Genomic DNA, 72,089 nt, shown 5'->3' with positions numbered 1-72,089 from the left:
AGCTCTTTTTAATATGTTTCATTTTTTTCCTTAAACATACTTGGAACCCTAAGCAAGAACAGTCCTCTTCTTCTGAGTTCTCTTGGCTGAGAGGTAAACAGAAATCGAGGAAGAAAGCCATCCAGAAAGTCTTGCTTCCTAGAACTGACCTCATCAGCAAGCTCACTGTAACTCTCATCTGAGTGGCTGTCCCAAGGACTGTGCATATCCCTACAACCCTGAATATGGAGTATTTGGAGAGGTAGGGGTGGGTAGGGAGGCAGGCATCTATTCTGTCCCTCCTCATGGACACACACACTCTCCTGTAGGCTGATAGAGATACTGAGAGACCCGCAGCCACTGGCTCTTGTGAGGGCCACCTCAAGGACGGTACTTTTAGGTGCTGGGGGAGAAACTGGGAAGTGACCCTTGGGAGGATGGAAAATCCCACCTGCTGATCAGGAGCCTGGGAAATCACCTGGTTCTCACATGTTTCTGAGACATAGGACTCAGCCCACAACCTCAACCCTGAAGAGGGGTAGCCACTGAGCAGGCAGGGAGGGTTCTGGTCTTTAAGCCTCCTGTGGAAGACATGGGGCGGGGGTGCTCTGGTCCATCTGAGAAAGCTGAAAGCCATTGTCACCTGTCAGAAGCAAGATTCAGTGGTCTGCCCTGGATTCTGCCCAGTGGGTCCAATTTACTCATTCTCTCCAGCCAGGTAACAATACCACCAAAAACCACATGTGGGAAACCATAGGCTGGTTCCTAACTTAGTCTGTATTCTGCAGTTCAGCATCACACACCTCATACACTTTGAAGAGAAGGGGGTGACTTAGTTTCATGGTTCTCATTCAAGGTTAATGGGACACAGCTGACGATAGCCTTGCTGGCAAAAACTACATAGTAAGGGATACGGAGTAAATATGAATGGTGTGTGTGTGTGTGTGTGTGTGTGTGTGTGCTTGCACGCGCTTGTGTTTCTCTTTTTCTTCTTATAAAGCCACCAATAGCAATCACAGCAGCTCTACCCTGATGATTTTTTAAAATGCTACTTACGAAATAGCATCAGCTGTTATTCTGTGAAAATAGTACAGCCTGACAGCCCACCTCCACCCCCCCAACCCCCCCGCCCAATTCCTGACAGCTAACTTAGCACCTGTGCAGATGCCTTGCAAATCTTCACCAGGGATCACTTGCTATTCACACTGATAACACTTAGTAGTTGTGAAACCAGCAGTTACTGGAAGACTACTCAGGGTCAGCAACATATGTCTGCTAGTACACGTGGACTTGCAGGGGCAGGGGTGGGGGGAGATGAAGTTTTATAGGACCTTTCACAGCTAGGAGGGAGTAGTGTAGATTCAAACCCAGTTTAGTTACCTTCAAAGCCAAGGAGCTCCTACACAGCCCAGTCACTGCTCACTCTGACACATTATATACTCCTCTAGGACTCAGGTACACCATCCTGTTCTGGCTAGTCCCTTGGTGCCTAGGAAACACACAATAAGGACAGCTCAATAAAATGGAAGTGAGTGAGGACTTCTGCTAAGTATACACAAGAGACAATAAAAAGATGAATGTTAACGAGACGTGGTGGTGCATGCCTTTAATTGCAGCACTAGGGAGGAAGATCTCAGAGAGTTCAAGGCCAGCTTGATGTATATAGTGAATATATATATATATATATATATATATATATATATATATATATCGAATATCAGGACAGCCAGGGCTATATAGAGAAACCTTGTCTCAAAACACCAAGTGGGGAGCATTAACGAATGGCTAGGTATATATCAGGGTTGGAATCCAGTCTAATCCAGTCAGTACTTGGCTCTACCAACCCCACCATTCACCTTTCAGTCCACAAAACCCCACAGTACAGAAAAGGTCCCCTTGTTCTTATGTCAGTCAGCAGAGATAGGATGGTGGCTTTCATAAGGGTCGCAGACAGATCATCTTAATCTGGTACCTCCCCACTTCCCAGGACAGTCCCGACCCTATCATCTCACACTCCAACAAGATGACATCTCTGCTTGTGCAAACAGAAGACTTACCTTTGAAAGGCAAAGCAAGCAAGGGGGGCCCAGGCTGCTAACTGAGCACTTACTGTATACAGGTGGCCTGGCAAGCCTCTGGAGGAAGTACTCCAGCTTCAGCCAACACAGGCTTCAGCTTCTGACATGGCCACCTGTATACAACCAGAGAGAATGTGCCAGAAACTCTATTTACAAAACCCCAGTGCCAGCATCCTATGACTATTTTATTTTATTTTATTTTATTTTGCTTGTTCATGTGATGTGCCTGTGTTGGCCTATCCCACTCCTCATAAGGTTCTAATGACAAACCAAAGCATGATTCTAACCAAGTTTACCCTGGGGAACCAACGAGTTTGTTGGACTTTCCTACAGAGAGCATGGTGACCCCAAAGCAGCCGCACCAGAAAGTCTTCACGGAGCAAGGTTAGTGGCTTCCATGCAATTGCATAGAGTTCCTCTTAGAGTCTTCCACAGTCAAGTACACTAGTTCTTCCAGGGACACAGCGAGTCCCCCAGGAGCAATTTGGATAGAGCTCTTGGAGGAGTGGCTGGAGAGTCAGATGAGGATCTGTCAGCCCTCCCCACCCCATTTCCATTAATGGAAATGTAACTGTCCATTGACCTTGCTGTGATGGACTCTTTTTGTCTCAGCTGCATTGTTTTCTAGAAAGAAAGCCTTCTGCTACTGTGTGGTGTGGTGTGGTGTGGTGTGGTGTGGTGTGGTGTGGTGTGTGTGCATGTGCGTGTATGTGTCTGGGGATACAGGTGGGAGGACAACCAGGGGAGACAGTTGTGAGTCTGTGGCTAACACAGCTTCCTGCTCGTGATTTTAGTCTGTGACTCACCAAGGGGCTGGCCCAGCACAAGGTGTAGAGATAAGCACAGGCAAAGAGTCAGGCAATAAAGGTCCTGGCTGGGACTACTGAGAAGGAGGAACAAGGGAATCTCATTGCTTAGAAGCAGCTATAATATGCTTGGGCCTCTAGAGGCCATGTTGGAAAGAGCTTGCTTTGTGTCTGTTCCTAGGAGTTCATTCAGAAAAGAATATCAGAGATTCTCTCTCTTAGTAGAAACTGCCTCCCCCAGCACACCTCAAGCCACTCTCTGCTGCACCTCAGCCCTCTGATGGTTTCTTCAGTCCAAGGTGTGCATGTGTGTGTGGTATCATAACAAAACAAAACAAAACAAAACAAAACAAACAAACAAACAAACAAACAAACGAAAACAGTCAGGGGCTGGAGAGTTGGCTCAGCAGTTAAGAGCACTGACTGTTCTTCCAGAGGTCCTGAGTTCAATTCCCCAAAACCACATGGTGGCTCACAACCATCTCTAATGGGATGGGATCTGATGCCCTCTTTTGGTGTGTGTGAAGACAGCTACAGTGTACTCATATATAAAAGATAAATAAGTAAATCTAAAAAAAAAAAGAAAGAAAAAGAAGAAGAAGAAGAAGGAGAAGGAGAAGGAGGAGGAGGAGGAGGAGGAGGAGGAGGAAGAGGAGGAGGAGGAGAAGAAGAAGAAGAAGAAGAAGAAGAAGAAGAAGAAGAAGAAGAAGAAGAAGAAGAAGAAGAAGAAGAAGAAGAAGAAGAAGAAAAAGAAGAAGAAGAAGAAGAAGAAGAAGAAGAAGAAGAAGAAGAAGAAGAAGAAGAAGAAGAAGAAGAAGAAGAAGAAGAAGAAGAAGAAAGTCAGGTCATCTAGGTACAGTGAATACTTGCCATGCAAGCATGCAAGTATGCAAGCATGAGACCCATGTGTGCATCCCCAGCACCCATGGGGAGAGGGCTAAAAAACCATAGTGGATATTGTGGTCCTCCTGTAATCTTAGACTCGGGAGGTAGAGACAGGATCTGTGAAGTATGCTAGTTAGAACCAGTCAAATGGGTGAGCTCTGGGCTCAAGTGAGAGACTGTACCTCAAAATATTGAGAACTGAAGAAGACACTTGACATGCATCTCTTCTGGTCTCAATGAACATGTGTGTGCCTCTGAGTGTGCACATGCACACCACACACACACACAACATGCATCTCTTCTGGTCTCGATGAACATGTATGTGCCTCTGAGTATACACATGCACACCACACACACACAACATGCATTTCTTGGGCTACGCTGGTCATTCATGCTGGGAGGTGGAGTGTTGTGCCCCCAAAACAGTGTCTCCATCCTCATCTCCTTATGAAGCAGGGTCTCCCCTGCTTAGGGGCACAAATCTTCCCACCTCTGGGCCTCAAAAAGGGCCCAGCCATTTGGGAGAAGGTTGCTAGGAGGCTTTCAAAGTCTCTATTCTGAGTTGTCTTTTCCCGGTCTCTAAAAAACAGCTGTTTGGCCAGTATTTATTGCTAAATCATTATCTAAGAGCCTCTGCTGGGCTGGCACCTAAGGAACAGATTACTGTACATTGTGTATAGCTGTGTTATAAGGCTTTTAAATGTATGATCAGTACATGCCTTTTAAAGATAAATAAATAAATAAATAAATAAATAAATAAATAAATAAATAAAGTTCAATGGGTAAAGTGTTTGCCCCAAGAGCTTGAACATTAGAACCCTGATCCCTAGCACTCACAAGATGCTGTGTGGGTGTGGTAGCCAATTTGTTCTCCCAGCATGTGAGAGGTGGAAACAACAGAGCCCTGAGACAATCTGGCTAGCCAGATAGTCCAATCCAGTGAAGAATGGCTGCAGAAAACTCATCCTATATCCACCTTGGACCCCTACATCCCCGACACACATTCAAATACACATTCACACACACATACACATATGTATACACATACACATATACATGCGCATGTGCGCAAGTGCACACACACACATCCCTCTGGGCTGATGTTATAGGTGCTAGGAACTGAACTCAAGTCCTCTGAATGAGTGGCAAACACTCTTGACTAACGCTAAGACATCTCTCCAGCCCCCTATTCCACACTCTTTCACTTTATCATTAAACTAGATGTCTTTGCCTCTAAGCTACAGTTCTCACTCATGCAATTTCTTCCCAAGGACAACTGCTTTGAGTTTGACGTTTCTCTAGACTATTTTCTGCCTTAGTATGAAAAATAACACAGAAGATTTCAGGGAGGCTTCAGATCTGTGGGCTCCATATCCTATGGTTTACTCATCCGTAAAGGGGATCAGACATGTTCTAGAAAGCAAACAAGAAAAATACATTGAGTGTGCATATTGAACATATACAGACTTTTTTCTCGACATTATTGCTTATTCTCTAAACTCATAAAGGTATTAGAAGTACCATATAAAGATGACTCAAAGTCTACAAGCAAAAGTGTGTGTTACCCAAAAGCTTTACACGTTTTCACATTAAGGTAACTAGAGCATGTATGGTTTAGGTATACTGAAAAGCAGGGATCCTGAATGTGAGCATCCATGGGTTTGAATATCTGTTAGAAGGGGCTCCAGGAGCTATTTCCAGGAGATGCTGAAGGGAGACTGTGTTTCATATGCATGCATTTTCGCCCATACAACCCAAACAGCAGGAGCATGGTCTTGCCTGTAGACAGCACTGTCTTTGAGACAGGAACATCTACTCGTTGAGTTCGGTTCTAACTTATTTCCCTTTCACTTGCTGTGTGGAGTTGTGTACTTGCCCCAAGGTCTATCCCTTTCCCCACCCTGTTCCCCTTTTGTGGATATTTGGGGAATATCCCCAATGCTCCATCTCTTGTACTGCCAAACACAGTCTTGTCAATGGCACAGAAGACAGTTTCCCTAGGTGGTGAACCTAGATAGAGAGTAGGGCTGCTGGAGAGAGGTGGTGGATGTTTTTTTCATTTTCACGGGGTCCTGTACAGCGACTCTAGACTCGCAGGGCCACATCTGCAGTGTCGTTTCATTTCTGCATTTCCTTTTATAACTATTCTTTTCTCCTTTCCCCCTCCTCTTTTAAATTTTTAAAAATTTCAGTTTTTAAATGTATTATTTATCTTTATTTCATGTTCGTTGGTGTTTTGCCTGAATTTATGTCTGTGTGAGGGTGTAGGATCCCCTGGAACTAGAGTTACAGACAGTTGTGAGCTGCCGTGTGGATGCTGGGAATTGAATGAATTGAACTCAGGACCTCTGGAAGAGCAGCCAGCACTCTTAACGGCTAAGCCATTTCTCCAGTCTTTAAGGTTTCTTTTTGGAAAAATGTCTTATGCAGCCCAGGCTGGCCTGAAGCTTATTGTATAGCTAAGGATGACCTTGGACTCCCATGCTTCTGCCTCTGCTCTTTGGTGCTGGGATTATAGGTGTTTACCAGGTGTCCATTCATACCATGTTAGGGATGGGAGCCAGGACTACATGAGTGCTGGCATGCCTGATATCAACTGAGTTATATCTCCAGTCTCTCTTTGTCTCTGTCTCTGTCTCTGTCTCTGTTTCTGTTTCTGTTTCTGTCTCTGTCTATTTATTTGTTTATTTATTTATTTATTTATTTATTTATTTTTCTGGTGCTTGGACTAGACCCAGGCTCTGTAAACTCAAGGAAAGGACCTGAGTCACACCTCCAGCCCTCCCTCCTTTATCAATTCTGCATCACTCCAGAATGCTCTCAATTCTGCATCACTTCCTGGCTCCCCTCTCCAGCCTGACCTCTCTCACCTGACTTCTAAGACAGCCCTTCTCAGGACCAGCCTTCCTACCCTCACTCCTCTAACTCCACACCCATTTTTCCCCCTATCTTTTCTGGGTCTCTACAAACCACCTATGCCCTCTGCCCCTCCACATCTCTCTTGTCTCTCCCTCTGTCTACGAGGGACACAGGGAGATGGTGGTCCCATCCGTGGGCCATAGGTTTCCAGGTACAGACTCTAAGACAAGCAATGGCTACCCCCACCCTTACATACACTATCGATTCTGGCCTCAGTTTCCCTGCCTCACTCTATAAATGGCCTCTCTGCCCTCTGGTGTGTTTCCTAAGTCTGTGGCTGGTCTGAGCACAATTTCTTTCATATTCTCTTGATCACTTGCTCATTGGATCTCAGGTCTAGAGGGTAGAATGAATTGTATTATTTGGGTCTTGCCAAACAATGCTCTCCCTACCCTCTCTCCCCTATTTCTCTTTTTGACTCTCTCTGCCTCTCTATGTGTGTGTTTAACTTGAGCTCCAGCCTCCTCCATGTTAAATATGCACTCTACCACTGAGCTATGGTAAATATGTTAAATATGCACTCCTCCCAAGTCTATTTTCTCTCAAACCCCGTTCCCCATCCCACCCCAACTAGGATCCTTACTGCTGCAATCTATACATTCTTGTAAGTAAATCAGGTGTGGCTTATGGGTGTTTCAGTGTCTCAGGAGTAGGCTGTGGACCACAAGCTACTGGGTACATGTATATCTATTTCCCTAACACTGCCTGATTCCTCTGTGCCGCCCACGCAGTCACACCCTACCAGCAGGGCCAGAGAGTTCCTATTTTGGCACGTTTTCCCCTGAACTCCCCACTAGCCAGCTTTCTGACTTGGGCCAGTGCGGTGGGTGTGGAGTGGAACCCGCTGGTACCTCATTTGCATTTCTCTGAAGTTCGTGGGTCTAAGCACCTCTTCGCTGCTGCTGAGTCATCCGGGTTTCCCCTTCTGTGAACTGCTTTTCAACATCCTTTCATCCGATCGTTATTATTTCCTGTCTTCTTGTAGAGCTGCTCTAATTCTTTGTATCTTCTAGATATTTATCCCTCGTCATTTTTCAGATATCATAAAGACCTCCTCCATTCTGGTATATGGTTGCTGTCTTTATTCGGGCTTTCCCCTCATTGTTTAAACATTCCTTAATTGGACCGCTCCAGAAGTAAAAGGTTTGTGCCACTAAGCCTCACAGCCTAAATTGGATCACCAGGAATCACGGTGTGGAAAGACTGTGATTCTAAAATTTTGAAAGTTGTTCATGTACATGTCTCCTTACTCCCCACCCCCAACACATACACCAGTCTAAATACATATATACATACATACATACATGTAATTTTAAAAAACATTTTTAAAGGTCTATTTAAAAAGTCCCTGGTTGACTGGTCTACAAAGTGAGTTCCAGAACAGCCAGGGCTAGACAGAGAAATCATGTCTCAAAAAACCAAAAAAAAAAAAAAAAAAAGTCGCTTGTTGGTGTGTGTGTGTATACATGCATGTGTGTGTGTGTATGTGTTTTATTTTGTGCATTTTGTGTGTGTGTGTGTGTTGTTTTTTGAGACAGGGTTTCCTTGTGTAGCCCTGACTGTCCTAGAACTCGCTCTGTGGACCTGGCTGGCCTCCAACTCAAAGAGCTACCTGCCTCTGACTCCTGAGTGCTAGGGTTAAACGCTTGCACCACCATAGCCAGGTGAAAAAAACAAAACAAAAACAAACAAAACAAAACAAAACAAAACAAAAAACAATTCCTTAATTTTAATGTAACAAAAATCCATCAATATTCTCCATTAGATCATAGTTGAAAGGACCTTCCTTACCTGGAGGTCATGAAGATGCTTTTGTTTATCTTTTCTGTTTGTTGGCTTAATAATCCTAGCTGGGCCAATCAAAGATCTGAAGTACATACAATATATATGGTGTAAAGACCATATATATTGCCTTCATTATACTGCCAAACAAGCACTCCATTCTCCCATCATTTGTTGCAAGTATGTGGGTCAGTTGCTAGAAGAGCTCGTCTCCTCTTTCAGTCTTGTTATTTCTAGACCTGTTCCACATTGTTGTTGGTAGACCCTCAAAGAATGTTTAGTAGACACGGTGAATTCTCTTTGTTTGCTACTCTTTTTCATAATTGGCTTAAGGGAAGATTGCCTCCCCAGCATCATCATCATCATCATCATAATTAATAATAATAATAATTAATAATAATAATGGCTGATGAGAGGGCTTACTGCGTAAGAGTGCTTGCTGCACAAGCATGAAGACTTGAGTTCAAGTCTCCAGCACCTACATAAGAAAACAGGTTTGGTCATACATTCTGGTAACCCTAGTGTTGTACTTAGCCGAGACATTAGTAGTTCTGAGGCTTGCTGGCTGCCAACCTAGCTCCAGATTTGGTGAGAGATCCTGTCTCAAGGGAAGAAGGCAGAGAGTGACAAAGCAGGACACCTTATGTCTTCATCTGTCGCCTGTACGTGCACACACGGATGTATGCTCCATCACCCTTTCATTGCACACCCCCCCCCCCCCAACTTCCCAAACACCAGCTGAGGGTTCCTGGCCAGTGAAATGGCTCTGCGGGTAAAGGCACTTTCTGCCATACTCTGCCATACCTAATGACCTGAGATTGGTCCCCAGGAAGTACACTGTGGATTGAAAGAACCAGCTCTATAAAGATGTTGTTTGACTTCCACATAGAAGCACTGTAACATGAGAGAGAGAGATAAATGTAGAAATATCTGAATGAAGATTTCACTGAACTGACAGGTTAGTTTGGGGGAGAACAGATTTACTCCGTCCATGAGCACAGTTCACCCATGTGCTCCCTTCATATCTTCCCACGGTTTTCTTTTCTCTCAGACCATTTGGATGTGGCTGGGGCCAAATGATCACACGTCCTCCTGACAAATCCTTTTACATCCAGGTTCCCAGGTTATACCTACAGCAACTCCAGAACGGCCAAATGGCAGGGCTTTATAATCTGATCATTTATTTTAATCAACTCCCATGAGCCCTCACAGGGCTTCTTCCCTTGAGACAGGGCACCTGACACAGAGAAAATCTCATTATAATCACAGGTCTGTGCAATATAGTTTGCCAGGCAGTGGCTGCTTCTTATGTTGCACCAGGCATTCCAAACAGGCTCTAGTTCACAAGCAGAGAACTTAAGGGTCTTCAGAACACGTGACCTTATGGGATATAGAACATATGGGATGTGGAACTCAGCCATTGGAGCAAAGTAGCCACCATCTTCATCAAATTAGCCATCTGTCTTGTTGACTGTGGACATCCCTTCATAGACGGAGTTAGAAGGATCACTGGACTCTCACTTGAGTTTTCAGCCACCAAATTCTGCCATAACTTCCTGTGCCTGTGGTCTCAGGAGATGCTGGAGTACACAGATTGGAGGATGTTAATAAAGAGAGGCTGTCTGTGTGGCTTACAGAGAAGCCACCATCCACGTAGCTCCTCCCTCTGTGGCTTATAGAGTAGCCATCATCATTGTGGCGTCAACGTTTCCAGTGTGGAAGTTTTGTGGTCATCCAGGCTCCTGTAAGCAGCCCCTCATTCACACTAGTAGGAAGCCCAATAAACACAGTAATTCTCCAATGTGAACTCTGGTAAAATCATACTTCCCTTTGTCCTTAGGACCTTATAAGGAAGGGGTAGACATTGTTTCTGTTTCCTTCTGGGAAGAATTATCAAAACAATATATTGCACCTTCCAGGAACAATGCCTTGGGAGAGATTGAGTGACAGACCATCTGGTTCTGTGGCTGCTGAGTTTTTATGAACCCCAGCATGCCTCACTCCTTCCAGGGCCTCCACTTCCCAATCTGCAGTCTGAGACTGAAAAGTTACCAGGCCTCAGAGTTATGAAGCCCTTGAGTAGTTCAGCTCAGCCTTCCTTGTTCCACTTCCCCCAGGCTCTATGAGCACACTGTCTCTCCCTGGGGACGGACTACCAGTCCAAGAGCCAGCATGGAGTGTCTGCATTTCTAAGTTGCAGAGCCTTTAGCTTAGAGCTAGAGTAGACAAAAGAAATAGGGAGGTGGCAGGAAGTGATGGGCGTGGACACAGGAGCCAGCACTCAGCCTCCCCCTCCCTGTTCTGAGATGCTTGGCTCCTGAGAGTGAGCCAGAGTCTGTGCTGCTCAGCAAGGAGCTAGGTGAGTGCACAGTCTCCATCCATGTCACGGGCTGCAATTTCCCCAAGCGCTTCTCCCTTCCTTTAGTCAGAAGAGAAAAGAAGAAATGATTTTCCCTGGGTTGAGTTTCTCAATCTTCACTTGGTCATATGTTTATGAGTCTGTACCTTGTAGCAACCTTGGCTAGAGGGGAATACAGTGACTCAGTGTGGACTGGCTCCTTGTAGACAGCCCAAGGAAGGAATAAAAGTGATTCTGGCTTCTCAAGGAGGCAGTGACTATGCTGCCTCTAATTTGTCCCCAGGAAGAAGTCTGTCTTCTGCATTCCCTTCCCTGATCCCCAGACCTGTTCTGTCTGCCCTGAAGATTCAACATATATTGAGCATCAATTGTATACCAGGCAGAATAGCTGTGTCCCTTTGCCCTCTTTCAGTTGAAATACAGCCCTGTGCCCCAAAGGAGAACCCAGGAACCTTTAGTTTCTAGAACAACATTGTATTTCAGTTGCCAAGGAGCTTCCCAGTGAGCCAATTTTAGGAGATACGCTGGCATACATGCATGAAAATACAATGAAACTCAATATTTTGTGTACTAACTAAAATAATGAAATTAAGGGAGCGAACTATTTTAGGCAGTGGGACTAACAAATTAGACAAAACCTAAACTTGGGGTCAAGCTCTAACTCAGGCCATTTACTGGTATGTGACTTTGACCATTGGCAGATCTCTTCATCTTCCTCAGCAACCCCCCTCCCCTCCCCTGCTTCCCTCAACTGCCAAACAGAGGTGGCAAGGCCTCTGGGTGCTCAGCAAATGCAGACTCAGAAAGGCTGGAGATTTGTCTCAGTTGTTAGAGTGCTTGCCTGGGATGTACACAGCCCTGGGTTCTGTTCCTAACAGCACATATACCAGGTGTGGTATATAGGTAACATGCCTATAATTCCTGCTATAAAAAAATAAGTAAATAAATGCAGACTCAGAACATGTCGGTGTAGGGAAGGGTTTCCTGAAATGCCAGCTGTGCTTTCCTGCTACAGGCTAGAAGGAAAACCCCCTGGTGCCAGTGTCTCCAGGCCCTCCTAAGGTCAGTACAACTTCCGGATGACTGCCCGCCCAGCACCCCTGCCTCTCTTCCTGGAGCATGTATGACAGGACCTAGAATCATCTAGGAGGCACACCTCTGAGCGAGGCTGTGAGGGTGTTTCTAGATTGGGTTAATGAGGTAGAGAGCACCCACCCTATATGTATAGGTAGATCCATTCCAAAGGCTGGGGTCCTGGATTGAACAAGAAGGGGAAGGTAAGAAGAGCAGCAGAATTCATTTGTGTCCTGACTGCAGATTCGATGTGAGTGAGCAGTGACCTCACGCACCCACCTCCATGCCTTCCTCACTGTGAGACAAAGTAAAGCCCTCCTTCCTTAAGGTGCTTTGGCCAAGTAGTGTGTTACAGCAATGAGAAAAGTAACTAAAACATGTCCCCATAAACGTGGGCCACATCCTCAAGTCCTACTGTGACTCCCGACTTACCCTGAGGTTACCCCCAACCCCTCGCACCATAGACTTTATCAGTTCCACCAGGTAAGGTTAGCTCAGATTTTTGGCTGTCCGTGAGGGCTCTAAGCATCATGACCCTGCAGTTTGAGCTTGATAAATATTTATTTAGAAAAATAAGATATGTTCTACCTTAATGCAACCTTCCTGGGGTGGGCAGGCTTTTTAGAAGTACTCTGCAGAGGAGAGAGTGGAACCCAAGCCTTCCTGGGGTGCCATCTACTCGACTATAAAGCTTCAAGCCCCCTAAGGTCAAGGCCTTCCCTGCAGGCTTCCCTTCCCAGGTGGTCTTTGACACTCAAAGAGTTGTCCTGCATACCCAAGCACCACCCATCCCTCATCCTTTCAGTGCTCCTCAACACCCAGTACCCTGCCTCATAGTGCTCCCTGCCTGATACATGATAGCTGTTCCACACAGGCCTCTAGATTGAGCAACTGAAAGAGCAAATGAGGAGTGGTTTGAATGAGAATGTGCCTCCTCATAGACTCATATACTTGCGTGCTTCATCCCTAGTTGATGAATTGTTTGGAAAGATTAGAAGGTCTTATTAGAGGAGGTGTGTCACTGGGAGTGGACTTTAAGGTGTCAAAAGCCCACTCCATCTCCAGTGTCTCTGTCTTTTTTGTTGCCTGTGGATCAAGATGTAAAGCTCTCAGCTACTTCTCCAGCACCATGCCTGCTGCCACACTTCCTGCTATGATGATAATGGACTAAACCTCTGAAGTTGTAAGCAAGGCCCTGGTTAAACACTTCCTTTTGTAGGAGTTGCCTTGGTCATGATGTCTCTCCACAGCAATAGAACAGTGACTAAGAATAAATCCTTCTTCTTAGACACAGATTTTTTTTTTCTTTTTCTTTTTTTTCTGGGTTTCTGAGACTTGGCCTCCATTCCTCAAGCAGGCAGTGCTATGGGAACTGTGTAAGCTGAAGAATCTTCTGGAAGGGGAAGGAACGGGTGAACAAGTGAAGCTCAGGATGTCAGCACTGAGCAAATACTTCATGCTGGGGAGTGTCCTCCATGCTGGCCACTCAAGGGTCACAACTGGGCCTTAGACACAGTTAAGACAGAGAGCTATGGAAACTAACAGGCATGTTTGAGGAGGGCCAGACTAGTAGACAGTGGCCCTAGGGAGCTACTGAAAGTTCCATGCACTTAGCCAGCACTTGGCTTTGGAAAGGAAGTGCAAGCCAGGAGGCAACCATTGTCTGGGTGTTTCTGAGCCGCTGGATCCAGAATGTGTTCTCCAGGGCTTAGCATTCCTATTGTGACCAGGCAAAGCAGGCAGTGTAGCACGTGACTTAGATTCCTGTAGCCACTTCCACAATACTAGTAAAAGTGTCAAATAAAATAAAGCTGCAACAGAAAAAAAAAAAAAAAAACAAACCAGAAGTGACCTCTGCCTGAGCCACAGTTGATCACAGCCAAGTGGCTGGGAACTGGAGTCCTGGCCAGGTGACCTGGGTTTGAATCCTGTCTGCACCATTTAGTAGCTGTGTATCATTGGCCAACTGACTTAATTTCTACTGTGAGCATCAGTTTCCTCGACAGCAGCATAGGGGTATCTGTAGCCACCACTTCTGAGCATCCTGTCAGGAGGTTTATGGGAGAAAATACAAGAAGCCTTGGAGGGAGTTGGTCCTCTCTCTCCTCATAACATGTATGAGTTGATGGAGGGCAGGGATGAGGCCCCTTTGTGTGACCCAGAAAGGTCAAGTGACATTCAGGGAAATCTGATGACTGACCTTGGTCCACAGGGCGCTGGTTCATCTTGTGAATGTCCAGAATTTGCTGAGGGTCTCTGTCCAGGGTGGGGCCTTCCCTGATGTGTGTTGAAGCTCCTGGCATTTCCAAAGCTAGCAAATAAAAAAAACCACGACCTGTGACATCCCGCTCTTGAGTAATTTGTCTGCAACTCTGACTTCCTGACCAGGCTCCTTGCAGTTTGACCAGCCATGGGTTGCAGGAGAGAGGGTCCATCCAACTCTAGAAGATGCCAGATCTTGTCCCCTGCTCAGGTGGCCAGGCATGAGCTCTGAGAACCTCAGTTTCCCCCTCTGAAAAGAAACTAAATGGAGCCACCAATGTTCTTGAGTCAGACAAGGGAGTATGAAGCTCATCCCTGCCCATTTGTGTGTGCATTGGCCCTCGTGTGCTCAAGACATTCCTGAGGACTACAGAGCACATGCTTGAGACAGAAAGACTTGAATCCAGAGCTGGAGATCTGGCTAGGTGGTTAGAGTACTTGCCATACAGTGAGGGGACTGCAGTACAGATCTCCAGAAACCAGAATAAATGCTGGGCAAAGCGTGGAGAAAGTAAAAACCCACCTGTAATTTCAGCCTTGGAATACAGAGGCAGGGAATCCCTAGAGGAAGCCAGGTAGCAAGATTAGCCACATCAGTGAGATCTGAGCTTGACTGAGAGAACTTGCCTCAAAGAATAAAGGAGAAAAACAACAGAGTATGATTCTTCAGCCTCAGAAATTCAAGAGCTCATATGTGGACACACACACACACACACACACATACACCATACATAGATACAAAAGCCTCAAAGTGGTCAAGGGAAAGTGTTACATGAATAGGCCTGATACACAGGGTGTTCTCAAAAGTCTTCCTGTACCCCTGGGGTCTAGGCTCTGAATCTACTTGCTAGTGATAGGGCAAACACGATGCATGTCATATTTGAAGACCACAGGACTTGTGATCCCAACACTGGCACTTGAGTCTAGGAATTCAAGACTAAACTGGGTAATACTACACTACCTTATCTAAAAAAGAAAGACAAGTAGCTGGTAAGAATTATAAATATATGTGTTTACATTTATTTATTTTGAATTGTGTGTGTGTGTGTGTGTGTGTGTGTGTGAGGAATTGGTTCTCCTCTACTATGTGGGTCCTAGGTATTGAATTCAAGTTACTAGGCTTGGAAGCAAGCACCCTTAGTCTCTGACCCAGCTCTCTGGATCTATAAGATCCAAGGCATCCCTATAATCCAAGGGGACAGAATATCACAGAAGGGTCTGGAAGTGCAGCTCTTTTGGTAAAATCCCTGTCAAGTATGCACAAAACATGGGGTGATGGCTAAGTAAGTAAGAATATGTGGTAGACAGTTAGTCTCAGTTCAACTTGATACAAGCTAAAGTCATCAGAGAGGAGGGAACCTCAATTAGAAAATGCCTCCAGAAGGTCAGGCTGTAATCAAGCAAGTAGGGCATTTTCTTAATTAGTAGTTAATGGGGGAGGGCCCAGCCCTTTGTAGGTGGTGCCATCTCTGGGCTGGTGGTCCTGGGTTCTAGAAGGAAACAGGCTGAGCAAGTCACAAGGAGCAAGCCAGTAAGCAGCACTCATCCATGGACTCTGCATCAGCTCCTGCCTCCAAGTTCCTGCCCTGTTTGAGCTCCTGCCTTAGCTTCCTTCGGTGGTGGATTATAATATGGAGGTGTATGACAAATAAACCCTTTCCTCCCAATTTGCTTTTTGGTCATGGTGTGTCATAGCAACAATAGAAACCTTAACTAAGACAGAATACTTAATAAACAAGCATAAAGACTGGGCTGGGTTCAAATCTCCAGCACCCATGCAAAAAGCAGGATGTGGCTACATACACCTACAACCCAAATCTACAAAGGGTGGAGACAGGAGGATCACTGGGGCTTGCTAGTTGCCAGCCTAGTTCCAGATTCAGTGAAAGTCACTGTCTCAAGGGGGTAAGATAAAAAAAAAAAGACAGAGAAGTGTGCACCTTACATCTTCATGTGCAACACACATGAAGCCTCCACTCACACCCTTCTCCTTAATTCCCACATCACTGTGATCACAATCTAACTGAAACAATATAAGGAAGGAAAGGTGAAATTTGGCTCCTGGTTCCTCAAGGTCCAGTCCATCAAGGCAGGGGATGTGTGATGGAGCCTGGTCACATCACACAGAGGTGGCAACTCCCAGCTGAAATTTGCCTGAAAGTGGCTTATAGCATTCACAGCATCAATCTTACTTCTCACCACAGAGATAGCCAGGCCACCTGAATCCAGCGAGGGAACTCCAACTCTTTAAACATGCAAGTGTGGGACAGTGAGCCTCCACTCAGAGCCCAGAGAAGCATTGAGGACTGGCACCTAGGACCTAGGACTGATCCTAGGTGCAGACACAGACTAAAGAAGGGCTTGGTGAAGTCAAACGGTCTGAAAAGGCAGCTAATAGTGACCATGAAAACTACTAGCTGGGCTAGACACTTTATCCCCACAACATCCCAGCCTCGTGCCAGGTGAGAATTCAGTCCATGCTGTCAGTCCGGAAACAAGTGGCAAGAGTGTGAAATTGTGTGGCTGGGAACTGGCTGAGCTGAAACTGAACCCTGGAGGCCCGTCTCGCCCGTAGCCATAACCTCCACTATTTCCCATGACCAAGTGTCCCCATGCTTTGTCAGGGCTACTGATAAATCCTGTGGTGCTCAGATGACAGGATAACCAATGCCCAGGGTTCTCCAAGCCTTCTCCAGGCTTCTCCATCCAGGCTTGGAAGATTCCAGAAGAAAGAGAAACCTTGTCCTCCCTGATCCCTCATCCTGTAGCTCCCCAGCAGTACCTGGGAATGTTGTTGGCTGCCTGCTCAGCTGCTTCCTGTTCCAGCCTTCTTAAGTTTCCCCTGAAGTCTGCTCTTGGGACTTTTGATGCCCCTGTGGTTTGGCTTTTGTCACTCCATCTGAAACGTTTTTTGTACTTACAAGACCATAAAACTGAGCATGGAACAGTGTTCCTTTGATACACCCTAAGTGCTCTGTAATGGCTCAGCAGGCATCCCTGGCCAAAGTTCTCCCCACCCACCTCCTTTCTGCCCACACACTGGGCTTCCTGTATGGCTATATTCTTCCTGAATCTCAAGTCCAGGAGCTTTTTCACCTCAGGGCCTTTGCACTGGCTATTCTTGCTTTCTGAGCTTAGCTGGCTTATTTCTCTCAGGTGGAGCTATGGTGCTGGTGGGAAGCTGTCCCCAACCTTGTCATTGCAGACACTGTCTTGCCTCTGTCCTGGAACCCAAATGGGGTAATTCACAAACTGGGCTTGAAATAGGGTCTCTATATGTAGCCCTGACTACCCAGGAGCTGGACTAGAACTCACAGAGATCCCCCTGTCTCTGCTTTACTAACATATTCACCACCACATCACAGACTGGTGTGTGTGTGACAGCCAATGTCACACCTGCTGGACAAAGGATCCCTGGGAGGAAAGCTGTGTGCCAGAAATTGTTTGCTAGCTGGGCTTGCCTCAGAGTATGTGTTTTTAGAAAAGGGCCACTATGAAGAAGAAGATCTTGGACAGAATGTAGTGTGTTCTGGAAGGCACTAGAACCAGGAGGGACCTCAAATAAATAGCTAGGGTTTTAGATGTCTAACACACAGATAGACCTCTGACTGATCTGAAGAGTCCCCAGGGTTCCTCAGTCAGCAAGAAGTAACCTGCACATTGTGGGGGTTCCAAGAGAGGCAAAGTATCAGGCTAGACTAAAAGTAGGTTTTGGAGGCCTAGCTTTAGAACCAACCATCACTAAGTATATTTTTTTTCCTGAAACCTATGTGTACTATCCTGTGGCCTCTGTGAGGGGACCCTCTTATACGCTAGAGGAAAGGGTTACTCTGGACCAAGTGACTACTTGGATGGAATAAAAACTAAAGTTACTAATCATGAGTGGCATCTCTGGGAAGCCCACAGCCTTCTCAGGTCAAGACCGATACCCATTTCACAGATGAGAAAATAGAGCCTTAAGGTGAGTATGGTGAAGCTCACTGAAGGTCATGCTGAGATCTGACTGACATTGGAGCACTAGTGGAAGGTGAAGACCACAGGAAGGTTTGGTCACTAAGGGTGCTCATAGTCCACAAAACTCCATGGGCCCCTGAAGAGTGAATCCACACTGTCTGAAGACTAAAAGCTACTGTGAGAACAGTTCGCCCTCATGTTTAACCTACTTGCCCTGTTTTTCCCCAGTACAGTGAGTCAATGTGCCTCCTTAGACAAGGCTGTTCATTTGTGGGTTTCCTATCTGCCAGAACCATGAGCCCGAATAACCTTTCTTAATACATTTCCCAGTCTCAAACATTGTGCCATAGCAACAGATGGTGGTGGTCTCCACTTTCTCAAGCAAACTCCCTAGTTGGTCTCCGGGAGAACTGGGGTTTGAACCTGACTCTGAGTACCAGTTCCCCAGGTGCAAGAGGAGACACATAGAGAACTGCACCTGGGCACTTCCCTTATCCCAGTACATTCTCATGTATACTCAGCTCAGTGCAACACTGCCCAAGTAAAGATGGCCAGGACACAGTCCTTGCAGACTCACTGTTGGGAAGGAAGTCAAGAGGGAGAGGGGGCAACTTGGGGGACAGCCCTTTTGTCCCATCGAAGAGACTGGTGTCAGGTCCCGGAGATTCTAACCAACTGCTTTGGAAAGCAACAGCATCAAAGAACTAGACACCAACTGCAGATAACTGCTCAGGAAGTGATGGGGGCAGGGTCGCTCACCGCACAGGGATTGCCCCCTTGAGAACAGGGGCCTGATTCTTCAATGTTCTGAACATCAGAACAGCTAGAGCTAGGAAGTTCCCCATCGGGGAGCTTTGGCTTCTGCTCCGACTACATGGTCAACAAGCAGCAGGCTTTGTGTCAGGCTGAAGGTGAGGTGCAGGTGTGGGCTACAGTCTTAGGAATGAAGAGGACAGATGCCAGAAAGGGGGAAACTCTGGTCTGGCTGCATAAAGCTGGAGCTCTGCCCTGTTCCGTGTGCAGGGTGATGGAACTTGCTCAGCTATACAAGACCTGGGTTCCACAGACCCACGGCTCCACCAGCTACATGGAGTTTCCTCTTTTCCGAAGTTGCATGGTCCAAACCTGCTTGTGGGAAGAAAGCCTTGGAGAAGCCCAGGATTCATTCTACAAATACCAAAGGCAGCCTTGTGAGCAGAGACCCTTTATTCCCAACATCCTTGGAGGACAGGACATAAACAGGGAACAAGAGACTGCCCAGGTGGACAGGGAGAGATTTGAAGGACACATAGATAGCCCTTGGCTGTGAGTGTCATGCACACAGAGAAAAGCTCTGCCTGGGGGAATTGTGGGGGGGGGGGGCAGCAGACCAGACCCCTGCCACCCTCGTATTCAGGACTTCTCACTACTCAACTCTGTGATAAGCCTTCAGCCTCACAAATCCATTTTTTTTACAGGCCCTTAGGGATTCTTAGAGGGTCAAAAATTGTGTGAAGAGCCACTCTGCAAGGGAATATGTCACTTTGCTGAAATGTGTGGCAGCCTGGCATAGTGGCTCAAGCCTGTCATCCCTCAGGAAGTTAAGATAGGAGGGTTACAGGTTTAGGGTCAGCATGAGCTACATATCATGTTTGAATCTAACCTAGGATACAGAACAAGATCTCATCTTAGAAAAAGAAAAAGTTGGGTAATATCTTCCAAAAGTGTGGTATCCATGTGGTCATCATGACATGGCTTTGGGGCCACTGTGTATGCCCACATATCCACCGTATTCTTGCACAAGACAAATGGGCGACTCTTCATCCTCCACACATCCCTTCTGGCCTGGATCCAGACTGTGGTATAAACACCTCTGGTGGTACTCAGCTGCTCCAGCTTTTCCCCAAATATTCAGGCGGTTTCAGAAACTCCCCTCGTGATTCTTGACAGCGTCCCAACTTCCTCCAGAGAGCAAACAGCTAGTGAGTAAACAGAATTCTCCCTGCCTGGCCCAAGGGTAAGTCCAGAGTCCCCAGGCTGCCACAGAGCAGATGTGTCATCCAGTTGGCTGCTTGTTACAAGAGTATGCAGGTGCCAGTGGGTGAGCCAGGCTGTGAGTGACAGCAGCTTTAGTGCTTAGTATGAAATACTGGGCTGGGGTGGATCAGCCCTGCAACATTTGCCTGGCATGCACAAAGCCAGGGGTTCAAGTTTCAGTACCTCAAAAGGAAAACAAGACAAAACAAAACATTAAAAGCAGATCTTCAGGTATGTTCACCAGCACGGCCTCCTCACAGTGGGTGTGGGCTAAGCAGTGCGAGCAGCAGGGTACCTTCAAAGATAGGCTCCCACATGCTAGAGCTTCCTTTGAGAGCTAGGTGTCATTGAACCTGATCCTGGAGGCTTTGGGACAATGCTTCTTCGTTTCCAGGATGGAAAAGATAATGGCACAAAGTGTTAAGAACCTCCAGTACTACAGTTCTCCCATCTCCGTGTGACAGGAAGTCCTTGGGCAAAGCATAGTCTTGAGCAGCTCTTGTCAGGTGGAGTCACTGCAGCTGCTGAGGAGGTCCATAGAACAGGGAGGCTGTGCCAGAAGGGTCTCATTTTGCCCTCCCTGTGTGATGGGTACAGGCTATCCTTGTGCCAGTGATGATGAGCATTCATTCTTTAACTCCCCTCTGTCTCAAGAGTAGAAGCAATAGGTGCTGGTTCTGTAACAGGGAGCCATGTCTACAGGCTAGTAGCATGACAGTAAAGTCATAGCTCGAGACCCAAGGAGAGAAGGCAGGGCACAGGAGTGTGGGCAAGGAAGCTTGGAACAAGCCTGTGGCTTCTCCCCCAGTAGACATCAGTCTGATGGTGTGTGCCCACTGATGGGTCCCAGGGGCCAGTGCTCTTGGCAGCAGCTGAAGGCTTCATTCTGGGATATCTTGGATGCTGGGTCTTCAGTTCAACTTGTGGTAGCTTCCCAGGTGCTAACTTGATCTCAAGGGTACACTCAGCTGCTCTCTAGCCCCTGCTAACATTGGGTGTCACTTCTCAGAGACAGTCGTGGGCCCATGGTCCTCTTTTCCTCCTTCCTCCACCGAGAACATGACCTCAGTGCAGCTGCCCAGAGGTGGTTCTGTCTCCTGCTCCGGGTAATGGGGGGCATGGTCCACTTCTAGTTCAGCTTCCAACTCAGACTCTGTAGAGCCTACTGGAGCCCGGCCCTCGGGGACTTCAGTTTTTACAGAGCCCACAATCACTGTGTCGGCCTTCATGATGTAGATTTTCTCTGTAAGGCAAAAAGGTGGGTGAGAGAGGAGAGACCAGGACCTCGGCCCACTTCCACTTCATGTGCTGGGTGACTACGTACAGATACCACAGCCTCTCTGTTACACAGAGACGTATTGATGGGGTCACCCATGGTTTCTTAGGCATGTCATCAGAGATGGACAGAATGCAGTCAATCCAGGAAATAGCAGGTAAACAAAACAAAACAACAACAAAACAGGATGGTAAGAACACCAGGGGTCACAGCAGAGCCACACATGTCCCTCATTCTTCTCAAGTGCCATCTCTGAGACCCAGCACTCCCACTAATAGCCCCTCATCATCACTAATCTAATCCTCTGCAGGGTTAAGAACCTGAGGTCAGGGAGCTGGAGAGATGGCTCAGCGATAAAGAGCACTGACTGTTCTTCCATAGGTCCTGAGTTCAATTCCCAGCAATCACATGGTGGCTCACAACCATCTGTAATGGGATCGACAGTGTACTCATATACATAAAATAAATAAATCTTAAAAAAAAAAAAAAGAACCTGAGGTCAGCAGGTAAGGATAGGAGATGGGCTGTCCTTGCATCCACATGCATAAAACAAAACACCCTGGGTGACCAGTGTGCCCCTGCTTGAAGTTCCAGGTCTCAGGAGCTTCATCAGTCCAGGCAAACTTGGCTGATTGGCCATGTTCTTCAGAAACCTGGGTCCTGATGATATGCAACAGCAGCCAGGGGCCCTGTGTGTCTATGTGCCCAGCCCCTGAACCTCATGCTGCCAGAAGGCAGAGGGGATCATAAGTGTCAAGTGAATGGGTAGCCCAGGCTCCTAGCACTAGTACATGCTACAGTCTCAACACAAGCTGATGGTGGGGGTTGCTGGGATGGCCTTTCCATGCAGGGAGTCAGGGAGCCTTAGGGAAACAAAGCCATCTTTGCAACTGGGAGGCAGAAGCCTAGATTCATCAGAATAATTGGCTCTACTCACTGGGCACGGCACCTATGGCCTCAGGCTGGGGGCTGTACCACTCTGGCTGATCCTGCAATGGATTCTGCAGATGGAATGGGGAAGCTCAAAAGGGAACTTAGGAGTGGGGGTGGGTAGACGCAGGGGGCACATGGACCCCCTGCCTTCGGGTTACACCCTCAGATTCAGGAAGCCCAGAAGATTCTCAAGTGCCCCGGCATGTCCTAGAGCATTGCACCAAGCCAGCTCTTCTATTTCGGTTTCTCACACACCCAGGAAAGAGAGAAGTATAAGAAACATGAGAGGGAAGGGCAAGAGAAAGGGGTGAACTGTGTGTCCCATGGGCTCCAGAGCTAAGAGCAGGGTCTCAGGTCCCACCCCACATCCTCCATCAAGGCTTGCTGGGACTTTCATCAGAGGGGCTTGCAAAAGATGAAAGCTGGGGAGCACAAACCTGTAAATGTGGAGAAGCCAAGGCAAGAAGATGGCAAGTTCAAAGCTATCTTGGGCTACAAAACAAGTGAGTTCAAGCCAGCTTCGGTAACTCAGTAAGAATCTGATTGAAAAACCTTCAATCCCAGCACTTGGAAGCCAGAGGCAGGCAGATTTCTGAGTTCAAGTCCAGCCTGGTCTACAGAGTGAGTTCCACGACAGCCAGGGCTACACAGAAAAACCCTGTCTGGAGAAACAAAAACAACAAACAAACAAACAAACAGAGAATCTGATTGAAAGAAAAAGAAAAGAGGGAGCAGAGGCCACATGCAGAATCGCAGGCTTGTAATATCAAAAGCTACAAGCCCTGAGGGTCAGAAGTTCAAGGTCATCCTTGGCTGCAAAGCAAGTTCAAAGCTAGCCTGGGCTAAATGAGTCCCTGTTTGTTTGTTTTTTTTAATCAAACAAACAAATAAAACAAAACAAAAACAATCCAGAAAACAGAACAAGGGCTGGGGAGATAACCTAGAAGGAAAAGTGCTGGTTATACAAGCACGAAGACCAGAGTTCAGATCTCCAACAGCCAAATGAGTGCTGGGTAGGTGTGGGGGGGGGGTGAAGGGGGGGCAGCCTGTATCCCAGCATGTAGGGGACAGAGACAGCGGATCCCCAAGCAAGGTAGCTAGCTAATAATTGCATCAGTGAGCTCTGGGTTCAAGTGAGAGACCCTTGCAACATGTAAGGTAGAGTGTAATCAGAATAAGCAACTCAACCTCTGGTCTCTGTGTACACACGTGTGCACAATTATGCACACACACACAACAGTTTTTAATTTTAAAAATTAAAATTTAAACCAAACAAAGGTGAGTGGACTAGCTCAGTAGTAGAGCATTCCCCTAGCATGTAAAAGGCCCCAGGTTCAATCCCTGGTACCAAAAAGAACAGATGGGACCAGAGGTCAGGTACTGGGGTCATCTAAGAAGAGGTCACTGTAGGAGGTTCGGCTGATGCTGCTTGTATTCAAATGCTAAATCCTGGCTCCCACTATCTGGCTGCCTTGTCCCCCCACAAGGAGATCACAAGGCATGAGGAGATCCTCATATGTACCAAATGATGTTATGTAACCTTGCTCCTCAAGTTAATTGGTCAATAAAAAGCTAAGGCCTGTGATTGGGCAAAAGGTAGAAGTAGGCAGGTTTTCAGCTACCTGGTTGGGGTTTGCAGGTAGAGAGAGGGAAGAAGAAAGGACACAGAGACTAGAGGAGGCCATCATGAGAAAACAAGAACCATGAGCACATGGCCGGGAAAAACAGCAAGTAACAAGGGACATATGGCTGGGACATAAGTTAGAATAGCCCCAAATCTGCCCAGTCTAGGATTATGGCTTATAAATAAGATACCTGGATTGTATGTCTTTTATATGGGCTAGTTAAAATACTTCATTTTAGCTATGAGAGGGACTCACAGAGTTGAAGGAGAGAACTGACTCCCACAAGTTGTCCTCTGATTTCCACACTCATGCAGTGGCATACGCACAAACTAAATGTATGAGATGAAAGCATTTCAAGATGGCTCAGTAAGTCAAGGTATTTGTTGCCAAACCCAAAGACCAGAGTTTGATCCCTCGGACCCACATGGTGGAAGGAGAGAACTGACATGTGTAAGTGGTCCTCTGACTTCTACATGCACACGTGACACCCCGCCCCCAATAAAAAAAGAGAGAGAGACAGAGAGACAGAGAGGTATTGGAGAGTAATGTGTGTGTGAGGCAGGAGGTGTGAGGGCAGAAGAAGCCAAGGCCAGAGCAGAGACAGGCTACTGCTCTGTCATGCCTATGGAGCCTGATCCTCTGGCTTTATCATCACAGGCTGCTTAGATTCCACCCCCACCCCAGCTCTGGGGAAAATGTCCCAGTCAAGTTAAGGAAAGGAGAGGCAAAGGGGGTACAGCCAGAGAAGGAGGAAACTTAGACCCATTTGTCCTTGTAGGAAACTGGACAGGGAGACTGCTCTTCTGGTGTGTCACTCAGAGGACAAATGAGTCACCTGAGTTCTGGTGTCCCAGAGGACCTCTTAAGGCCTTCCCTCAGCAGCCCTTCCTCATCCCTAACCCTTGCCACCTCCCTCCCTGAACAGGCTCTGGCCCTGTTTCCAAGTTCCAAGCCCTTTAGTCATCTTGGATTCAAACACCATCAGGACTCCTTGGAAAACCGAAGGAGCCTTTGGCAGTGTTTTTCCAAACACATTCTTTTCAAATAGAACTTAACCGAGAGTGGTAACTGCAAACATTTCTTTGAGACCAAGACAGCTCTAGAGTTCTCATCACCACAGACTTCCAGGAGAATGTGAAGAACTGTCACCAATGTCCTTCTAGCATCAGAACAGAGCCAGCAACACTCTAGGGAGCACCGAGCTGGGGAGCTGGGGCACTGGGTGGAGAAGCTCAGCTGAGAGCATTGGCTAGTTCAGAGTAGACAGTGTGAGAATGCTACCTCCAGGACATGAAGGCTCAAAAGGCCTGCTATAGACGAGGAAATAACCCTGCAGAGCAGCTTAGGGAGAAAGGGGAGGGGGGAGGGGGAGGGGGAGGAAAGAAGCACGGAGAGGGAGATGAAAATTCAGAAAGCCACCCCTCAGAAGGAGAACAGATGCTTCAGAAGTGATGGAACAGCTGGCTGAGACCATCCTTGAATGCCAGAATAAGAACCTAACACTCCAACCTGAGAGTGAAGGGGACAATATACATCAGTGGTCCTCAGCCTTCCTAATGCTGTGACCCTTTAATACAGTCCCTCATGCTGTGACTTACAGCCATACCATTATTTCCATTGATACTCCTTAACTGTAATATTGCTACTGTTATGGAATCACAATGTCATTATTTTTGGAGATTGAGGTTTGCCAAAGGAGTCTCAACCCACAGGTTAAGAACCACTGATTCATGTTCCGAAGTGGTGGGAAGTGAGGATGGAAGCAGGGCCCATAGGAGCATTGGCAGATGTTTTCCTGGCTGGAGGGCAGCGGAGAGGAGAAATGCAGGAGGGCCAGGGCTGGTCTCTAGGCTTCCGCTGAGACCCATGAGTACGACGAACAAAAAAAAAATCAATGTTCCAGAACCCAGCAGATGTGGGGCTGAGTCTTGGCAACTCAAGAAGAAACCCCACTGTATGCCTTAATTTCTCCAGCCATGAAAGAGGGTAATGTCATTATTCCCAGAAGTTGTGACAGACATGAAGTGGTGTTGCTAGATAAGGGTCTGACGTCATTCTGAACCTTCTGGCTCTGTATTAGGCCAGTGGGGAAAGACTCTCTTTCTCTTTAAGGATGACACACACTGTGTTCATCACTCCATGCCCTCTTAGTGAATGTCCCCAGTTCTCCCCACGAAGTGTCACTCTGGCCTTCTTCCTGGACAGAAGCTTGATGTGGGGCAGAGTGAAGGTGGCAAGGAATGCATAGCTCCCCAAGTCCCATCCAGAGCTCAGCACCCATCTCCCATCTGCCCACTTGATTAGACCAGGATCTCCCAACAGGACTCACCAATCCTGTTATTGGTGTGTTCTGTGGATACCCGGGGTTCTGGAGGTTCCCTGGGAGAAAAGGGATTCCCAGCTGGGCTGTCATCCAGCAGCGGCAGGTTCTCCAGGTAGGTGGCCCCAACACTGGCACAAGTCTCTACAGCTGGAGGAGGGCTCACTGGGCTCAACTTGTGTCCCACGCTGGGATCTGTCACCGACTCGCTTCTCTGTGGCTGCTGTGAACAGGAGTAAGGGCTGAGCAGACAGGGCTTGGGAAGCCTGTGAAAAGCTTTTAAAATTCTTTAAAGTTGCCACAAGCTACTTGACAGCATAAGGCACCTGTGTAGCACACCGAAGAATATAAGGTGTGTTTTTTTTTTTTTTTTAACGTGCTTTTGTTTGCTTGTTTTTTAGTGGACATAATATCTCACCATATAGCCATGGCTGATCTAGAACTTGATATATAAAGTTCCTGGCTGGGCCAGGAACTCACAGAGATCCACCTATTTCTATTTCTCAGGTGCTGATATTAAAGGTGTGCACCCAACTATTTGCTTTGCCTTTGTGACAGTCTATGTAGCCCAGGCTAGCCTCAAACTTGATAGTACCTGAGGATGGCCTTGAACCTCTGACCCTCCTGCTTTCATCTCTACAAGACTGAGATTATGGTGCTACTACACCCAGTGTATGAATGGCTGGGACCCCAGCATAGAGTTTCCTGCCTAATAGGCAAGCACTCTACCTACCCACTGAGCCACACCCTCAACACATGTTGCCTTCACTCTGTGCTGAGCAGCAGTCAGTCCTTCACACACTCTTGATACATCTAGGCTAATCCTAAGAGTGATGTGCCACCCTCAAAACCACACTGCATGGTTGTAATATTAGCACCTGCACATCTTATGGATGGAAAATCTGAGGCCTGGTAGAGTCGAGTAACTCGGCCAGGGTTGTATATACATATACTTAGTACGTTTCTAGCCAAAAATCTACATGCTGGAGTCTCCTCTAGCCTCACCAACTCCTGGTACCTCTTCATTCTCAACTTCTGGGAGAGAAGTCTTTGACCACATCTTAATACATTTAAAAAAAAAAAAAAAAAAAAAAAGAACCACATCATTAGGAATGTGTTAGTTTGGTTTCTCACATTTATTTATTTATTTATTTTTAAAAAATGTGTTTTGTGGTATTTTTTCCTGTGTTCTTTTTTCTTTTTTTAAGATTTATTTATTATTATATGTAAGTACACTGTAGCTGTCTTCAGATGCACCAGAGGAGGGTGTCAGATCTCATTACAGATGGCTGTGAGCCACTATGTGGTTGCTGGGATTTGAACTCAGGACCTTCAGAAGAACAGTCAGTGTTCTTAACCACTGAGCCATCTCTCCAGTCCCAGTTTCTCACGTTTACAAGTAAATACAAAGGGAAATGAAATACCTGGTGTGTGGCATTCACCTGCAGTCTTCAAAAGGACCCAGGGTGAGAAATTCAGAGAACAGATCTATGGAATCTTGATTACTCTTTTACAATAATCTGAAGGCCAGGGCTGGGGATATAGCTCAGGATTGTAGAGTTTTCCTAGCACTCTGATCTGATTCCCAGAACAGGACCCCCCCCCCCCCAAACACACACATACTTCACCCTGTCTTCCACTAATTTTAGCCAGACATGGTGCAGGACTCTAATCCTAACACTTGGTGAAGGAAGGTGGGTCAGAAGTTCAAGGTCATCCTTAGCTACATAATGAATTTATAGCCAGCCTGGGCTACATCAGATCTTGTCTCAAAAAACAAATTAATATGGGGTTGGAAAAATGACTCTGTGGTTGACCGCACTGGCTGCTCCTCCAGAGAACCAGGATTTGGTTTCCAGCACCCACACAGTGGCTCACAACCATTTGTAACTCCAGTTCCAGGGGATTTGATGCCCTTTTCTTATTCCTACAGGCACTAGGCATGTACGTGGTGCACAGACATACATGCAAGAAGTCACCCAAACACATGAAAAGCAAAACAAAACGTGTAAATCAATAAAAAAAAAAAGCTGTTGTGAAAGCAAGCAAGCATGCTAGAGAGAGAGAGAGAGAGAGAGAGAGAGAGAGAGAGAGAGAGAGAGGTGATAAGCGACTTGATCAATGGGGGAAAAAAGCAAAAAGTGTGTGGCACAGACAGGTGCCTCATCTTGAAGCCTGCACTCCCTCCCTCCCTCCTTCCCTCCCTCAGCTGGGGTGAGGGGGAGCCCCATCATCATGGGAAAACAGACACAGGGCAGGTCTCCAGCACAAGCCTAAAGAGGACTCAGCAATTGTGTGTAGCCTCCCCAAAGCCCTGAACCTGGCATACATGAAGCCTTCTGTAAGAGACAATGCATATGCTCCCACCCCTGATCTCCAAGGAGGCAGCTAGGGGCGCAGGGTCCAGCACCAGCTCTGAACTCCCACAATGCAGTATTCGAATGGAGCCATCGACTGCTCCTGACTTGTCGGATTGCCACTTCCTCTTTTACCAAAAATGTGGCAAGAGTAACCATTCCTGAGAGTCAGAAGGACTGTGGGGCAACATCTAGCACAAAGAAAGGGGTCTAGCAAGCCGGAAGCAGTGCTCACACCTGGATTTCAAGGTCAGCGCTGGCTGCACAGTCAAGGAAGAGATAGCCGAAGAGGGAGTGCCAGTGCCTAGCCGATGGTAAATGCTCAATGCTCAAAGTATAGCTAACTTTGTAAGTGTGTGCTGCTGGTGTCTATGGTCTTGCTTGGCAGACAAGAGTCCCAGAGGAAAGAAGAGAGCTTCCCTTCAGACTAGACTGGGTATCTCAAAGTGGCCCAAACCAAGCTGTTGTCTGCAATCCCTGCTGGAAATCCCCTGGGGCTGAGCCAGGAGCTGGAGGTTGCTGTGGGGTGGAGCCCTCTCTCTCTGGTTGAACCCTACCATGGGGGCCCCAGGCCAACACCCTGGGTACCTGGCTTCTTGACCAGTAACCCTGGGTGCCAGGGAAGAGGATAGCTCTGTGGTCCTTCTATGGCCCTAGCAGCCCTGAATCAACAGACATGTAAGGAAAGTAGTCAAACAAAAGGACAGAGGATGGAGAGATGGCTCAGCAGTTAAGAGCACTGACTGCTCTTCCAGAGGTCCTGAATTCAATTCCCAGCAACCACATGGTGGCTCATAACCATCTGTAAAGAGACCTGATGCACTCTTCTGGAGTGCCTCAAGACGGGAACAGTGTGCTTATATACAGTAAACAAATAAATCTTAAAAAAGGACAGAGGCTGAGGTGGAGATGGCACTTACGGTTAGCTTTTCAGTAGGACAGGAATCTGTTAAAAAAAAAAAAAAAGAGTAGAAATGTCACCAAAGACAGTCTGACATCCCTCCACCACTTCCCATCTGTTAACAGATAGCACCCTGGGAGCACCCTGGGATCTCAGTGGGGCTGAGCCTTGCCCTCTCCAAGGCTCAAGCCCTAGGCTGGTAGTAGACAATTTAAGGATTAGCCCTTGGCATGCCTGAAGCCAGCATCTGAGGCAGGAGTGCGCTGGGGCCTCCTTTCCACAGCCTAGACTGCAACTCTTCTGCAGGACACTCCTGTTCTGTCTGACTCATTTCTCTTTGTACCACCAATCTGAGGGCTCTGGAGATGCCTGGGTCATCATTCTCAGAATACAACCCTTCTCTGCCTACCTCAGGCCCTGCCATTCACCCCAGTATCCTTCTGTCTTAAATAGAGACCAGATACTCACATACATTATAACCTTTAACCTTAGCTCACCAGCTCCCTGAGAAAGGAGGAAGTAGCCACATAGTATCAAGTCCAACCTAACCCAATCTAGACCAGGTTCATCAGGGACAATACTGTAGGGGGACAGAACCATTACTGACTCCCAAGGGGTCAGTTAGGGTCCCTGCAATGCAATCAAGGTTCATGCTGTTAAGGCCAGCATGCCTGGTGAGCTGCTTCTAGAACATGCTTTCTAGTCATGGCTTAGCAGTTTGACTCTGAATCCTAATTGATATATGCACAGCAGATTAACCAACAATGAACAAACCAAAATGTTATTTGAGCACTCTGCACCTTGGGATGAAGTCTTAGAGGTCTGGCAGGTAAATGGGCTAGAGTGGTGTTCAGTCTCAGATTGGCAAATGTACCACTTGCTTACAGAACCTGGCAACCACCGTCCCCAGCAGAAGTGTTACTTCAGGAAGTCATGGCTTGTTCTCTTTAGGTGACTACTAACCACCCAGACCAAGTCACTGACACTTTAGGTACTCTCTGACTTGAGACCACAGAGAGTTTTGTTTGATGGGTGCACACACACACACAAGTGTGTGTATGTAGACATGTTTTATTATGTTACATGTGCGAGTGCTTTGCCTCCCTGTGTGTTTGTGCACCATATGTATGTCTGGTACCCATGGAAATGGAAAGAGGGTTTTAGATACCCTAATGAGCAACCATTTGGGTGGTAGGAATTGGATCTGCCAGAGTCCTTTAGAAGAGCAGCCAACACTCCTAAGCACTGAGACATCTCTTCAGCCCAGGATTTGCTCATTTTATTTGTTGGATTTTTGTCTTGTGAGACAGGGTTTAAGTGGTCATTTTAAAAGTTTTATCAGTAAAACTAAATCTTTATCCTTTGGAAACAACCTTGAGTTTTGCAATCAGCCAACTGACATGTGACATGTGGTGCCAAGACATTGTGGGAGCCTGGGGAAGACAAAAAAAAAAAGTGTGTGCTAAAGAAGCAAGAGAATAAACTCTGTCTTGAGAAAAAAGCAGGTAGGCTAGAAGCTGAAACACTGTATGTAAGTAGGTACCATCTCTTTACAGGGTCTTTTGGCTAAAACCCTTGTGACCTTTGAATCATGGTCCCTCCCTGCCCCATATGGACCACACCCTTGGGAAGTCACACAAATGAAGACAAACGCAGGAGTGTTTACAATTACTTTAAAATTGGAAAGATGCCAAGTGCCAAACAATACTGTTGCTGAGCCATCCACCATCACAATTCTTCACTGGAGGGAAACTAGCTCTACTTCCTCTAAGATTCAGCCTTTTTATCTGGGAAATGGGACAAACCTGGCTAACTCTGGGGAGGGTTCATGAAGATAGAGTAGAGATCTCAAAATAGCAGATGGGGTAGGGGGGTGAGGGTCAGGGAGGCATTAGTGGTAGAGCAATTGTCTCTCATGTGTGAAGGCCAGGACTCTATTCACAACATGAATTCGTCCATGTGTTCTCTGCCCCCCACACCCAACACACACACACAGTAGGGTTCCTGTGATTAGCCACCTGGAGAACAGGGTGTGATGAACACGGCTCTGTGCGCTAAGGTTTTCCGTCCCCAAATCCAGAACCCTGTTCTCATTGTGCAAAAGAATTTTAGATAAATCCCAACAGGCAAAATCCTGCAAAATGTCTGACCAGTGCTGTCAAAGGCCACTTAGGTCAAAAGTCTAAGAAGCTTTCACAGGGGAGCTTAAGGAGATGTCTGACTGAATATAAGAAGGGTCCCCAGCACCTTAAGAAGAAACCAAGTAAAGAAATAATAAGTGTGTCTTTTGTTGTTTAATCACAATATTTTGAGGCTGGAGAGGTGGCTGAGACATTAAGAGTTCTGGCTGCTTTTCAGGAGGATCTAGATTTGGTTCCCAGCATCCGCATGGTAGCTCACAACCTCTGTTAACTCCAATTTCAATGGATCCAGTGCTCTCTTCTGGCCTCAGTGGGCACCATGCTTGTGGTGTTACATACATGCAAACAAATGCTCATATACACTTTAAATAGTTAAAAATTAAAATGATAATTACTGTTTATTTCTTTAACTGTGCTAATATGTAACCCCAATAGAAGAAGTCAATAATAAAATCATTTGGGCATGGCCACATTGGGACTCCATTATTTTCTCAGTTTGAGGAGAGGCGTAAAACGCTGGCCTCGAACTTGTCCAAGGATGATCTTGAACTCCCGATCTCTCTCTCTCTTACCTCCCAAGTGCTGATATTACAAATGGCACCATCACATCTGGGTTTGAAACAGGTTCTCACTATGTAGCCCTGGCTGCTGTGAACACACAGAGATCCACTTGCCTCTGCTGGGATTAAAGGCACAAACCAGCTGCCTCTGTCTCCCAAGAGCTGGAACTCCGGGTGTGTCCCACTACACATTTTGAGGTACTGATAATTGTCCTCTTTTCTGGAGCCTTTCCAGGCCGCATCTCTACCTAGGGAACCCATTGATTAAGTCTGTTAGGTCTCCAACAGCAGACTTCTATGTTGGGGGCTCTCCTGCCTCTTGCAGCTCTGCGATGGGACTGACCGCACAGTGTCAGAGATGGAAGGAACGGATTCCTTTTATCCTAAAATTCTTCTAAAAAGTGAAGCCTCATTAGGATTTTTCTAAGCTAAATGATTACCAAAGGGCTGAGGACCCCCTGTATGAGGCCCTAGGTTTGCTAACACAGCTTAGACTTTTTATGACAGGAGAAAAAATGTATAGATTCTAACTTTCAGAAACAAGCATGTATTTACATCAAGGTGGAAAAAAAAAAGCAGAATCTAAAGCTGGGCAGTGGTGACACACACCTTTGATCCCAGCACTACAGAGGGAGGCATAGGCAGGCTAATCTTTGAGTTCAAGGTCAGTCTGGTCTAAAAATCAAGTTCCAGGACATCGAGGGCTACACAGACAAATCCTGTCTCAAAAAGCCAAAAAAAAGAAAAAAAAAAAGAATTACATTAAAAAAATTAGAAGGCAGAATCTAGAGGGCCTCATCCTCTGCCAACAGCCTGCCCTGTTACAGCCTGTGAATTCTCTGAGAAAGACCCAAAGTAGAACTTGCCAAGGGCAGAGTTCAGATTGCCCAAGGCTCTTCCCTTAAAAAGGATTGCGTTAGCCTGCTTGTCCTCATTCGTTGGTTTCCTTGCTTTTTGGAATAATCACAATCTTCTTGTAAATCTATTCCGAACCCCAGGGCCCAAGTCCAGGACAGACTGTACAGCAGTGGCCCCGGGCTCAGCTAGCTGATCACTGATCTGCTCCAAAGGCCACGCTTAGAGATTCATGAGTGCCAGAGATTTTAAGCTCTGTTCCTACCCTGAACTCTCCCTCTCAGTCCCATGGCAGAGCTGTGGGAGGCAGGACAGCTCTGACGTAGAAGTTTGCAACTGGGACCAGTAGACTCAGTAAATAGGCTCCCTGGGTGGAGAGATGACCTGGAAGGGCTCCCGAAAAAAGGACAATCCCCAGCACCTCAAAATAGCATGTTGGAGTACCAAGTGCATGAGAAGCAAAGGCAGTTGGATCTCTGTGTACTAGTGCTGGCCAGGGTTACATAGTGAGAACATGTCTCAAAAAACAAACAAACACAAAAACCCTACAAAACAAAACAATAATCCTCCCCCTGCCACACACATACAACAAGAAGTTCAAGGCTAGTTTCAGCTACAGGACATATTTGAGGACATCTGGGCTACATGAGACCTTGTCTCAAAAAAATGAAAAACAAAACCAAAAAGGTATCTGCAACACAAAAGGACATATCCTGAGGGATTCCTGCTACCCAGCTCTGGGACAGTGGTTAAGAATTTGCAACAATGATGGCAACATTAAGATAATGAAAGAAACCTATGAATGCACACAGATATACATACACTAACAAGAAAACAAACCTTGATTAAAAGCAGAACAGGTTATTGACAGATCACTAAACCCTCCTTTACCAGTCATTACCAAGGCATTATCAAGGTGTGGCTTGGCTGATGGGTTTGCAAGAGTGCTCCAAACACACAGTGCCAGGAAAACAACAGATGGAAATGTGGCAGGAAGCTCCCCAAAGATCTCAGCATCAAAGACTGATGGCCCAAGTCCATTCTTGTAGTCCGTACTAGAGGTCAAGACCCAAGATCAGGACTACAGGCCAGATCAGCTCATGACTCTCCCTAGTGTGAACCCTTTGATACCCAAGGAATAATTGGGAACTGACCAAGATGAGAGGAGAACCACAGACCTGGTGACCAATGGAAGCATGGGATCCAAGCCAAAAATGTTACTGGGACACATCAAAAAACCCATTCTGATCAGGTATGATGGCACTTCTAGTTCCAGCACTAAGGAGACAGAGGCAGGTGGGTCTGTGTGTTTGAGGGTGGTCTGGTCTACAGAGTGAATTTTAGGACAGCCAGGACTACATGGAGAAATACTGTCTCAAAAAACCAACAAAGAAGGAAGGAAGGAAGGAAGGAAGGAAGGAAGGAAGGAAGGAAGGAAGGAAGGAAGGAAGGGAGGGAGGGAGGGAGGGAGGAAGGGAGGGAGAAGGGAAAGGAAAGAGAAGAGAAAGGAAGAGGAAGAGGAAGAGGAAGAGGAAGAGAAGAGAAGAGAAGAGAAGAGAAGAGAAGAGAAGAGAAGAGAAGAGAAGAGAAGAGAAGAGAAATGAAGATAAAGAGAAGAGAAAAGAAACAAACCAGCCTGATCCGGGCACTGATTAGTGGTGATAGAACAGGTTGAATTCTTTGATCCTGATGGTCTTACTGCAATGCCCTGGTTATTATGAAACACACAGTGAAGTACTTAAGGATGATAAGAAATCAAGTCTGTTAAGTTACTCCAAAAACTGTTTTGGAAAATGTCAGTTTTTGTACTGTTTCCTACGTTTGGAAATCTGAAACTGTATCAGAGCAAAGCAATCCTTTTCAGCCTCCATCATCCTGTGATAACAGCGAGGTAGGGGCTGCAATCCTTATCCAGGCATGGGTGGTGCACACCTTTAACCCCACCTGTGACTCCCATTCCCATTCACACACCCATACCTGCCCCCACATACATATCATTAAAAATAATTTTATAAACCAGTCAAGAATTTCATGTGTATGTTAAAATGAAGGGCTGAGGGGAAGGACTGAAGGCTGGGAATGCAGCTTGTTGAAGAGTGCTTTTCCAGCATGTATGAAGCCAGCATATATGAACTGACAGGTTCAATCCCCAGCCAAGCATAAACTGGCCATGCCAGTACAACACCTGTTTGTAATCTCAGCACAAAAGCTGAAGGCAGGAGGATCAGAAGTTCATGGTCATTTTCAGCAGCATAGCAAGTTTGAGGCCAGCCTGTCTGAAAGTTAATTAGTTAAATATAGAATAAAATGATGGGTCAAATGCCTGGGGACATTCTGGGCTCTGTCACAGCTGAGGAGGGGTGCACCCTGGCATTAGGCAGGTTGCTAAACATCTTACAATGCCTGGCTCAAGCTGACAAATCTCAGTGGTGCTAAGGATGAGGCACACTGTTCATGGAAACTCCAGTGACAGTAACAAGTCCTCATCCTACTGTCTGCTCAGCACGTGGCCTTTGCCAGCTGACCTCATCTTCCTGTGCCTCACACAGTCATCTGGGAAATGAAGAGAGTGTTAGGGGCTGAAAAGGCCACCCTAGGATAAAATGAGATGATCCCCGTGCTTGGTAAAGTTACCAAGGACACTTGCGGTAATGTTAGGTCAATTCAGGTGATGGATGGCAGACATCTCATTAACCTGCACAGATCATAGGTCCTTGCTCACAGGCAAGTAGGGGAACAAGAGTCTTCACTTTAGAGGAGTTAGTGGGGCCAGAACACATATGCCTGTCTGCTCTTACCAGCTGTCACACTTGTCTGGAAGTTTGAAAGATCTAGGACTGCCTGTGCCTGGACAAAGCCTGTGCTGAAGATGTGTTCATGAAGACAGCAAGGAAATGAATAAATGTTCCTTTATCACCCACTGCCCAAGCTGTCCCCACACTGCTCAGGCCCACCCTGCCTAGGCCATGTCTACCCTTCCCTTCTCAAGACCATTCTGCCCAGACCATACCCACTCTGTCCAGGCCATACTCACCCTGCCCAGGCCATACCCACACTGCCCAGGCCATATTCACACTGCCCAGGCCATAACTACTTTGTTCAGACTATATCCACTCTACTCAGGCTATGCCAACCCTGCCCAGGCCATGCCCCTGTTCAAGATAATTCTGCCCAGGTCGTACCCACCGTGCCCAGACCATACCCACTCTATCCAAGTTATGGCAACTCTGCCCAGGTCACACCTATCCTGATCAGGTCATGTCTACCTTGCTCAGGCCCACACTGCCCAGGTCATGACTATCCTTGCCTAGAATATAGTTATCTGGACCCTGTGTGCTCATCCAGGTGAGCACTTCCTCTCTCTCAGCCTTGGAAACAAAAAACATCAAGGGACCCAGGGGAAGCTAGAGGTCCAAAACTAGCCTCAGACACAATACTGAGGCCAGTCTCAAGGCCTAGATAGACTCTTTGGATACACTCTCTCTGTGTCTCTCTCTGTCTCTCTCTGCCTCTCTCATTCTAACAAGACTGTTCTCACGAACATTTGGAGAGAAACAACAAAAAAAAAATTAACTGACGGCAGTGGAAACTCTAATACTAGAAAAATGTCAAGAAAGCAAACAGCGGTTTCAATAAGCCCTGCCCAACAGCTCATGGAAACAAGCTTGAAACCATCAAAACACAAAAAACCCCTTGCTTGGGGAGCGCTTAGGAGGTACGAGCATGTACTTACAAAACTTCTCCAACTCAGAACACTCCTTGCTGGACAATGGTTTGTTTTTTTTTTTTTTGGTTTTGTTTTTTGTTTTTGTATGAGTTGGTCTAGGCCCCAGGCCCTACAGTGGTCATGCACCTATCCATTCTGACCCAGACAGCCCTTCACATGGCCCGATACTCACCCGCCTGCTCCATCTTGGGGTGGAAGGTCTGCACTAGGTAGTCCAGGTGATACTCTGCAAAAACAGCAGGCTTGGGGCTTAGGGTGTGAGCAGGTAGGGGAGGGACAGACAGGGCAGCACCCAGGCCAGGCCAGATTAATGCAGCCACCTTCCCCAGGACCCCAAGACACATGGACTTACTCTGCTGGAACCGCCTCCTACAGGCCTTCCAGTAACACAGGAGGAAGGAGCCAGAGCCAACCAGTAGCACCACCATGGCCACCCAGAAGAGCACGGGCCCTGAAACACAGTGCCATCCATCCTGTACTCTGTGCACAGCTAGGAGCCAGGGCCCTTCCCTGGACTATGCAGGACAGTCCTAGGTGAAGCCCACTTCCTACTTCTCCTGGGACATGGGCCCCACTGAGGTGAGCAGCCCCTGGACCTTCCCGAATCTGGGACCGTCTGATTCAGCCCTTACCTTGCCTCCCCCACCTGGCTCCAGGAAGCTATTTGGCAGCTCAGAAAGTAAGAAAAAGAAACCAGAGAGGATGAGAAATCGAGACATCAAGAATCAGAATGGGGTGGGGTGGGTGGGGGCTGGAGAGATGGCTCAGTGGTTAAGATCACTGACTGCTCTTCCAGAGGTCCTGAGTTCAATTCTGAGCAACCATACGGTGGCTCACAACCATCTGTAATAAGATCTGATGCACACTTTTGGTGTGTGTCTAAAGACAGCTACAGTGTACTCATATTTGAAGAAGAAAAAATAAAAGAATTAGAATGGGTATAGTGTTACATGACTATAACCTCATCACTAGGGAGATGGAGGTAGACCAGTTAGCCTGATCTACATACCTAGATCTAGGCTAGTCAGGGCTACATAGTGAGACTTCATATAAAAACAACAACAAACAAAACAAAAACAACAAAACAAAACAAAGCTCTAGAAGTTGGAGTGCTGTAGCTGGTTGAGATGGGGAGAGCGAAAGGCTGGTTAGGGAAACTGAGACCATCAGCTCCTGAGGGCAGACACAAGGTCAGCTCTGCACAAAGCATTTTCAGCCATTGAAACAAAAAGGGCCAGTGGGATGGTTAGTGGGTCAAGTACTTACTGCAAGCCTGATGACCTGAGTTCAATGTCCAGAACCCACAGAAAGGTGGAAGGAAAGAAGCCCGCAGAAACTGCCCTCTAACTTTCAGACACGAACCATGGCATTGGGGCACTAACATCATATACATAGGAATGAATGGATATATTTTAAAGCCAAAGGAGGAAGATTAAATCTTGTCCAAAGTCACCCCTAGAGTCACCACTCAGGCCAGGTAACTTCAGCTTTCACATTCTTTACACACACACGTGCACAGGCACACAGCGTAACATGAATCAAACACAGAACCTAATGCATACTAAACCTAATGCATACTAAACTTAATGTATACTAAACTCAATGTATACTAAACCTTGCCTAGCCCAAGCCCATGCATTTACTCGACCCACCCTTACACAGCCTACACTGATTATTTTAATTGTTTAATTGTTACTTGGGTACATGCCTTGGGTGTTATTGCTCAAGTACGTTTTGTTTTGTTTGTTATTATTGGGACAGTAATTCAGGGTAGCTTCAAACTTGCTGTGTAGCCAATGATGACTGTGTTCTCAGGATTACCTACCTCCACCTCCTCTGTGCTCAGATTATAGGCATGTATTACCACACCAGTTTCTGTGGGCCTGGGAATGGAACCAAGGCTCTTTGGTGTGCTAGGCAAGCACTTTGCCAGCTAAGCCATAGCCACAAACCTCAAAGAGTTTTCTATGGCATGCTGAGAACTCTTAACTTGAGAACTATTGCCACCGTGTGTCCAAAACTAGTACCGCTAGTCCTAAAACTGATTGCCTGGTGTTACCTCATTAGCAGGAGCAGCAACTGTCTTGATCCTCCTCTGGTAATGTGAAGACCATACTTGTTCTATAGGCTGATAATCCTGGGGGCTGATTTGCTATCCATTTTATATCCAAGGAAACTGAGGATGAAGGGAATTAAGCTTCCTAGACTTTCATTAACTTATTCAATTTCTTTCTCCTTTCTATTTTTTTTTTTTTTTCCTTTTTGGATTTTCAAGACAGGGTTTCTCTGTGTAGTCCTGGCTGTCCTAGAGTTCACTCTGTAGACTAGGCTGGCCCTGAACTCACAGAGATCTACCTGCTTCTGCCTCCCAAATTCTAGAATTAAAGGCATGTACCACTACCCCAAGCGAGTTCTTTTCAAATAGGGTCTCATGTAGCCCAGGGTGGCCTTCAACTTGTTATATAGCAGAATGTGACCTTTAACAACCATGAGACAGGGTCTCACTATGTAGCCCTGACTGATCTTGAACCTGACTTGTAGACAAAGCATCTGTCACGCCTAGAGCCTTTTGTTTTGTCCTTCCACCTCTACATGGTTTCTCAGGATCAAACTGAGTTCATTGGGCTTGCTTCCTTGGGCAGGGCAGATGGCAAATGAGCCACTTCATTGATCCAACCCTGAACTTTTCCTATATCTACCTCTTAGCCATGGGATTATAGACATACACTACCAAGCCCCGTGGATACCCTGGTAGGGATCAGACCCAGAGGTGCTGAGCATTCTAGGTGAAAATTCAGCCAACAGAGCCACACCCCCAGTCTCACAACTGAATTTTGGGTAGCAATTATAGGTCATCAGAATGAAGTCATGAAAAAAGAAAAGTTCTGTCCCAAGAATGAGATAGTATTAGGAAACGACAGAGCCACAGGCTTTTCTAGAAGCCAGAAAGTTGGGATTGTCTTTATTTCTCAATCCACCCGAGGCCAAAGCCCTGAAAGGAAATCCCGCTGCCCCTTGCTTTGGACAGTGAATGATCATTACCTGGATCCAGAAATGGTGTTCCCGTGGACAATGGAGAGGTGGGCTGCATCCTGCTGCTGGTCCAGGCATCTACCACAAGGCTTAGGGTGGAGGCAGTACTATACCAAAGGAAACCAAGGACAAGGGTGATGATCACAGTTGCCATGTAAAAAGGGTGTGTCTAACGAAGGATGTTTCTTCTCTACAGAGGGTAAAGATGAAGCCTGGGAACCCAAAAGATCAACACAGTCTTTACAGGCATTGTGAGGTATTGATTAAGCTCTAGACCCTCTGGCTTTACAATCCTGTAATCACTGAGACAGACACACCGCCATGTTCCTCCCCAACCTCCCCGAAGGCCTCAAGGTCTGATGCCCCTGTATGTCTAGCCCTTACTTCCCTGGACACTGCCTGAGCATACAAAGGGCCATTCTGCCCTTCCCATGGGGTGCGGGGACTAGGAGTCACCTTGCAGGCTCCTTGCTGTTTTCTGAGGTGCTGATGTCAGGGAGTGTCCCTGGAGATGGAAGCTCCAAGGTCATATTCTTCTCTGCATTACCTATAGGTATGATGACATATTAGAATCAGTGCAGGGAGTTTGAATATCCAGTCTGCAGTGGGGAACAGTGGGAGGCAGTTGGGAGTTAGTGGGAAGTAGTGAGTGGGTGTCTTCCGTAACACACAATTCCTGGCTACAGGTGACAAAGGCCATGAGGGTTGTGCTTTAAAGCACCAAACTGGAGAGGCTGTGGTACTACGGGTTCTGCTATGCACGCTCCAGTGAAGTCTGCTTGGCAGGCCGAGAGGCCTGGAAGCACTCACGAGGCAAAGAGTTTCACGGAAACTCACCTCCTGGAACTTTGGCGTTCTCATAACCCGTATACTGATACCCTATCCCCGAGTTAGTCTGGTGTATGGATCCACGTGCTCTCTTTTAGTATTATTTTATTATAAGTGCCTTTTAAGATTGAATTCTGACATAGCTAAGCCTTCGCCAATGTTCCAATGTCCCAGAAAATCCTTGAAGCTGACAAACTAGGAATTCAGTAGGAATTCAGTAAGAATGTTGCCTATTCAGTGACATTCAGAATTGCCTCTAGTATTGTAAGAAAGATAGTGAAAGAAATCAGGTTTTACTATCTACTACATAGAGTTAGAAATCTCAGGGCAAGCTTAGCAATGTAAGTTTAGAATTCTTATTATAGTTATATATGGCAGACTACATTACTTATTAGTAGAAAGTCCCCTCACACTATCACTTAGAATAAAATCCAAGTCGCTCCCATATACAGGAATTTACAATGGTTTAGGAAGTAGATCGGGCTGTCGTTTTAGAGTATTGCATTATTCATGAGAAGGTTAGCTAGAGCGGAACTCCCTAATTAGAACCATGACTTGGGTGTGAAAGCCCTTGCCCTAGGAGTGTAAAGACCTCACACCTGGCTTCTAAGACTATAGCTGACCTTAGATAGAGCTGACCTTAGATAGACCTGACTTTGTCTCAGTTGTTTTATTGCCCAGCTCCTCCCAGTCTTTTTGTTTACATTCCTCTGTTTTGTGTAAGAGTCATTAAGCATCCGGTAACCTCATTTGTACCTTGCCGATGTGTCACCTAGCTTCCCTATTTTCTTCTGTATAAATAGTTTGATGTTCAATTTGAAAAATTACATTCAGATTCTACACAACCTCTTGTGTTGCGTTTGTCTGTCATTCGCTGACTCCTTGCCCATCTGCAACTTAGAGACCCGTTCTACTCAGACAAGGGACCCAAGAGGGTAGCGGCAGGGTTCCAAAAGTAGCTTCTGCTTTTTATTTAAAAGAAGCTTAAAGGGCAGCAAGATGGCTCAGCAGGAAAGACCTTAGGTGACTAAGGTGATGACCTTAGTTGGATCCTGGGACCCACATGGTGGAAGGAGAGAACCAACTAATCAATACCCACAGGTCGTCGTCCGACCCCATGGTGCATGTGTCATGTATGCATGCAAGCATGCCCGCACACAAGCATGCACACATGTCAAAGGGAGAAAAGGAACTCTGGTAAATATCCCAGCCACCCATCATGCCTCTGTATCCCAGCCATCCATCATGCTACTGTATCCCAGCCACCCATCATGCCTCTGTATCCCAGCCACCCATCATGCTACTGTATCCCAGCCATCCATCATGCTACTGTATCCCAGCCACCCATCATGCTACTGTATCCCAGCCACCCATCATGCTACTGTATCCCAGCCACCCATCATGCTACTGTATCCCAGCCACCCATCATGCTACTGAGAGGCAATGGAGCTTCAGAACATGGAGCCCGGAGGAAGGGAGAAAGGTCATCAGGAGTACATCTGTGAAAAAGTCCCTACCTCTCCTTTGCCTCTCTGTGCATCCTGGCCACCATGAGGTGAGCAACATCTGTGGAGATGAGCTGCCTCAGAACCAAGCAGATATAGACAAAAATTTCCCCAACTGAGAACTAAAAAGGACCCTTCCCCTTGTAATGCTGATTAGAGATGGTGTTCCTATCACAGAGAGGGAAAGCACGCTAAGAGGGATTATATTTAAAATATCAACTGACTTTCTGCATTGGCCATATGAAGTTACAAGCTGTTGTTTGTGTGTGTTTGGTTGGTTGGTTGGGTGGGTGGGTGGGAGATTGAAAGGGATAGTTCTGGGTGTCCTGGGTGTCACTATGTAGCTCTGGGTGTCCTGAAACTCTCGGTAGACCAGGCTTGCCTCAAATACACAGAGATCCACCTGCCTTTACCTCCTGAGTGCTGGGATTAAAAGCGTGCATCATCAGACCTACTAAAGATACAGCTTTCATTTGGTTTGTGTTTTTAAATGTTTAACCTTAAAAAAACAAAAAACCAACCAACCAACCAAACAAACAAAAAACCAGCCAGGCATGGTGGGAAGAAAAAAAAATGCCCCACAGGATTGCTTGGCCACAGGCCAATCAGGTAAGGGCATTTTCAAAATTGAGGTTCCCTCTTTTCAAATGACTATAGTTTGTATCAAGTAGACACAAAAACTAAGATACCTGAGCTACATAATGAATTCTGAGTCAGCTAGTGCTATACAGTGCTATGTAGCAAGACTGATTCTCTAAACAAAACAAAACAAAACAAAAAGCAACCCCCCCCCCACGAAAACAAACAAGAAATCCAAAGCCAAAATAAAAATAACACCACCACCACCAAAGGCAGAATAGTAATGAACATGTCTCCCAAAGGCCTTGGTGGAAAGTGTGAGGAGCATAGCGGGAAGGAAGGGCTTGAGACCAGAATCACAAGCCACCACCATTAACCAAACAAAAGCAGGAAGTACACAAGCATTATGTTCTAGTTCAGACTGGGAGATGGTTCCATCTGCAAGGTGCCTACTGCACAACTCTGAGAACCCAAGTTCAATGCCAGCAGCCAGATACAAAGGCAAGCATGGTGGAGCACACTTGTAGCCCCAGTGCTAGCGAGAAGACAAGTGAAACCTCGGGACTCATTGGCCAGCCAACAACGTAGCTTAATTGCTGAGTCCTGGGTCAATGAAAGGCCCTGTCTCAAAAAACAAGGTGGATGGCTTCTACAGACTCCCAAGGTTGACCTTTGACCTCAGTGAGGATCAGTACACACACACACACACACACACACACACACACAGAGAGAGAGAGAGAGAGAGAGAGAGAGATATTTATTATTCACTGGTATTTCCAAGCCCCAAGTTGTAAACACCCCAAACCTCGCACAGTGAATCTGTATAGTGCAGGCTGTTCACTTTCTCTGAGTGGTGAAACAGCAGCTGGGTCCTCAGCTATGAGAGCCATGAGGACCATTAGGGGCCATGGGAGCCATGGCCTGAACCCACCTGCTCTGTCATAAGCACCCTGAGTACAGGGCAGGAACACACAGCACCTGCCCCTGGCATGCAAGGGCACTCAGAAATTTTAGGAAAGAAAGAGCCCTTTCAGGACCTTTGGCCCTTGAGCCTCAGCCTCAGGAGCTGTATCGTGGAGACGCTCTTCTGTTCCTACTTGGCAAGCTGCAGCTCAGGGTCCTCTGCATACCTAGGTCCCCTTATCAGACAGCACCTCCTTGAGAGACTGCCACAGCTTCAATTAAACAGTACCTGGATCTGGATTGGGCTCCCTTGCCTTGGAAGAGGAAGATTCTGGAACCTTCACCAACTCAGTAGCATCTTCCTGCACAAGGTTGGTGACCCGCATTGGCAGCAAGCTCCTTGCACTGTCATTGGCTGGGGATTCTAGAGTAGGCATGGCCCGAGGAGTGGCATGGCTGTAGAAGAAGCCAGACAAAGATCTGATGACTTCACAAACCAGGAGGTCTGGGTTTGGGGATTAGTGTCTATGGAGAAAGGCTCCTGTCTCAGCCCCTATGTGCCCTGCTATGATCTGAGAGCAAGAGACAAGTTTCTTAGACCTGGGTCTCTTATGGGCACCAAGCAGAGCTAGACACACACAGCAGGGACTCATATAACTGGTGAGCTTGTCAGAGAGCCACCCTAGGGTCCTGCCAGCCTGGGCTGATCCCACCTGTGCATCCCGTGTGTCATGGAGACAGAGTAGCCCATCCAAAATCACCTGGAGAGGAACAGAAAGGAGGACAGGAGTCACCTAGTAAGTGTCTTGCAGTCATCCGGATTGGAGCAATTGGGACCAGATCCCGAGGAAGGCAGCTCACAGATAGGGTCCTTCTTTGCTGTGCCTATAAAAGAGACAGCAATGTCTTCAGAACAGGCACTGAGAAACTCAGAGTCCCCAGGAGCAGAAGTGTCACCAACACATGTAGAATCATGGAAAAGGTACTAGGAGGACACAATGGCTATCCTGAGACAGATTCTGGCTTTCCCAGTATCTGTTCACTCTGGAGTGAGGAGGATCTATCCCTTCACTTGGCTTGGTCAGTGATGCTCACAGATGTTCATACTCAGCTACAGAAACACAGACAGACAGACAGACACATACCGAGAGAGACAGACAGACACATAATTATATTTGTGCCCCCCAGAGATACATATATAGAGATACATATATACAGAGACACAGAGAGAGACATACACAGTAACATACACACAGAGACACATACACATAGACACACACATAGAAACACATAGACACACCCACAGAGAGAGACACACACAGACACACAAGTCACACAAGACAGGCACAAATAGACACAGATACACACACACACACACAAAGACACATACACATATACACATAGAGACACACGCAAATAAACACACACACACACACACAAGACATATACACACAGAGAGACAAACAGGCACACATAGACACAGATACACACACACAAACATACAGAGAGACACATACACATAGAGACACATAGAGAGACACACACAGACACAAGCAAAAACATACACAAATAAATACACACTGATACACACACAGACACACACACAGACACACACACAGACACACACACACACAGACACACACAGAGACACATACACACAGACACAAGCACAAGCATACACACTGACACACACAGGTGCGCGCACACATACACAGACGCACACAGACACACACAGACACACACACAGAGGCACACACAGACAGACACACACACACAGACACAGACACACACACACAGACATATACACAGACACACACCCACCATCAGATACTCCTGGGTTTGCCCTCCATCTCTACCACATTCTTACTAAGCCAGGCAGTCAAGTGATCATAACAGTCTTCATTAGACTGCTGTTTATATAAACAACCACATGAAAACAAGTCTGTCATACTAGGTAATAAACAGTAAGTGCTCAACCTTACTGCCTGTACTGTACTTTCTCACACCCCAACGCCAATCTCATCACCGAGGAAGGGAGTGACCCACATGAGTTAGAAGATGCCCCAACTGCTTCAGTGGAGGTGAATACAGCAAGGTCAGCAGTGCGATGAAGTTGACGTGGCTCAGCTGAGCACTCAATCCTGGCTTTACGTTCTTGGGCTGCTCAACTGCCATCTCTGGGTGTCAAACTCCCTACCCACAGAAAGGAGCTGATGGAATCTGCCCTGCAAACACGCGATGCTTGTGAAGAAAGTCTATAATAGCCTTGAGTGGTTGGTTATCTGGGAGCTATGCTGAAACAGAAGTTACTCTCCCCTTTCACAACCAGAAATCCTACATCCCCCAGAGCTGCCTTCTGGGAGAGTCCACAGGGGCTCCAGAGATGAACAGGGTCAGGTGACTGTGGCAGGGCCACTGACAGAATGTGCTGTGTCACTATGCCAGTAACGCACACCTTTAAGCCCAGGACTTGAGAAGTGAGCAGTTCTGTGAGTTTCAGGTCAGCCTGGTCTACATAGTGAGTTCCAGGCCAGCGAACAGCTACATAATGAGACCCTGTCTCAATAAAAGGAGCGATGTGGTCTTAGTAGTTAAGATCACTGGATACTTTTTCAGAGGATGGGATTCAATCCCCAGCTCACAACCTTCTATAATTCCAATTCTAAGAAATCCGATAACCTCTTCTTGCCTCTGTGGGCATTAGGCATGCATGCGGTACACAGACATACGTGCAGGTAAAACACTCATATACATAAAATAAATAAATCGAAAAATAAAAATGAATCTGGGTGTAGTGGCACATGCCTGTAATCCCAGCAGTCAGGAGTCTGAGGAAGCAAGATCAGAAGTTCAAATCCAACCTGGGCAACAGAATGACTCTGTCTCAAAAGATAAATAAAGAAATAAAAAAAATTAATTTTAATGATGTCTTTGTGCTAGGAGTATTGCTTATTGGTATAGTCCTTGTATGACATGTAAGGCCTTGGGTTCAGTCCCCAACACACACACACACACACACACACACACACACACACACACACACACACACACTCATACACTCGTGTGTCCATGCATGCATACACACATGCACACACAGCTCACACATTTCATACCCACACTTGGGAGGATGAGACAGGGGGATTACTGTGGTTTTGAAGCCAGTCTTGCCGCATAGTGACTTACAAGACATCCTGGGCTACAAAATGAGAGCGGGTCTCAGAAAGTCATAATCTAACAACATAATGATCTATGTCAGTTGGTAACCAATATAAATATAACAAGATACATTGTATTCTCGCTTACATGGTAGGTTTTTGAAACTTACTGAGCATTATAGACAGAACATCTTAACTTAGACCTGCCACATTTTAAGCATTTTTTTTTTTAACACATGGCAATGGCAGGACTTCAGAGACAGGCCTCTGTTGCCCCCATGTGGCAGTCTTGGGAACTCCGCCCAGACAGCCTAGCCATGCTAGCTGGAAGGTTGAGACTCTGTCTGACAGACAAACACGGAAGCCTTTAAGTTACATCTCCTCATCATAGGAGCAAGGAGAAAGAGTTAAAGGAACTGGCCCCATCCACAGGTGAAAAGCTTCGATACAGCCCAGCCCTCAGCTACGTTGCTGATTGCAGACAGGGTCCCACAGTACAGAGCATTCTGTGATTCAGGAATTTGGAAAAAGCCCATGAAGCTAGGAGCCAGAAAAGCCAAGGACACCGGTTAGAGAAAAGGGTTTGCAGTTTTCACCCCTCACCATCGGTTTGCCCCACGAGGAGTTTATGTGATTATAGTGTCCTTTTTGCACCCCCACCTCCATGTCTCTCTTCTAGAAAGCACACCACCACCTCCTTTTTTGAGAACAGAGTCTCACTAAGGAATCAGCCTAGCCTCCTAAACACCACTTTTAATGGCAACCAGTGAAGTTCCATGATTCTTATCTCTTCCTCTAACCATGAACTCCTCCCTTGTATTGTCAAAAAATTAGAAACTGGCGATGGTAAGGCCTGATGTCACAAGGCAAACTGGGGGAAAAAACAAAGCAAAGTAATTTCTCTGCCTTTAATCTGTTGCCTAATGTCTCTGTACCCCTCTCTCCAATAAAATGTCCTATTCTGACACAGGGAAGGCAGCTCTAATTTGTCAGATAAATCCCAGGGTAGAGACTTGAGGCTTCCTACTTACTTGTGGACCACCAGAGAATGGTCCCTGACTCCAAGCTTCAAATGGGCCCACAGCCTCCTTTAACTAGGCCTGGGCCTCTGCCAGTAGAGTACCTCTAACAGGATGCAGATGTGAGCAGTGAGCAGCAGAAACCTCGGATAGATGCTGCACACATCACAGTATGGGGAGAGAAGCTTCAATCTGTTATCCTACAGTGGTGGGAATGTTAGGGGGCCTGTGGTGGGCACAACAGTAGCTACTAAGGAGCTGTGGGTAGGGACACTCACCTGGAGACTTGACAACCTCCTCTCCAGAACAGTGAAGTTTGCAGCGGGCGCAGGAATTGACTGCTGGTGTGCAGCAGTGCATGCCAGGCTCACACTCACAGATTCGAGGAGAGTTCCCAGAACACGGAGCCTTCTCCACAAGGCCTGAGAGACACAGAGAGGGTCATGGAAGGGAAAGAGGGGAGCTAAGGGTGGGGTCCAGTATACACAGGGACAACCCAGGATGAAGGTAAGATGCCACATGACCCTCTGTCAGACCAGCTGGCTGTCACTCTGTGCCTTTCCTCAGTTCTCCTGATGTGCATGAAAGGGGCAGTGTGAGGGTGACCTTCACTTCCAGCCCATATGTCTGCACACTACAACATAGATTACAAACAAATAAATGTGGGGCTAGGGAGATGGCTTAGTGGGTAAAAGCAGTTGTTCTTAGAGCAGAAGGTCCTGAGTTTATATCTCCAGGGCCCATGTAAAAAACTGAACTGAGAGGACCCTATATGACTGCTACAGAAATGGGAAGACTCCTAGGGCTGGCTAGCCAGCCAATGTAGCTGAACCAGTGAGCTCTAGGTTCTGAGAGAGTCTCCGTCTCAAATAGGAAGTTGGAGAATGACTGAGGAAGACTCCTAACATCAGCTGACACTGACACACACAGACACAGACACATAGACACACACACACAGATATATATATATGACACACACTATATATATGTATACACACACACACATACATATATGATGTCCTAGGATATGGAAAGAACTGAAGTACACGTAACTGTGTGACAGGCCATTCTGAAAAGGCATTACACTGTGATTTTCATGGACCTCCAGCAAAACTGAGGTTTTAACTGTACAGGCAGGAAAGCCATCAGTGGTTGCCACGGTGAGGAGGATAGAAAGATAAACTACAGAAGCATGAGGAGTTTTAGGAAGTGCACTGTATGTTCTGGGCACAGATACACTGTCCATGGCCTAATCCCACACCATGTGCATCCCAGATGAATCATGATGAGGAATGAACTCGGCAATACATAGCCACACTAGCTCATCTTCTGTATTGGAGTCTGACTACTAAATGGTCTCCTCTGAGGGAGATGGCTGTGGGATAAACCACTTTCTGTGAAAGCATAGGACTTGAGTTTCATCTCCAGAACCCATGCTTAAAAAGATGGGGGTGGGGGTTTGGAGAGATGGCTCAGTAACTAAGAGTATTGCTTGCCTTGCATGATTAAAGTCCTGAGTACCATCCTCAGCATTGCATAAACTAGGCATGGCAGTGCAGACCTGTGATCCCAGTACCTGGGACATGGAGACAGAAGGACACACGCGCGCGTGCGCGTGCGCACGCGCGCGCACACACACACACACACACAATTAGGAAGAAAATACAATCTTTAGAAAAACCTTTGCATGCAATAAACAAAATACACATTTTTAAAAAGGCTTTGATTAAATATGATTATTAGGTTTTGAGAACAATCTCAACATGTCTTTCAACCTAACCATCTACACAAAACCAAAAGAAAATGCCAGACACTATCACTAAACACAAGCAATTAATATTAGAAGAACCTATTTCAAGAACTCTCCTGGAAGCATCACCTTCTTTGTTAAGAAAGAATGCAGCTCTTGATGCCAGGGCACTTCTCAGACTGCTCCAGGAAGGCCCTTCACATTATGAATCCTCAGATTCTTCACTATAGAAACGGGTTGCGAAAAGGGTCCTTCATGGGGCATTGTGATGATGCTCATTCTCCCTCCAGGGAGCATACTGCATGCTTTTGTGAAAAGCATGGATGCAAAAGATGGTGGCTGATATCAATCTTCAAATCCAGAGAGGTAAACTGAGACACCAGGAGATCAGATCTTGATACTTCCTGCCTCTCAGATTCCACCCTCCCCCAAGAGACACGTTCCAGGGAGAGAGAATAGGTTCTCACCTGGCAAACACGTCACGCAGGCTGTGCACTTCCCGTCTTCATTGACGTAGTAGTCAGGTGCACACTGCTTCCTGCAGTGGGCAGGACCCTGTGGGCATGGCTGTGTTGGAGACAACCCTGGGGAAAGCAGCAGAGAAGTTCTAGGCTAGGTTGTCTTGGTAACAGGCTGGCCTTCCACCCTCCATTTCTCATAACTAAACCCCATTCATCTCTGCTTTAAACCACGGTTGCATCAGATAATGATTGTGTTACAGATGGAAGCATGGACCTCGATGGAGGTCACTGGGAACAAAAGGGCAGCCCAGGTATGGGGAAGATCTGGCATTCCTGGGCTGCCACCTGACAATCCGTGACCATGGACAATTGCAGCGACCTCACTCATAGTGACAATATGATCTGTTTCTCCTAGAGTGGACAAGGGTGAAGCGTCAGTGAAGTTCAGCAAGTATAGTCTGAGTGCTGGCTGTCACTCTCAGCAGAGGTCCTGATTCTCTGAGGGAACTGAGGGGACTATGGGGAGTTAAGGCCATGAAGATACTGATTCAAGCTGACTGAGAGGCCCTGGAACCACCCAGCAATCTTCCTCCCAAACTTAGAGGACAGGAGATGCAGGATGATGACGGAGGCAAAGGGTACATGATATCTGCCAGATTCTATCTGTTCTGCCAGAGCCTGTCATGTTTGTTTAGTCACGTGTGTTTCCCACTGCTTCATCACAGGTTAAGCACATGACTGAGGTGGTCTAATCAGAACATTTCATTTTTCCCCATCATGGCCTCAGAATAGGCATGTGACTCCAACAGACCAATCAGGACGTGCTATCTTTCTCACCATTGTGATTGGCTCAACATAGGCACATGACCATCAGACCACCAACCAATAAGCCCCATCTCTTGAGCGTTTTTCAAGATGGATGCTCTGGCTTTTTCTACTGAGTTTCTGGTTAAAATTGATTAAATCTGGCTTGGTAGCATATTCCTTTCGTCACGACTGGGGAGTTAAATTTCAGTATCTAAATGTATCTACCTGAAATACTCCCACACTTTTCAGGATGGGTATCTCTGTTTACAGCAATCATTGAGTCTCCTGTTGCAGGGCCTGGATAATATTTGGTGAACCTATGTTCTTCTGACTCATGAATAGAAGCTGGAGAGACATCAGGGCCTTCCCCATCCCAACCCTGAACAAGGCCTGGGGTCCAGAACACCAAGGAAGGCTGAAGGAGCTCAGGGTTGAGCTCAGGTGATTGTGGATCGTGTTCAAGTTCCTTCTCTGGCTTCCTATGAGGTTTATGTGCTACTGTGGGGAAAGAGCCAGGCCTCCTTTGTAGTGGCCTGAACCATAAGTGCTGTTGGTCATTTTATGATGCAGGTAGTGAGTTGTCACCACAGGTATGTCAGCAGAGAACTGGGAAGTGACTGTCAGGAGGTGGCAAGGCACCCCTCCTAGGTGAGGACAGACAGGAGAAGACCTCTCAGCCTCTCAAATTCAAAGGTCTTCCAGCTTCCTCTACCAGCCCACCCACGTGCAAACCCTGCCACATAGTTGAGCGCTGATTTGAGAGGGCGGGCAAAATGTCAGAAATTTCCCCAAAACACGGAAGAAGGGGTTTTTTTGGTTTTCCTCTGTGGCTTGTCCGGAAGCACAGGGTCAATAAAACTCCAGCAAAACGCCCCGCCCACCACAAAGACCTGAGGTGCTCAGCCACTTTCAGCACTGAGCCTTAGAGGAAGTGAGAGGAGGGAGCAGCCCCTGTCTGTAAGTCCCAGCTGTTAAGTGGAGAAAGCCTAAGACCTAGGGGTCATGCTGACAAGTGTCTTTCTCTCTCTGACTGGAACTGTGGCCTCAGAACGTCATAGCACTGTGGCCACACCTCTCTGTGGACAGAAGGGCAAAAACCAACCAGAACAGAAATGCAGGAAGCCAGTCCCTTGCAGCAAAGGAAGGCTCGTAGAGGTAGTGTCTCAGAGCTGCAATAGGATGGAGATAGCAGAAAGGGACACGCAGGGGTAAAGGAAACAGACAGCACCAAAGGACCAGAGGCCTGAAAAAAAAAAAACGGGAAGAGCTGGAAGAAATGACCTCTTCCAAAAGTGATCTTGCCATTGGATTGAAGGGTGGGTGGAGGGAATAGATGAGGAGCAGGAATAGATGAGAGGATGGGGAGGTGGGAGGAGACCACTGTGGACTAGAATTGCTCACACGCCCCACTCCCCACCCCCAATTCATAATGAAACCCTTAACTTTCATTTGGAGAGACAGAGGTTTGGGAGCTCACTATGTATAAAGGAGCCCACCAGAAGCCCTAAACCCATGGAATGAGTGGGTCTCTATGAAAAAGGGAGTACACACCATAGAAAGGTGGTACGGTCAGACTGTAAGCCAGGAAGAGCTCTGGACAGAAACCTAATCAGGACAGAACCTTGTCCTTGGGTCCTCCAGTTTCTAACTAGGGGAAAGCAATGGTCTGCAGGACCCCAAAGAGGAATAGAGAGGAGGATGAGCTGGATTGGGAGGCAAGTAGGGGGCAGGAAGGAACCCAAGAGAAGCTGGGTATAGTAGCACAGGCCTGTAATTAATCCCAGCACTGGGAGAGGGCAAGAAGCAAGAGGATCAGGAGTTCAAGGCCAGCATTCGCTGCCACAAAGTTTAAAGGCAGCTTAGGCTACATGGGATTCTGTCAAGCTGTCATCAAAGGATCATCACAGGAACATTTAATTTTGTTCTTGTTGTTTGGCTGTTTTGTTTTGTTTTGTTTTATTTTGTTTTGGGAGACAGGGTTTCTCTGTGTAGCCCTGGCTGTCCTGGAACTCACTCTGTAGATCAGGCTGGCTTCAAGCTCACAGAAATCCACTTGGCTCTGGCTGGGATTAAAGGCTTGCTCCACCACCACCCAGCTCAAATAGTTTTCTTTATGTATATGTGTATTTATGAGTGTATGTTTTGTGTGTGTGTGTGTGTGTGTGTGTGTGTGTGTGTGTGTGTGTATGTGTGTCCTCAGAGGTGTCAGATCCCCTGGAGCTGAAGTTCACAGGCAGTTGTGAACTGCCTAATGAGGTTGTTGGGAACTGAACCTGGGTTCTTTGGAAGAACAGGAAGTGCTCTTAACCACTGAGCCATCTCTCAAGGTCCACAGAAATATTTTAAAATCATTTTTGGGAATAGACATTATTAAGTTCTTTCTCAGATACATCATCTGGTAACCCGTGCAAGACTGCTCCATCAGAGAACACAGGGCTAAGCAGTTGTCCAAGCATCTCACCTAGCTATAGTCACATCTCCAATGACCTTGTACAGTACTACCTGCACCCACCTCCAGACATTGTGCCTGGGAAGCATTAATATTGGGTACATGGGCCTACTACTTCTCACCCACAGGAAGCCCTCCAGACATGGTGACCTACCTCTGATGCTGTCCTAAAAGCAGGGGCCAGATACACTGAGCCAGTGACAGAGACTTCCTCCCACCCTTAACTGTCATAGCTAATGTTTCTTTCAAGCAGACATCTATTCCCGGATCTCAGAAACAGCACCACAACTGCACCTCATACCCCAGCCACCAATGAACCCCCGACATGTGCTTGAGACTTTTGATCATAGTCACAGGGAATCAAAATGGCTCATAACCCCTTTTCTAATCTTCAGGCCTGAAGATTGTTCCAGATGGATTTCCTGAAATTCTTCTAGAACTCACACTGTACTAGGGGTGGAGGAGCATTCCAGGAAGCCAGCAGTGGTTGGGCAAGCTCTGTCCCATAGAAGTTGCAGCCCAGGGCAGCCTGGGACGAACACATGTGCTGGCTTGGAGCAGACATGAACTGTAAAGGTTGGGGTGAGGTAGTATAGTCCTGCAGTCCCAGCTCGATTGATACTGAGGTAGGATAGCAGGTTCATTGCTTTCCTTGAAAGAGAACCCAGTTTCAAGCCTCAGCATTCAGATGGCAGCTCTAGTTCCAGGGGATCTGACACCCTCTTTTAATCTATGCAAGAGCTTGCATGCAAACAATACATAAACCCAGGCAAAATACTCATAAAATGAGGGAGGAGGAGGGCGAGAAGGTCTTGCATCCTTGTGGCAGCAGCAGCCCTAGTCTGCCTAGAAGGCAGCCTTGCCATTCCCCAGACCTTGTGACATTAGAGATGGCCTTTGGAAACCTGTAGCTAACCATGATCATGATCATCTTTGTTGCCTTCTATCCATCCCTCTTCAACCCCTGCTTTTCTCCAGTTCCTCCATGGATATCATATACTAAAACAATCTACCTCTTGCCTTTGGTATCCCATACTCACCTGAGGGGCACTGGTAGCAGCAGTTCCTGGCAGCCTCCCCTGGGTAGTGGCTGAGGTCTCCCGCACAGGTGGTCTTGAGTGGTCGATCCTGGAGGGTCAGAGAAGCTGGTGAGATAAGGCCAGACTTCCACCCTTAATTCCACCCTGCAGTCCCTGCTTGGTATCTGCTCACTGTCAAGGCTGAGACCTACAGTCCTAGAGATCAGGAGAAATTCCTGACTCCTCATATCCCCGCAGAAACAACGGCAGCTTAGATGCAAATAGAACACCCAAGAATCTCCATACCCTCCTCTGTTCACAGGTCCACCCTGCACCCCTCCTCTCAGCCAGTTAGTTCTCTCAGATACCTTCAAGCTATCAACCATAGCAGCAGCTAGTCCCACCAGTGTTCTCCTCCAGGGGACTGACAAGCCTCCCACCATGTCTCTGGGACAACTGCAGCAATAAAAACACCTGGTAAAGTTTTATATGAGCTGAAATCCTGCATGCCCAGATGGAAAAGTGCCCAGATCCCGAGACACAGGCAGGACCTTGCCCATGCCCAGCAAACTCAGATTCTCCCTCTGGAAACAAAACATGAACCCATCACCATGTCTATTAATAAATTCTGTCTGCTCTTGAATTTGACATAGGGCAAACTGCTCAGTCTGTTTTATTTTTCGGGGTGGGGGGCATTGTGGCACACACTTTACTCTCAGCCCTTGGAAGGCAGAGACAGGCTGATCTTTGTGAGTCCAAGGCCAGGACAGCCAGGGCTATACCTTGAGGCCCTGTCTCAAAACGAAACAAAAAAGGAAATAATGTGTTTGGCTTGTATATATGTCTGTGTGAGGGTGTCAGATCCCCTGGAACCTGAGTTCTGGGATTAAAGGCATGTGCTAGCCTATGTAGCAATTTCCAAACACAGCTATAGTGAATTAAGTGCCAGTTCTGATAGACCATCATCTAATTTTCTTCCTTTCTCCACCCCCCCGCCCCCCCCCCCCACTTCTTTTCTAGACAGACTTTCAAATAGATGAGACTGGCCTCAAACTCAACTAATAGCTAAGCATAACCTTGAACTACTGGTCCTTCTACCTCCCAAGTGCTAGAATTCTAGGCATGTGCCACTACACCCGGGTTTTAAGCTGTGGCTGGAATCCAGGGCTCCAGGCATGCTAGACAAGCACTCTGCCAACTGAGTCACACTCCTAGCCTTGCTCTCCATCCAGTGCTTTTTTTTTCCCCAAGCTCTTGCGCTGATCATTTAGCTGCAATGTTCAAGGCTGCCATCTGTCCTGCATTGTTGTTGGCACTAACCGATGCATGAAGGTTGCCAATTTGCATTCGGTATCAATGCTGCTTTTTAAAAGATGCAGTAGCTTTGGTGGGGTGGGGTGGTGCAGTGATAGCTTGTGGTATGGTTTCTTTGCATTTCTCTCATGATTAATACCGGCCTCACTTATTATTGGGAATAAAGTCCTGCAGCTTTCTAGAGTTCTTTCAACTGTAAGCCCCACTGGGAGATGGGCTTTTGTTGGACTGTGAATGGCAGTCTGTGTTCTGGAGACCCAGTAGAAAATTCTACAAGGGACAGAACTGTAACTGTAAGCTATGCTCCCAGACATTAGGCTCCTGATACCATGAGCCCTCAACTCCATAATCCTGAGGCTATCAGTCACACAAGCAATGTCCCAAGCTCATGGTATTCTGGCTAGATTCCACCTTCACAGTTACCTGAGGCTCTTGTCTCTCTTACTCTCACCTCTCACTCTCCTTCTCTCCCCCCCCCCCTGCCCCTCTCTCCACAGGGACATGGCTGTCCTCTGCTTCTTTTCTCTCTCTCTGCTTTTCTACAATAAAGTTTTTACATGGACCATCACTGCTCATCAGGACCCGCCATGCTGGAGCAATGGAATAGACTTTCCCCTAAAGAACCACGTCTAATCTCCCGCAGGAAGGCCTCCCAGCGTTTCCAGCTGCCAGACCGGAACAAGGACTCTTGCCCCTGCAGAAACCACCTTTCTTCGCCCCCCCCCCCTTCTCTCTTTGGCCTTGGAGCTGACTGAGCAGCCCCTGGGGCCCCCACTTCGTTCTCAGCTCTTCCGAGACATCCAGCGGTGTTCTGGGGTATCCAAGACCGAGAACCCCAAGACTATGTTTTCCCTACCCACCAGAGGGGAGTTTGGCGGCTTGATGCCCATCCAGCCGCGGTTCCTTGGGGTCCCATGGCAATCACCCAAGTCTGCCCGCCCAGTGCCCCCGAGTTCTGGCGAGACGCAGGTCATCTCTCCCACTCCTTTTATTTCCCCACGCCCAGTGTCTCACAAGCTTTGTCACGGTTAACATTGATTTTCAACTTAACAGGACCTAGAATCACCTAGGAGACAAGCCCATCATTGGGGAAAGTCAGGGTAGAAACTAACACATTGACCATGGAGGAGGCACTGCTTACTGGCTTTTCCCAGGCTCACAGTGGCTGCCTCTTTCTTTATACCGACAAGACTCACTTGCTCAGGGATGGCACCTCCAAAGTGAGCCTTCCTGCATCAATTAGCCAACATGAAAATGCCCCACCCATTTATGCCCATGGGTCAAACTAATGGGAGACAATTCATCCACCGAGCTTCTCTCTTCCTAGATGTGTCAAGGATACAACCAAGACCCGCCATCACACTTGCCTTGGCTACCTATGAATTCAAGGCCAGTCTGGTATGCAAATGGGGGTAGGGTGGGGTGTTGTATTTGTTGCCTTGGCTACATATGAATTCAAGGCCAGCCTGGGATGCAAATGGGGGTAGGGTGGGGTGTTGTATTTGTGGAAACTTCAGAGAGCTAGACCAAGCTTAGTGGTGCTGGAAGGTGGGTGTGTGGGTGCTAACTATACTTTTTTTTTTGACACTTCTGAAATCATGTCACCATGCTAACTTGAAATGATAAATATAACCTATGGTTTAGGGCTGGGTTGTAGCTGAGTGGTAGAGTGCTTGCCTAGTATGTATGATACTTGGTTCTGACTGCAGCAGCTAAGAACACTGAGACATTCACACAGCACAGTCGGGAGGCACAGGCTGCCTCTGTTCTCTCTCTCTCTCTCTCTCTCTCTCTCTCTCTCTCTCTCTCTCTCTCTCTCTCTCTCTCTCTGTCTCTTGCAGGTCCTTTGAAGAAGCTTTTATTTCTTAAGTCACAGGGGTGGGGCTAGGGTGCTCCTAGGACCCTCCAGGTAGCAACCCAGCGGCACAAGCTGCAGTTCCCTGATGGGCCCCTCCCTGCGTGAGTACAGAAGCCTGAGGCAGAGCTAGCTGGGGCTGTGAGGACTCAGCCCCGTGGGGCCTTCAGAGTATGGGAAAATTTTATGTCCTTGCCCTGGGTTTTCCCTCCTGGCCTGCCCCATCGTCTCACTGATAGCTAAAGAGCATGAGGCAGCATTGCCCTGGCCCTGAACCATCTGAGAACCATCTGTCTGCTTACATCCCTGCTGTCCCACCCGGGGCAGGTGAAAAGGTATATGGTTCCCCGCATCACTTCTCCAAAGCCAGCCTACTTTCAGTCAACTCCTGCTTTATAGATAAGGAAACTGAAGTCCAGAGAGGCACAGCTGTTTGCCTAAACTCACACAGCAACCAAATGCAAATTGGAGATTTGAACTATACCGTGTCTCCATTTCTCCCCCTCCCTCATCTCAGCCACAGGTTATCTTTAAAAAGTCCAGTGTACTGGAAAGGACAACATGTCACCCCATACTCCATATCAAATCATGAGCCCAAATTAAGGGACTTTCTACAATTTACCCATTTTTAAATGTCAGAACAGAAACTGAAGAGATGGCTCAGCAATTAAAGAGTGGGAGGAACAGAGTTTAAAACACCAGCCTCACATAAATAATAATGAAAATGTCAGTTCAGAACAAATCATGCTGGCACATACCTGGAATCCATCTCTAAGGAGGCAGAGGCTGTAAGATTAAGTGGTCAAGGTCTCCCTTAACTGTATATAGGATACCTGAGACCCTGTGAGACCCTGTCTCAAAAGGTTTTTTTTTTTTTTTTTTTTTAAAGTCAGCACTCAGTTCCAGCACTCAGGAGATAGAGGCAAGACAAATTCAAGTCCATCCTGGGTACCTGGCTGGTAAGGTGGAAAGAGGGTAAGAGTTTATCTCAAAAGAACTTGGAGGGTGGGGAGACAGTAGAGGATTGGGGATATAGTTCAGTGGTAGTATGCTTGCCTAGGATGAGGCCGTGGGCTTAAGCCCCAGCACCACTAAACCAACCAACCAACCAACCAACCAACCAACCAACCAACCAACCAACCAATTTCAGTGTCTGAATTATAGGCTGCTGAGGAATGTGAGGGAGATCACTCTAATGGATAATATTTGAATAACTGGTAAATTAGAATGCAGGCTGTTTGTTTGGCTTTGCTTTGTTGACACTGGGTCATGCTATGTAGCCAAGGCTGGTTATGAAATGTTTCTCAGGCCCCAGCCTTCCGAGTAGCTGGACATAGAGAACCATGGCACCAGAATAATTGGGGACTCTTTTCTAAAATTCTGTGTAAGTTCACAACCTGCACTATCTTCTGGATGCCCAGGGTAGCAATGGGAGCCTGTCACTCAGAGCCCCACGGAGGGAGCCCCAAGTGTGTGTGTGGGGGGGGCGCTGGGGGAAGGCCCTAGCTTTCTTAGTCCCATAAAGGGACTAAGCCACCTGTAGCTGCCTCTGCCTAAACTGTATTTTTATTCCCCTAATCCACCAGTTCTTCCTTACCTTCCTGTTCTCTCGGGGTGACCTCATACTTACCCTGTCCCTGCATCCCATTCACAGTACAGACACCAGAAAGGCCTTTGTTTTGGGTTCTGAGTCAAGCCTTTTAACAGCAGATCTATCTCTCCAGATCTGAAAGGTCTTTGTTTTATTGGCTTTGTGTTCTCTGGTACTTGAGAAGAACCAACTCCCTGGTGCATACTAGACAAGCACTCTGCCTACTCTGCCTTAGTGCCTCTGTTTTTATTTAGAAGGTCTCACTAAAATTTCCAGGCAAGTTATGATCCTCCTGCCTCAGTCTCTTGACTAGCTGGAAATACAGGCCTGTACCACTAGATCTGGCTACCACCAAAAGCTTCTTTTCTTCTTCTTTAGATATGTTCATTTTATTTTATGTGTGAGTGTTTTGACTGTATGTAGTATGTGCACCACATGTGTGCTTGGTGCCCATGGAGGTTAGAAAAGGGCATTGGATCCCCTAGAATTTGAGTTATAAGTGGTTATGAACCACCATGTGGGTGCTGGGAATCAAATTCTGGTCCTCTGAAAGAGCAACAGGTGCTGTTAACTACTGAAACAGTGCTCCATCCCCTATCACAGGGATCTTTGAAACCACAGGTCTGAGAGTTCCTGTGCCACAGAACACTGGGCACCACACTGTCTAGACTCTCCAGGCCCCACAATCAGGAGTCAAATAAACCTCTTTTCTAAAAATTTAAAATACTGTTGTTGTTGATGATGATGATGGTGCTTCTATGTATTCTGTGTGTGTGTGTGTGCTTGCACGTGTGAGCGCACTCGCTCTCTCTCTCTGTGTATGTATGTCTGTGTGCCACACACATGCCACAATGCACACTTGTGGAGGTCAGAAGACAATATCTAGGTATCAGTTCCTTGCTTTCACCTTCCATCTTGGAGTAGAGTCTTCCATTGTTTCTACTACGTAGTCACCTATCCCCACCTCCCTTCTCATCTGGAATTATAGTTGTAGGCTGCTTCTACATTGGTGTTCTTACATGAGTGCAGGGGCTCAAACTCCAAGGCATCAGGCCTGTGTGATAAACACTTTCACCCACTGAACCATCTTGTCAGTCCCAAATGAAACCTCTTTGAAGCACTCGGCCTTGTGTGTTTAGTTACAATAACAAGTACATACCACTAGGCCACATCTTCCATTTGCAATGCCAGCAATGGAGGGCCAAATCCTCACACACATCCCTTCTTCCACATCCTCTCTAAGCTCTTTGCTGGAAGGGCTTGTGACATTAGACAGAGCTGACACTTGAGGGATTTCCCATTGCAGGGTTCATATGATCTCTGCAATAGTGAAATCCTCAGTAGTTAAAGCTGCTTGCCTCCAAGCTTGAAGACTTCGAGTCTCAGGACTCATACGGTGGAAGGAGGGAGAGAACTAATTCCTGCAAGTTGTCCTCTGACCTCTACATGCACATCCTGGCATGCATGTTCACACAGTCATGTGCACAAATAAATAACTGTAACAATAAAGAGATATCTGGGATAGTGACACATGCCTGTGATCCTAGAACTCAGGAGGTAGAAGGAGGAGGATTTGAAGTTCAAAGCCAGACTAACCTTAGGGAAGAGGAACCTGGTAGGAAGTTTTCAGGTATTAGAAGAGATCAATGTAATTCTTGTGGAACCTGGCAAGTTTGGCTCACTTCTTTGATTCCCAATGCAACCACAGTCTTTAGACCATGCAACCAGGTGGGCCAGAGCCCTGGGGAAGTTGAGGATGGAGGAGGTAACTAGGAAGGACAAGGAGTCCCTGGAGCGTAACAGAAGCACGGTTCTGTGACCTCCTTTCAGCTTGTTCCACTCCTTAGAGCCACAAAACAATACACTCTTGGCCACCAAATTTGTTACAGTTCATTACAGCAGTGAGAAGGATCTAATAAAACATCACCAGGCTGAATGAAAGATTCTACTCAGGCAGGAGAGTTGGCTCAGCAATTAAGAGCACCGGCTGCTCTTCCAGAGAACCTAAGTTTGATTCTTAGCACCCACATGACAGCTCATAACTGTTTGAAACTCCAGTTCCAGGGATTCTGACACCCTCACACAGATGTCTGTGCAGGCAAAAATGCCAATGCACATGAGATAGAAATAAATAAAATCTGTGTAAAAGAGAAATAGAAAGAAAGAAAGATCTTACCCCTGGGCTGGAAAATAACAATAGGATGAAAGGTATCAAGATATGTGGAGCCTTAGGCTATTGTAGGCACCTTATGTGAAAAGAGTTGATGCCCCTCGATGCGGGCCCAGAATGCAGCACGAGTTCTGCAGGCTGAACTCTCTTGAAGCATGCATACTTGAATACCCCATCTGAGACCTGAACTTGGGTAAAATTGAACTTGTATGCTCCTCCCAAACACTTGCTGTGTCTTCTCAGGCTTTTCCCACCATTCATCCAGGAGCCTAACAAAATTCCCCACAACCCCATCGCTGCTTGCCTCTTCCTTGATAGCTCCTGTTATTAAGGCAGATGTGACATCTGATTAGGTTCCTCAGTGAAAGCAGGGTCATAACCCACTGCAGTCTATATAACTGGACTCCTCCCATGCCTCCTCCTCGCAGTGCCCCTCCCTTGCCCATTCTGGGCTGGCCATACGTGCCACCTTCTTTTTGTCACCACTTCTTGAGCCAGGCTCTTCTGCTAATTTCTCTAAGACAGATCCTTCCCTTAGACAGAGCTGGTATGTTCTCTGAAATGTCATCTGGTCTGCAGGTCTAGCTGGGTACTTCTACTTGGATAACTACAGATAAGCCACCCCCAAGTCAGGACACAGCTCAACAGAAACCACACAGGTCCAACCTGGGCTTAAGCTGCCTGTGCAATGACCTCCAGCCTCAGGGTCCCCCCCCCCCCACTTTCCTTCTGTCCTGAGATGCATCAGATGCCAGTATGTGCAGACCTAGAAATGAATCACTCCTACTCAAGAAGTACTTTGGTCAGATATGAGTGGATACCACTGAAAGTTCCAGTAAGGGCTGTCCTAGTCTCAACAGACCTGCTCTCGAGCTGAGTAATGCAGCTGCCCTGCCTTGGCCTTGGAACCCTTGTTGCTAGTGAACCTCAATCTCGGAAGGCAGCCTTCAATTAAGAGAAGCTATAGTCTCCTTTTCCCCTCTCTTCCCATTTTAGTTTCCTCCTCTGTTTCTGGGGTATCTCATGGAATTCTGCCTCTAGGCAGGATTTGAATGGTTCTGAAAGTTACTTTTCTACAGGAATCCAAGAAAGCTCTCTTGCCCTCTGTTGAATACCAAGACCACCACAGTTAGCCCTACTGTGCAAGATGACTGGGCATGCTTCACCAGTGACAGTCTATTAGCAGAGTTGCATGCTGCGAAGACTCATTCATGAGAATTCCCCTATGGGAACCTTAAAATGTTAAGCCAGAGCTGGAGGAGGAAAATCAAACTGGAGCCAAGGGCAGGATGCCCGGGGAAGACATCAGGGGAATTCTGAACCCACAGAATTCACCAGAAGGCATGGCCTTATACCATCCCAGGGAACCTGGAAGAAAAGAATGGAAAGAATGGAGGAAACTGTGTCTCTCTGGACTTGCACCACCTGAGTCCCAGATAACGTTACAAAAACAAGGCCTGTCTCTTTTTCAGAATAAATGCTTGTCACCAAGTGACAAAAACTGAGAAAAAAAAGCAGAAGAAATTGAAAAAAAGAATTTGAGATCCTAAACCAAACTATACATGTCTGTGTGTGTGTGTGTGTGTATATATATATATATATATATATATATATATATATATATATTTACAGGAACTTTCAATATAGCTCAGACTACCTTGGAACTTTTTTGAAAAATGATATTCTATGCCTTTTGTGTGCATGTACACATATGTGTGCATTCTCATGCATGAGCCACCTCCTACTTGAGGAGATCAGAGAACAATCCAAGAGTTAGTTCTTTTTTTTTTCCATATGTGAGATGAAACTTAGGATGTCAGACTTGGTGGCAAGAGTCAGAGTGCCTTTGCCTGCTGAGCCATCTTGCTGGTCCTATCTTTAGACTTCTGACCATCCTTGCCTTGGCCTTCCAAGTGCTGGGATTCCAGGTGTGTAGTAACCAGCTTTTTTTTTTTTTTTAATATTTTTGTGTGCAGGGTGTGTGTCTGTTTGCTTGGATAATCTTTGTTTTTGTTTTTGTTTTGGAGACAGGGTCTCTCTATATAGTGTTGGATAATGCAGACCAAATTGGCCCTGAACTCACAGAGATCTACCACCCTCTGCCTGCTGAGTGCTGGAATTAAAGTCGTGCACCACTGCATTCAGCTTTAAAAAGGTTTGTTGCTGTCATTATTTTATCCTGTTCTGCTTTTAGTAAGATTTCAAACCTTAACTGAAATGGAAAGGTGGAAGAAATATTGAAGGACCTGAATAGAGACCCCTGCTGGGCAGGCAGCTCTTCCCCCACAGACACCCCAAGTTCTGTCATGAAAGGGCCACAGACTTGAGGTTTGATGTTTAGCCTACAGTCACTGGGAAATGCAAATTAACATAAGAAGGATACAGTCCGTTCAAGACCACAAAATAGAGATTGATAAGATCGAGCGTCGGTTAGGATGTGGGAAGCTGCTACTGTCTTGCACTGTTGTGAGAAAAGACATTGTCTTGCACACTGGAAGGCATGTCATTTCATTTCAGTGCACATCTGCTCTGTCAGCCACCAGTATTCTCTTACCTCTTCTCTAGGAAAGAACCACTCTTCTTCCCCAGGCAGCAAACACACAAAAGACAATGTTGGGGCCATGTGGTGGTGCATGCCTTTACTCTCAGCATTTGGGAGGCAGAAGCTGGCAGATGTATCAGTTCAAGACCAGACTGGTCTACACAAGGAGTTTCAGGCTAACTGGGACTACATAGTGAGACTCCAGCTTATAAAAACAAACCAAAGACACTGGTGGGAATCTCAGTGCTCATCCACCAGGGATGTGAAGACCTACTGTAGACACTGTAAAAGCTAAATAAAAACATTACAAAATTGGGTGTGATGGCACATGCCTGTAATATACTGAGCACTCACCAGTAGGAAGATTAGGTGTTTGCAGACATCCTTGATTACAGGGTGAGTTCAAGACCAGTCTGAGTTACACAGACCCTATCTCAAAACAAAAACACAGACAAACTGAGTGTGTGGACCAGTTGGTAGAGTGCTTGCCTAGCACACCCAAAGCCCCGAACTCAATCTCATACCCTGCACACATGGCATATGGTAGTGCATGCCTGCAATCTAAGCAATCAGGAAGTGGAGGGAGAAGGACCAGTTCAAGGTCATCTTTGGCTACATAGCAACTGGAGGCCAGCCTGAGCTACATGAGACCATGTCAAAAAAAAAAAAAAAAAAAAAAAAAAGCAGTTGGTGGTACATGCCTTTAATCTCAGCACTCAGGAGACAGAAGCAGGCTGACCTCTGTGATTTCAAGGCCATCCTGCTCTACCGAGTGAATCTCAGGACACCCAGGGCTACACAGAGAAACCCTGTCTCGAAAAATAATTAATTAAAATAAATAAGTAAATAAAAAGAGAAAGTGACCCAAATACAGATATGCTTTTATAGATGCTGTAAATAGCAGTAAAACAAGAACATGCTTACAGCTTAGAAGATATTGGTATAAAACAATTAGTTCTATCATAGCATTTATACTTTTTGTTTGGGGGCATTTTCACACATTCCAGGTAGTATTAAGTGCACTGCTTTCATTGTAAAACATGTTTTCACAGGCCTGTGAGATGGTTCTGTGGGTAAAGGCACTAGCTGCCAAACCTGATGAACTGAGTTCTATTCCTGGAACCCACAAGGTCAAAGGAGAGAACCAACTCCCAGAGTTGTCCTTAAACCTACATACTCACGTAAGAATGTGCCATCCTGTGATCAAAAAATGTTTCCACTTAGTAGGAGAAAAGAAACCAAACCTCCCCACTTTCACATCCCACTTTTTCCTTCGTCTTCCAGGGTCCTTGTTGCTCCAAACTCTTACCTTCCCCGAATGAGGGCTTCGGGCATGGGGGGTGAGGTAGGGTAGGACGGCTCCTCTGCTCACTTCTGCCCTCTGCAGGGCAGGTGTCACACTGCCCACTGGAGATGAAAGGGACACCTTCCTACCATCTCTCTCCTGCCAGCTGCCGGCCCTTTCTCCTCCCTTGTCTTCACACCTCTCTAGCAGAGACACCTCATGTCCAGCAAGCCTGCTGCTGTCCCTTGTCTCCCCTCCCCCAGCTTCCATTCAGCCATGCACCTTTTTCCTCCATGTAGACCCTAGGTTCCATAAAGAAGATTATCTGAGTGGCTCTTCAAAGTCCTGTCTCCTTCCCACACACTAATGCCTAGTGTGGCATTGGCCCCTAGGAATTGTTCAGTTTTCCTGACTCATTGACCAGACTTCTGGGACTTTCAACTATAGAACCAGAGACAGCACTGACTTGCTCCAGGGACAAATATCCACCATGTGCTTGCTCCAGGGCACCCAGCCCACATCACCAGCTGGCCAGACCCCCACCTTTGCTCTCATTCACCCCCTCCTCTCTTTCCTCAGCCCTTCCAGCCTACGGATGCACAAACAGCCCGATATCATCCTCTGGCAAAACAATGGCATACTCAGGTTTCTCTAGCCAGGACCCCCTCTGGGGCAGCAGTAACAGAGCTTTCTCTTGCTCCGGGTTCAACTCACGGATAATGAAGGAGCAAACTGCCCCCAACTGTCTACTACCTGCGTTTGTGAAGAGAGAAGCTCTAACTTTACCTTTCAGTTATCCACCCACTTGTGGATGCTTGCATATTTTAGTTGCCTCCTGTGCCCCCTCACTCTAGTTTGAGTAAGCGAATAAGGTGAGAGGTTGCCTTGTCCTCCTTTCCTCTAGCCACTGCTCTCACACACTGTCCGGGGCTACTGTCATTCCCTTACCGTTGGGAAGGCTTGAAGCATCCCCAGGAACAGCAACCCCGCTGCGGTGAGTAGGGTGCCCATCTTGGGTTCCCGAGTCTCCATCTCCAGCGCCTGGCCACCTGCCGGCACCCCGACTCTCCGCGGTGAAATCACTTCTAATGTGACTTTGCCTTCCTCGCCTTCTTCGGGTTCAGCCCTAATCCTTCCCTCCCCCACCCTCTTACCACCTGTGATGCAGCGATCTGCTTGCCTGTGAAGCCTAAGAGAGAAGGGGCCACCACGTGCAGAGATGACTCAGGGCTAGCCACAGCGCACGCACGCAGGGGGCTCCCCTGCGTTTTGAATGATCCGCCCCGGATTTGAAGAGGAACCGGGAAGCCGGCTCAGCTCTAAAGGTACAGGACTCAGGAGTCTGAGAGGTACAGAATCTTGAGGCCTCTAGCCCTATTCCCCACCCCAAGGAAGGGTGAGATTCTAAGCCCACATCATCAGGATTCTTTGGAAGGGACAGAGTGAGGACAGTTTCGAGAAAAATGAGCATTTCTTCATTGTAACATTTGCTGTAAAATAAAGCCAGCCCTGCACGGGGAATGAATGGGTGGATAGAGAACAAATGGATGGAAGTGTGGGTGGGAGGATGAAGGAATGGATGGATGGGCAGATGGGTGAGGAAGATGAGAACAAATGCATGAATGGATGAGGGGATGGATGAATTGATGGATGAATGGAAAGAGAACACGTGGATTGGGATATGGATGGATGATGGATGGATGGGAGCAAGGAAGGATGGATGGGCAGATGGGGTAGGTGAATAGAGAACAAATGAGTGATGAAGTGGACGGATGATAAATGGATGAGAGGGTCACAGAATGAAGGGATGGGTGGATGGATGAAAAGATATCCGTGAGTGGTTAAGTGGGTGGGAGGGTGGGGGAATGAATGAAGAGATTAGGTAATGGATATATGGATGGATGGGTGGGTAGATGATGGGAGGACTGATGAGATGAGGGAATGAATGGATATGGGGTAAAGGGGAAATGGATGCATAAAGCAATAGATGGATTAGTGGATGCCTGCATGGAGCATCGGTAGGCAGGTGGGTGGACTGACCAGTGAAAGAACTATGTGAAGACTAGGGCATATGTTAATCAATCCACAGGTATCCCTGCCCTTTTTTGCCTGGTGGATATAGCTGGCACCCTGGAGCCTCACCTGAAGTCTGCCTTATTCTATTCCCCAAGCTGCTATTCAAATGTGGGGCTCCCCAGACTCCAGGCTCTCTTGATTGTTTCTGTGAGTACTGGCAGCACATGGTCACTGCTGAGCACTGACTAGCAGGTGCTCACTGCTTTTGTCTGGTATTGCTTTGTTTTCAAACATAGAAACCAACACTGAGAAAACAGGCAAGCTACCTATGTGCTCTCAAGATGGGAGAGTGGCTTCTCTCAAACCCAGAATGATGCAAGGGCCTTTTGGCTTCCACATTTTAGTCTAGCCTTCAGTGTTGTTAGAGGTTCCCACAGGGCACCAGCTGCCACTTCCTACCAGGATTTTCCAAAGTCCCTACAAACTTTCCATTTCACACATAGGCCTCTTTGAGGTCCATATCCTACCTGGAAAATCCACCCCTACTGTGCCACTTCCATAGAGCCACTCCAGACCCTCCCCTCCCTGATGATGAAAGATCCAGCTTCGAATAATCACAGGGCCAGGAAGGGGCAGAGGAACCTGGAGCCCATGCTTCCCAGAATGCAGCAGGTGTTCACAACGAACTGGTGCAGGTAAGACACTCACGGATGTAGCATCCAAATAGCTTGCACCAGCTTGAACCAAATAAAAAACATACATTGTGAAAGTCCAACCTTCCTAGTAACCAAAGGCATGCAAATGAAAGCAGCCTTTGTTAGTCTTCTGGGCCTTCAAGTCATTTGTGGGGTTTTTAATTCATAATAATAGTTACGGGGGAAAGCGAGAGAAAACAGAACTTCATTCTTCTGTACTGACTAGTGGTGCAACCGCTCTCAGAAAGCATCCTTGTCAGAAAGTCCTTGTTAGCAAAAGCAAAAGAACAAAAATTTTTAGAAAGTTTACAACTCATTGCTCCATAATTTCACAATCCAAACAATGAAAAATCAACAAACAGTTCAATTTGGAAATGAGCAACCACAACAAAAAGACTATAAATTCGTGAGTGTCTCTTTAAACTGTATCTGTAAATGTTGGGAATACTCTGAGTTGCAGTAGGAAATGAGTTTGGAAACTGAGGTTCACCCACTTTATGGACTATTACACACCCATTCAAAGTGATAATACTGTGTGTACTGGTTAGTTTTGTGTCAACTTGACACAACTGGAGTTATCACAGAGAAAGGAGCTTCAGTTGAGGAAATGCCTCCTTGAGATCCAGCTGTAAGGCATTTTCTCAATTAGTAGTGATCAAGGGGGGAAGGCCCCTTGTGGGTGGGACCATCCCTGGGCTGGTTGTCTTGGGTTCTATAAGAGAGCAGGCTGAGCAAGCCAGGGGAAGCAAGCCAGTAAAGAACATCCCTCCATGGCCTCTGCATCAACTCTTGCTTTCTGACCTGTTTGAGTTCCAGTCCTGACTTCCTTGGTGATGAACAGCAGTATGGAAGTGTAAGCTGAATAAACCCTTTCCTCCCCAACTTGTTTCTTGATCATGAAGTTTGTGCAGGAATAGAAGCCCTGATTAAGACACTGTGCATATAGAAGTTTGTCTCTCCCTGCTAACCTCCCTCAATACAGGTAACTTCTGCTCCCTAGGCCTTTGTTCCTTTGTTTGGCATAGACCCTAGCAGAGGTTCACTATGGCTGGGGTGGGGAAAGGGCCTCACTCCTGGAGACTCTTACTCTTTTTTTAAAAAACTGGCTAATTATTTTAGGGTATATACTTGTGCATGTGACACACATGTATGTGACTCTGAATGCACAGGTACCACAGGGAATGGGTGTAGCTCAGAGACAGCTTTCCAGAGTTAGCTTTCCCTTCCTGCCTTGTTCTGAGGCAGGGTCTCTCTTGTCTCTGCTGCAGTACTGTGACTCCAGGCTAGCTGGCCCAAGACCTCCCATGTTGCTGAAGAAGTACTAAGATCACAAGTGTGTTGCCATCTCATCTGTTTTTTTTTTTTTTTTTTTAACGTGGTTCAGAGAGGATTGAACTCTGATGGCAGTGGGTGGTCTGTATTTGGTCTCAGACAGCCCATGTGTCTTATAATGGGGACCATAGAAGGATCTCTGGCAGTTAGAGAAAAGCCAGCGTTCCTCGGGATCTTGTGAAACAGTTCCATCTCCACCGGGGTCATTTCGTATCTCAGGCTGAGGGACATGGACTCCAGGGACATAGACCTATGGTTGCCCATGCCAGTCTCCAGCCTTCCTCAGTCCCTCCTCACAGTACTTGTTATTCATTTCAAAGTCCACACTAGTCTACTTCCCCCAGCTAATGTCCTTCTTATAATCTATGGGATTTGTCTACACCTATACCCTTCTCCATCCCCTACCATGCTCACCTCTTTCACAGATCACCCTGGCCATGTCCAGTCTACTTCTCTTTCTCTCCACTCTGGACTCTTTCAAATGTCTCTGGATATTTTCTTTCTCCTATTCACAGTAAACAAACAAACAAACAAACAGACAAACAAACAAAAATATTTCCCTTAATTATGCCATGGGATAGCCATTTCAATGGCTTCTTTACTGCTTCCTGCCTCTCCATACACTCAGGCATTCCTGCAAGTGCTTTTACCCAATAGGGCACCTCACCAGCCCTGTATTCTTGATTTGGCAGTACAGACTATTGCTCATTTTGTCTGCTTACCTTGTGCTAAGAATTTACAGGGGCCTGAAGCTTAAATCCTCTTAGAAATGTCATGAAGATCCTACTTTTGCGCACATTTACATCACCCCAAGAGAAAAACATTCAGAGTCTCTTCCACTACACTTCATACTCTGTGTTCTCTCACATTCCTTCTAGATCCCCACCCCCCAACCTTTGTTCCTGCCTACCACACTCTACACTCAGACCCCAGGGCCATCAATCTAAGGGCAGCTCCCTCTACTTTTTGGCCAAAAGGCCATTTCTGGTGTTTTGTGTTTTAATTCTAGAGCTGATCTAACCATGTTGTAACATGCTGTCCTTCTGCCTTAGGACAGTGTGGGGTCTTGGAGAAACAGAGTGCTTGGGGGCACTGAAGATAACGTCTGGCAGGTGGCTATGACAGTGAGTACCTAGCTGGAGAGAAAGCAGTGGGTTTGTAGGCAGTGAGTTTGTGGGAGAGATGTTAAGCAAAGGGTGAGAGGTAAGCATCCCATGGAAGTGACTGCTCCTGGGACTCAGAACAGAGGCCCTGGTGCCTTCAGTAGGTCCCAGGCAGTTCATGAACCCCTAAGCAGGTGTGAAAGTGCTTTGAGGACCAGGAGGGGAAGTCCCTAGTTTGAGAGCAGCAGCCTCTGTGTGGGACTGCAGAGGCCTACACCTGCTGCAGAAGCCAAGTCCCCACACTTGCCTGGGCTGGAGTCCAGCAGTATGAGTCATTAGCCTTATAACATTATGCTGGTCAGATCCCCAGAGTAAGGAGAGGACAATGGGCATGGTGGGACGCCATCAAAGAGATCAGGAATCGTGTTACCTAAAGGATGCTGAGCAAGATGCCAGTCCTGACTTGGCTCAGGAAATTTAGGGACTTCCCCAGTAGCTGGGAACCCCAACCCTAAATGGCCTCAAAATACCCTCAGCAGAAAGAAATTGCTTCTGCCTAAGGTAGCAGCAGGCAGGTAGGCGGCTGAAAGTTGAAGCAAAAAGTGTGGACCTTTCTCCTCAGCATGGCCCAGAGTTTTCCTTTCCTTTCCTTTCCTTTCCTTTCCTTTCCTTTCCTTTCCTTTCCTTTCCTTTCCTTTCCTTTCCTTTCCTCTCCTCTCCTCTCCTCTCCTCTCCTCTCCTCTCCTCTCCTCTCCTCTCCTCTCCTCTCCTCTCCTCTCCTCTCCCCTCCCCTCCCCTCCCCTCCCCTCCCCTCCCCTCCCCTCCCCTCCCCTCCCCTCCCCTCCCCTCCCCTCCCCTCCCCTCCCCTCCCCTCCCCTCCCCTCCCCTTTTCTTTCCTTTTGAAATAGGCTCTCAGGTACCCCAAGATGGCCTTAAACTCACTAAGGCCAAGCATGACCTTGAAATTCTGCCCCCTCCCTTTGCCTCCACCTCTGCAGGGCTAGAATTGATGCATGTATCACTATACTCAGTTTTTACTCCATGAGTGCCAGGCAAGCCGTCTACCAAGTAAGCTACAGCATCCCACAAGTGATTTTCTTTGAGAACCTTGATAAAGCAGGGCTCTCTATTAGGTGGCTTCATGGGCTCATGCCTAGCCTCTCTCACAGCTGGGTCCTAGACAGCTGTGCCGTATATAGGGCTACATCGAACTCAAGGCCTGATATCATTTAGTGTCCCAAAGGTCCATGTGTTAGCAGCTTGGTCTCCAGTGTGGCAGTGTGGAAGCTGCTGATGGATTTTTGAAGAGATAGGGCCAAGCAGAGGTCCTTAGGTCTTTGGGGAACCTACCCTCAGAAAAATAAAAACATGCCCTTCGTCTCTCTGTCTCTCTGGATTCCTGTTCTGAGTTTTTTGTTTGTTTGTTTTGTTTTGTTTTCAAACAGGGTCTCATGTGACTCAGGCTGGTCTTGGACTTGCTCTACAGCCAAGAATGACCTGCTGTTCCTTTTACAGGTGACCAAATGAAGGTTCAGGGTTGCTGAGGACCTTTCCTGAGTCCACACAGGGGAGAGCAAAGATTTGGTTCAAGCTTTGTCCTTCTCTTCCTTCCCTTAGCCTCTCTTACCCTGGTTTTTGCTCAAAAGAAAGAGCATGTGGGGAGGAGACTTTTTTTGGGTTCCCCCGGCTGTGGGCACACCACTTCTCCTGGAGTGTATCATCTGTGTGCTACCATTGCCTTCACTTTATGTGCCTAAACCTATGGGAAGCATTCACTGCCTAGCACTTTCTGCTGGAGAGCAATGTGGGAGGGCTTGCTAAGAATGGGTGGGGGTGGACGGGAGGAGGTGGGGAAGTGGCTCTGGCTTC

General features: G+C 47.0%; 1 protein-coding gene across 1 annotated transcript; it reads right to left on the bottom strand.

Annotated features, from left to right (window-relative positions):
• Positions 1-21,112: 21,112 nt before the first annotated feature.
• On the bottom strand, positions 21,113-66,106 carry Tnfrsf8 (TNF receptor superfamily member 8). Its single transcript, XM_085838497.1, has 13 exons — positions 66,023-66,106; positions 54,339-54,426; positions 50,049-50,165; positions 48,110-48,253; positions 44,452-44,542; positions 43,947-44,113; positions 40,299-40,389; positions 39,852-39,949; positions 37,162-37,260; positions 36,982-37,035; positions 29,546-29,571; positions 26,278-26,491; positions 21,113-21,357 (listed from the first exon to the last, which is right to left on the bottom strand). The coding sequence occupies exons 1-13, from the start codon at positions 66,104-66,106 to the stop codon at positions 21,113-21,115; spliced, it is 1,518 nt and encodes a 505-aa protein (XP_085694623.1).
• Between the last annotated feature and the right edge of the window lie 5,983 nt (positions 66,107-72,089).

Source organism: Mus caroli, unplaced genomic scaffold (genome assembly GCF_978045245.1).
Source record: "Mus caroli unplaced genomic scaffold, Mus_caroli_1 scaffold_6, whole genome shotgun sequence".
Taxonomy (NCBI): Eukaryota; Metazoa; Chordata; class Mammalia; order Rodentia; family Muridae; genus Mus; species Mus caroli.
The sequence above is the reverse complement of the archived record's forward strand: the minus strand, read 5'-3'. Positions and strand labels throughout refer to the sequence as shown.

Coding starts and splice junctions, on each gene's coding strand:
- Tnfrsf8 (XM_085838497.1), bottom strand. CDS start 66,106: ATGGAGACTCGGGAACCCAAGATGGGCACCCTACTCACCGCAGCGGGG. Junction 50,166..54,338: donor CTGCTACCAGTGCCCCTCAG/GTGAGTATGGGA, acceptor TGCTTTCCCCAG/GGTTGTCTCCAACACAGCCA. Junction 26,492..29,545: donor GTCCTACTGAAAAGCTAACC/GTAAGTGCCATC, acceptor TCCTGTTCACAG/CAGCCACAGAGAAGCGAGTC.